Genomic DNA, 72,089 nt, shown 5'->3' with positions numbered 1-72,089 from the left:
GTCCTCTTTGCACAACTGGCACAGAAGTGTTCTGATACGCATTCTGAGTTATTTGAAAATATAGAAAAACAATTTCAAAATGCCTGCCCTCAGGACTCTGTACAGAGAAATATTAGCCATCCAATCTTAAAAGTGGCTTTTCTTTTATATTAGAATCCTTTAGCTGAAGTCCGAAGGTGCAACATGAAAAACATAAAGTAAGGAGGAAAAAAACTCTCACAGCTAAAATTAACCACCCAGCAGGCTGGGCTTAACTGTACAGGAAAAGGTCTGAGTACTGATTATGTAAATAAGCATGGAGTAAATAAAAAACCAGGTCTCCAATTCAAATAATCTAGGTTTAAAATTATTTAAAAGAGCAAAAAAAAAAAAATCTTTTCATCATCTAACAACGAAGTTCAGCAACAATATGCACTGGTTTTAAATTTAAGGAAAGTACATAAGAAGATAAAACTTTATGAGTGGTGCATGCTGTCTCTCAACACTGAAATGTTTGTATAAATAAGTATATAAATCAGTATTCATAGGACCCTGAGCAGTTCAGAAGTCTGAAACCTTTCTACCAAATGTAAAGTCATTATAAAAACCCTAAAACTGTCCAAGATGCAATAGTCCATCAGCACAGAAACAGGAAAAAATACTCCAATTCACATGTTCAGAACCTGTGCTTGTCCTCTATACATTGTGTTGTTTCTCATACATGTAATTTTTTAAAAAATAATCACACTTGAGCACAGAGTGTGCTTTGAGCATAGTTTGCAAAAAGATGACAGGAGTGGCCTTATCTTGTAAAGCAAAATAGGGAAAAAAGGAAGAGCTAGCACATATTTATTACCATATGGGCTTGGGAGATATTAGTTACAAGACAAGAATTCAACCCTGTAAACAGAGAAAAATAACTGTGACAAGAGGAGCTGAACTGCTTCAGTCAGGAACAAAAAAGAAATATTGATGCTGCAAATTAGAATCATAAATTCACAGTGAGATTTTACCAAAAGGTAAAATCTTTTATTTAGATAATCTTTAGATAAATATCATGCAAATACTAAAATCCAAAGTGATGGAACAGTTTCAGGTACAATAAGATGTCTTTTTTCATTGTCCCTGGATGCCTGACCTGTGTTCCACTCACTGGGACAAGTTCACAGGGTAGGTGGGAGGTGCTTTAGCTGGTAAATGGCTTTGGTGTTTTTTCACCTGTTATATTCAGATCTCCATTCCTGCTCTTGGTCACAACAGTAAAGCAGAGAAAAATGCAGCCTGTCCAAGGTATAATAAATGAGGAAGAATATCTTCAGTAAAGACGTTCAAATTTCCAATATCTAGACTTTAATGACTATAAATTGAGAACATTTATCTTAAGTATTTACCATTGTATGAGCTATATATTCAGAATTGGGATTGTTGATTTATTTGTTTAGAAGAAAATACTGTCTTACATGCACACAGAAAGGAGAAAAAAACTAGTCCTTATTAAAAAAAAAAAAAAAAGGCAAAATTTCCATTGACTTCCAAGTCAAGGTTAGGATTATAGTACATTTTGCAGCTCTGTTTTAGGAAGATTTAAAAAAAAGATTTATTCAACCCTACTCTTCTTCCCTGGCCACAGTCACCCAACCACTCTCTTCCTCCTCCAACACACCCTTTTTCTGAGCCAGAACTGCCCTTCCCAAAAGGACAGAGTCCTTCCAAGTTGCTACAGGTGACATACAGGAAACCAAGACACAGGATAATCATGGAATGTATATGTGGGTTCTTCCTTGCAGTAGTGAGAAAGTCAGACTAAGCCAAAGACAGATCCCATATAAAATACTCCTGCATATAGTCAGAAAAAACCATTTTATTATGACTAAAGAGCACACAACAGCTCACATAAAATGTGTATATACTAGTTAAGGTTAGCTCTCCTAAGCTTTCCCAAGATGTATCTAAAAACACAACTACAGCTTTTCAAGTTATAAAGTGTTTAGATGTAACTGAAAGAGGCAAATCACATTCTGCACTCTTAGAGTGTGGAGAAGATGCTTGATTATCTGCATAACTCTGGCACACTTTTCCTGAGCTATGAAAGGATAAAACTTTCCCTCTTCCTTTGAAGTCTTTTTTTTTAAATAGCATCTTAAAGGTTTTGCATGTCCCTTCCTCCCCCTGCTTTGTAAAAGAACATAAGTATCCTAGGATTGCTGAGTTTAGAACATGTGAATTATAGAGATCTTTAAGTCTTCACAGCAGCTGTTTTTCAAGCACTGTTCTTAAATCATAAATGATAGAATAAAAAAAAAAAGCAGAGCTCTGGGAAGAAAGTGTATTTGATCCTGCAAGACATTCCAGGAAACCATTTAAGAATCCTCTTAATTAATAGGGATTATTCATTTCTGCAAAAGGAATGCCTAAACACTCAGCTGGACTAGGCTGGAATCCTGGAACTCTGTAATCATGACATCTTCCATTCCTGAATACCCACATCTTGGAGGAAGTGCTGCTGCAATACTGCATCAGAACACAGCATAGACGGGGGGTTTTTTTTAATATTTTTTTTAATTAGAAAAACTGAAATAAAACAGGTGTCAATTTCTCCCACAGGAAAACACCAGTGTGAGTAGTGCCAAGAAATCCATCCAGCCACTGGGCCAACAATGTTTGTGTCCAGCTTTTAAGTCCATTCCATTGTAATGCCAGGGAGGACAAGGGACACTAAACTTCCTCATGCCTCCAGGTTTCTTCTTTAGTGGGCAACAAATTGTTTGCACAGTTTGTGCCCCTTTGTAGCTTTCTGGAGCTGAAAGCAATTAGCATTTCCATCCTGTTCCACCTGTGCAGGTCATTAGGATTTGTCCCCAGTTCATCCCCTGCCCAGCTGAGTATCCTATGGGGCTGCTGATGGATGTGGTGGGGCCTGAATGGGCTGCTGCTCTGCAAGCCAGCAACACATGGGCTTGTGGAGCCTTTCCTGGTGTGTTTCTCTTCTAGAAACATTGACACCCAAACCTGACCCTTTCCATTTCTCTGCACTATCTCAGACTTGGGGTTCTGATGCAATGAAGAACAAACACCATTTTCACAACTATGAGTTTTTTACCCAGCTGATTGCACAGCACTGCAAAGAAGAGGAAGGGTGAAGGACAGAGAGGAAAGGGAAGGATGAAGAATATCCAGACTGACCTCAATATGCAGCTGCAAAGCTGAGACAGACCTGAATGGCAATACCTGAAGCATGAAGGGTGGAAGATGCTGTAGCTGGCAGTAAGCACCTGCTACTTTGCCACTACAGTGCTGCAGCTATTTTGCCACCCTACCAAAGCTACAGTAACAGGGATCCCACTCTAACCTACATAAACCTCATCTACCTCAATCATATTTCTTTACCTGACAGTCCTGCCTTAAGAATAAGACACTGTTTTTCTTATCCAACTGAAGGAAGAAGCTTATCTCCCATAAGAACACATTGATAAGCTTGAATGCTCTGAATTTGAACAAGAGAAAAATACTCAAAGCATACAAACATGACCAAAAGCAAGAGCAAGAGGTAGTCTTGGAGCATCAAAGATTTATATCTCACTGTGTTGGACCTCAGCCTCTTTCCTTCCTGTTTTCCTAAGTGCCAAGATTTTAGCTTTAGCACTTCATTTCCAGCTTGTGAGGGAGGATATGTGGAATGGGCTTCTCTCCCCACACAACAAATACAGAAGAAAAGAAGGGGGTTTTACTGCTTGCTTTTCCTTTGTCCCATAAATGCAGCATGACATTTGTTGGCCTGTTATCATCAACAGCCTAAATCCCAGGGGTCTTGGGAGCATCTTGAGGAACATTAGCACTGAGAACAGGTCAGAGGGGCTTCCTGGAGCACAGGCTGGTAGAGAGCCGGCTGTTCTCTGTGAATCCACATTTAGCCTTTTTGCTCCACTTGTGATCTCAAATTCTGGGAGCCAATACATAATAAACCAAAGCAGCTGGAGAAAGCTCTTCCTGGATGATGCCCAAGTGGAGCAGTTGCATGAAGGATTTCAGCAGCTTCCAAGGAAGAAATTCAAAGACATCAAGGCATGTGACAATTCTGGCAAACTGCTACAGTCTCCTTGGTGGAAAATTGTGTTGAATATGAACGGTTGGAAAAAGTGTCTCTTTCTCTTACCTACACAAGACAATACAATTTATACCAGTGAGTTTAATCACACAATTCCCTCAAAGAAGCCAGAGCTCCCACTTAAAATATCTTAATTTATCTCATTTCTGGTTAAAAAAAACCCCTAATAATTTACGTTTGTAAAACAATATCAAGAATCTTTGCACAAATTTAGTGCAAATGAGTGTAAACAGGCACAGTTCCACTGTAGCCAAGGTTACTTGAATTGATGTGGAAATGCTCACTGGATAGAAAGCAAAAATATTTGCAGAAGCGCACCCTGGAAACTCTACAGACAAACAGGATCACATTCTTTTCAGCTGCACAGCTGGACAACAGATAAAATTCACTGACAGCAGTGCAAGGACTATGATTTGCAATGAGGTAGCAAAGAATTTGGCTTGTGTATTTTTATGGATATCATTAAGAAAACAAATTCTTTGGCTAGGCTATAAAAACAAGAGAATCTTTAAATAGGAGTCATACAAAGGAAGTTTGCAGCATCATTTGAATCAAGGAAGTCAGATCTGCAGATGCAAATTAAAAGTAGCTTCACTGGAAAGCATGTGGCTGTGCTAATTTATAGCAGTTGAAGGTCTGAAAAGCCATCCCAGCAATGTTCTTGGGGAGGAAACAGAGCTAGGATTTATAAAGGAACTTTCATCTTCACAGTGCTTTAACAACTAATTTCTTCTGTTGCTTTTTCCAGGGTAGAAATGAAACTCAAGATAATTTTAGTATGGAAGGCGATATAAAAGTGGATCTTTGTTGAAGGCTTTCAGGGGCAGTTATGGAAAGATGTCCACAAAAGTTCACCCACATGGGTGAATAAACTTTTTATATGTTTAGCAAATTAATTGACAAAAAGGCACCAATTAGGAGGACAAGTGGTGATGGAATTCCCTTCTCTGGAGTCTCCCCCATGGTATTAGCTGTACTTTGTCCATGAGAATGTATCTTGAAGAGCTATTCTGAATCTTGGTAGCCAGGAAGAACCAAGATACCATAGAGGCCTTGTACCTCCCAAGGCTTGGAATTATGAAATTTATTTTGTCTTCTTCCTTACCAAAAGGGCATGGAAAATTACTGGGAAAATTAGCCACTAATTCAATAGGCTACAGAGCTACAAATATATGTGTGAAGAATACAGAGAACATATTAAAGAAAGAAAGGCAAAAAGCAAAATGGCATCACTTCTCCCAATATCCCCAAGGTAACCAAAGCCCTGGCTGCATTTCCAGTGCTATCTCAGCTTCAAATGTGACAAGAAGTCATTGCTACCAACCCTGACAAAAATTAAAATATATAAATGTATATATGAATGCACATGAATTCCTCCCTATTCATCAGGAACAGTATTTCCTGGAATACATATCCATCATCTGTCCTCCACTGAAATTACCTGCTCTTTCCTGGAGCTCCAGCTTCTCTGCCAAAATCACAGAATTGCAGAATGGCTTGAGTTGGAAGGGACCTTAAAGATCATCCAGTTCCAACTCCCTGCCATGGGCAGGGACACCTTCCACTATCCCAGGTTTCTCCCAGCCCCATCCAGCCTGGCCTTGGGCACTTCCATGGATGGGACATCCACAACTTCTCAGGACAACGTGTGCCAGTGCCTCACCACTCTCACAGTAAAGAATTGCTTCTATATATTGAATTTAATTTTTCCCTTTTTCAGTTTGAAGCCATTACTCCTTGTCCTGTCACTACAGTTCCTGAGGAAGAATCCCTCTATGGCTTCCTTGTTGGCCCCCTTTGGATGCTGGAAGGAAGAAATGGCTTTCATTGGGAGAGCAGCCTTGACTCCCTCAGTGAAAATACTTTACCTGACAATAAGAAGAAATTTTATCTCTTAACACAGATTTTATGTCTAGGATATGGATCCAAAAATTGCAGGGAGAAAAAAAAAACCTCAGGATTATTTTCCTCTGCCAGTACTTCAATGACTACTAATGGTCCATAGCAGCATTCCTTCACAAAGGAGGCTCCTCCTCAGAGCCAGCTCCACTGGCTGGCCCTGTTTCCATCTCTCTCTCCCCCCTTCCTCCAGCAGCATTTTTAGCACATGCAAAGGCACAGTGTGCCTGTTCTCCTGGGAGACACTCCACCCTCTGCAGGTCACTCCCTCTGTTATAGTTCAAGGTCAAAAGCATTTTCATTTTTTCAGCCTGGTGAGCTTTTCCCTTTGCACCTATTCCTGAACTAAACCACAACTGCTGGAACTGAAATCAGTTTGCTTTAAACCAAATGCCACGCACCTGCAAGACATAATATTCTCACAGAAAACTGCGTGTGGAACAGAAACACCACCAGACTTAGAATTTATGAACAAGCTCTTAAAATGTAAATCAAAAAGCCACTTTTGTATTACCTGCAGAGCAAACAAAATATAACTCAAACTTCAAATTGGTCATAACTGAAAAAGACCAATGTAGATTATTATTGCACAATACTGGATTAATGGTTCAGTTATGCAACAATATTCTACATATGTCTCAACTCCCAATGATGAAACTATATAAACCCATTAAAAGGTTATTTCTATTAAATAAGCAATCCCATAATTAGGCTTACTTTTCCAATCTCTGTTCATTTAAGAGGATGTTTTAATAACTTGGGACTAAGACTGTACATACCTAGCCTGCCTGGTCATGTCATCATCCTCAGAAAATAACCATAACCAGAAGTACTAAGTTCTTTTCCTAGAGGTGTTCACACACTATTTTAGGTGTCTTAAGTAGTAGCTGAATAAATTCAAAGTGACAGTGAGTTATTTGTTATATCTAGGCACAATCAGCTCCCTCTACCAGCAAGCTTCAACTTGAGTTTTAAAGGAAACCCAAGGTCACAGGCAGAACCTGGCTACTTTCTTGTGGTTGGTTGGGTATTTTTTCTTTCCCATATCCAGAGAAAACTCTCTTAATAGGAAATTTTGCAACAGTGTTGCTTGCTTTGATGCCCAAAAGAATTTTAGGGGCTAAAGAACTCAAATACCTTTACTTTGTGCTTGAAAGTTGTGAAGGACTCTTTTAGAAAGTGGCACCAATGCAATGAGAACTATATGCCAGGTTTGGACATTTGTCATTTGCCATTTGCCATGACAGGAAGCCTTTTACTCCCTTTTAAGCAGATTCTGCTTTTAAATCATACCTGTCAGGTGGAATATTGCAATATTTTATCCCAGAGTTTACAATGTCCATTCAGAGCTCACAAGTGTGAGTAATCAGCAGTGAACTTGCTGCTTTTAACAGGGAGAAAGTAGAAGTGAAGAGTGTTTCTCCTCTCATAGAAACAATGTGCAGAAGTTCCTTGTAATAACTTGGAAAAACTCAGACAACATTTTTCTTCCTCTTTTACTGGGAAAAAATAATTTGCAACTCTATCAGAAGTTGAAAGTCCCAGAAAGTACCTTGGACACTACAATCTAGACCTTTGCAGCTACTTCAGTGCATTTAAATCTTCACTCTACAGTCATAACATTATCAGCCAGACTCCTACACAAGAGGTTCTTTTTCTCTCACTTAAAAGAGGTGACCACAAAGCAGAACTCTGGTTTTATTCACTTCCAAGAATTATTCTAGAATTTGACTTTCAGTTTGCTCTTCTGTGAAACTGGCCTAAAACAAGAGCCAGATCTTTAACTCAAAATGGGTTCATAGACTTCAGTGCCTACCTTTGATGACTTGATAAAAAGTCTCATTTTCATAGAAAAAGAAGGAATACAAGATCACTGGCAGTAACCAAATTATTTTAAGTATCTTGTGCTGGATTACATTTTATGGTTGTGTCCATCAGCTGACAACACAATTTTTTGTGGCTGTGAAGAACAGTTTATTTGGAAGAGAAATTCAATAGGATATGTCTTTTCTTGAAAAATTGTGTGCCATAAGCATTATTTTGTAGTAGTTTCTCCACCAAAGTAAGAATTTATGGCAATTTAATTCCCTGAGTAAAAGGGGAAAAAAATGTAAATGATGCTGCAAAGGTAACTAGGCTACCAAGAAGCAGATGGCTTTAATTACCTATTTACAGGATTGTTTATACTGGGAATCTGAAAGAGACACACAATTTAGAAACAATACTCATTGTGGGAATACTCTGTACATTTTAATTAAGCCGGATTTTAAATGGGAATAAAATGAGATTATTGAATGCTATCCAAACTCAAATTGAAACTTCAAAATCATGTGTGATTACACACAAATATTTTGTGATATCAGATGTGTACCAGGATGCACAAACCTGTATATGCCAAGACTCATCCTCATTTTTACTCCCCTTGTTTCTTGCTGCACCATTCCTGCCAAGAGGCCAGACTAGGTGAGGCAGCATCACTGCACAGAAGAGACAGGTCCACATTTGTTTCTGGAACTCAGTAGTCTGAAGTTAATTTAAACTCTTATGCTGGACTTCAGTGATCTAAGCCTGATCTTCCTTTCCCTGAACATCCTTTCACAGTGCCAGAATCCGAAACAGTGAAGCACCACCAGCCTTGACCAGGTGAGCACCTGGCCCAGCCCTAATTTGGGATGAAGTTGTATTGAGCTCATCTAGGAGCTCATATTGCTGCCAATGTTGGAGGATAAGATTCCACCCAAAAGTGTTATTGGCCTCTCTCACCCACTCCCAGATATTGTCCATCTCCCCTCAGTAGATTGTCTGCCCCCTTCAAGGAGTGTAAATCACTAATTTTGGGGAATCAAGGCACAGAAAACTCTCAAAGTCTTGTGCATGTAGTCCCAAACACAGCAGAGAATAAAGGGTTCAACCTGACACTTTGGAAAAGGCTCCCAAATTTAGAGCCCATAAGTAAGAACATAGGATTGTAGTTTAAGCAGAGACATATTAAGCTAGGGAGTAGAAAGTTTTAAGATTTTAAAGTTCAGGTATAGGAGTAGTTATAAAGGTAAGGGGAAGTTTTAAGGTGTAGCCAGTAGTCTTGTGTGTCACTGTGTGACTGGATAAATTTGTCCACATTGTGGCAGGACGTGTGATATGGTTTAATTAGCCATTGGTGTGAAAGTTAAAACAATATATGTGGGTGTAGATTATTGGCTAATAAACCTTTAAAAAAACCCCTTAACCTGTGGTCTTGTGACCACTGACCACTGATGACCACTTGCCAAGAACTCCTGGTGTATGTGGAGAAGACATTCTCACCCTTCATGAGACTGTAGAGGAGCAATTATTCACGTTTTAAGACGCCTCCCTTAAAATCTTAAAATCTCGATAACTAATCAGACACAAAACTAACTCAGCCAAAAGAAAAAAGTGTTTCTGCAGTGCAGCAGGTTCTCATGAGCCTCAGAGGCAGCAGGGGGAGAGGGCAGGACCGCATGGCCCTGTGCACACAGGCCTCCCTGCAGCAGAAGAAAGCAAAGCTGTTGCACATGAAACCACAATGTCACATCAAAATTTGCAAAACAGTTCCAACAGCAAGACCCCTTAGGGCTGCCCGGTGTCTTGATTAAAGTATGTTTTCCTTCAGATCTTCTCTCCCCCTCATTCCTCACCAATTGGTTTTATGGTGCAAACATGGGCACAGGAGAGCAGCAACCAAGTTGCCAACAGATAAACCAAAGAGCTTGAGGCTGCTCAAGTTTTGCAGCATGGTAAATCCCAGGAAAAAGATTTTCCTTCAGAGCACTTCATCCTACACCACCTCTTTCACCTCTTTAACAGATCAGTCTAAAATTACCCTTTAAATTAAACTGGTTAATCGATGCCAGGCGTTATCTACAACTCAGGGCCACAATGAGCACTTTTTCATAATCAGGATCAAACATAAGTAGCATAAACACACTAATAATTTAAGTGAGCAAATTACATCTGCAAAGAAAATATGCTTAAGGAAGGGCCATTCAGCTTCAGTGACTCAGTACAAACAAACCCCTGGGGCAAAGAATAATTACAGTACACTGTCTACAAATGAATAGAATAACCGAGTCAAGACAAAATTCAAATGTATGGCAGAGGCTCTGAGGTGCTCCTAGGTCAGAACAAGAGAAGATATATAGAAAATTTTGCATATGAGACAGAACAAGAGCAGCAGAAGCCCTACATCTTTGCATTTCCTGGAAAAACTGAAAATATTTGTGACTCCACAGAGAAAAAGGCTGAGCCAAGACACATTATTAGAAAGAGAAAAGGTCACCAGGAATTTCCCTGGCAGTTTGTGGTATAACAACATGCCCTCCACATATTCTGCCTGGTACGATAAAATCCCATCAGTCCTCAGAACAGGGGTGCACCACCAGAAAGGGATGGTAATAGTTCCCTGGGACTTCACAAATCTGAATTGAAAAATTTCTCTCTTCAAGCTGCTATATATTCTGGAAACCATTACATTAAAATTCAGTTACTTCTGGCTATTGTCTCAGCAGGATAAATCTAAACTCAGTATCCATGAGTTTTTCTGCCCATACAAACTCTTTGGACACATTTGCATCTCTTCTCTGGGATGGGGTAAGAACCGTAGTAACGGGACCACATTTCCACATTTATTTCCTAAATGTGTACACTGTGAGGGTCTACTCACACACCAGGCTGTTACAACTACATGGATCAGAGGTCATCTGCAAATTCTCCACAGATTAGGAGATTTTAATCTCATACATAAGCAACCAAACAAAATTAAAAGGGAAAAATAAGACTAACAGGCATTTAGAGCTTAGCCTGGTATTTTTTCCATTGCCAATAAAAGTGATTATAGCAACAAGGGGATTGATTTTTTTTCTTCTTCTTTGTCCTGCAAAGTTTGAATGATCCAACTTCCTCATATTGGTATGAAGGACTGCACAAGGTGCAAAGCCTCAAACCGAGTCCATTCTACATTGTTAAAAACACGTTATAATTCCATGGAAAACTATGGAACTGCAACAGCCTGTGCCAGCTGGAGGCCCATTCCATATGAAAAAATCCTGGCCAAAAGATGAAAGTGGCAGAATTTCCACTGCCTACAACAGGACTGGATGCTGTCATTGACAGTTTCTTCTATTTTTTCATCAGTGACCAGTTTCCAAGGTTTATCTTTTTCACACTTCTAGATTTCAGGTACAGGTTTACTCTCCCATTTTATTTATAAACATTGGCTTTCTATAAATTTTTTAATATTTTATTTCCCCTGCCAAAACCATTTTTTGGCATACTGACTGCAGCCTTCTGGACTATCCTAATCCCTGAGAAGACTGAGACACAGAACTAACTAAAATTGTCTAGTACAGCCAACACTGTGCTTAAAATAGTTTCCCATGCTTTTAATCTATTTTTAATGGCTAGGGCAGGATTTAATCCTTCAGTACAAGGTTGTGCCTTAGATTTTAGTTTAAAATGTGTTAGAAATTTTTAAATATCTGTTTTATTGCAGGTATTTTCTGATGTGCGTTTGATAACTTCAAACCAATATAAAATCAGCAGACACAAGTTAGTCTTCAGCAAGGAGAAATACCACATAACCTGTCTTTTCCAAGAGAATGTGTTGTAGTGAAAGTCTGATTATCCTCATGTCAATGCATGGTTAACCCTGGAGGACAGCATGGTCACCATGCCTCTCCACTGTGGTCTATTCTTTTATTTTCCCACAAACCAGTTGCTCACAAATGTACCATTTTTATCCACCTTATGCTACTAGAAAAACCAAAATAAATATAGTTATTTTTATATATATATATATATATATATATATATAATTGCTCAAAAGTTTGCTCTAGTTTCTGTTGACTTTCTGTCCAGTTATGGCTATGGGTGAGAGTAAAGACCTGCAGGAATATCTCAATGGCGATGCAATCAATTTTAGGATTATCTGGAGGATAGAGCTATCAAAGGGTATAGACAGTGATAGAAGTTATGCCACTCAAGTCCCTTACTTGTATTTAAAAGTGCAGGCTCATTCTGTCTTTCTCAGCATCCAGAAACTCTGTGTTTGTGTTTTTTGTCTTTTGGTTACCAAGCAGTAGCAATTTTGAATGATTTTATGGAGTTTGTAATTGAATTTTAGTGTTTAAAATTTTCCCCTTGGACATTCTTAAAAGCCTTTCAAGGCAAACACAAGATGAAACCCTGGCATTACCTGAGGATCACATGTTTTAAATGCAGTAACAGGACTGTATAGGCACAAACCTTATAATGTCTGATGCAACATACCCAAAAAATAGCACTTGAATCCTGTGACTGGTTTATTACTGGGGTAGTGGGAGTGTTTTGTATAGCAGGCCATGCAGAAGAGAATCTGGACATAAATTACAAGAAACTGGAATAAGAATTTGGAGACCTGCTCAAGGGCTTCTTACAACTCTGCAGCAGCAGGCAGAGGGAAATAGGAGGTGTCAAATCCACCAGAGCAACAGCCTGGTCCATCCCACTCCTCCAGTGGCTGATTGACCCCTTCCCACAGTCACCACAAATGCACAGAAATTCAACTTTGCAGGCTCCAGACAAAAAAAGGGCATTTTCCCTGTGCCACAGACCAGCTGATTCCCAAGCCAAACATCTGGCCATCATTGCCTACTTCTCTACAGCATTCACCACTGAAATGGTACAAAGGAGGCTCAATTCCCTTTATTGTGGATTTATGGCTGAGAAATTGCGTTCCATTTGGATATCACATCAGCCCTTTGACTAAAGGATCTTCGATTAAATTTCTGCTGTAGAGAGGGCAAGAGCAAAGTTTGAGTCTGTATCTCACAGCTGGAAAAACAGCCCTGATAACAAGAACTTTGGTCTTCTGCTCTTGGCTCACAAAGTCACAAAGCTCAGGTTTAAGGTACACTGATATTTTGAGCTGAAGCAAGAGACAAGGTTGATTATTCTGAGCCCTACACACATTAAAATCCTTTTTTTTTTTGAGAGAGAGTTGTCCTTAACCAATTTCATTTTCAGTTGTTCTTTAAAGCTGGGCAGGTAGTGCCAGTCTCTATCATGAGTGCAAGACTGGCTTAATTAATTTTTTATAAATTCATTTGAGATGTCAAAAGTACTACTTAAATATCAAAAGTTTAGTATGAGCTTTTTCTAGGCTATTAGAAGTGGAAAGATAATTTTCTCTAGATTTGAGGAATCCTCTAGAAGTGATCCATGACTGAAATTATGAGACATCAGTGATATCTACACAAGTAATATGCAGGCAAACAAGCCTACAATTTTCATTAAATATTTATTAAGGTTTTATTAATTTATAAGTACATACTCATTAGGAAAACTCCTACATTTCTAACATTTGACAAGCACTGCCTCTAGCATAACACTGTAACTGGGACCTGTGATCAAAGATATCTGCCTTAAACATATTGGATCCTAATAATAAAGTTAACGATTAGAAACAATACCAGTTATTGAAACAGACTTTCAAATTAATCACTTGAATATCAAAAAGTCACTTACATGTAACATATGCATAAGTCAAATATGCCATTTTTCTGCAGCTGCTTCACATCTACAAAAAAAGCAGGGCTGCTTTTACCAGAGAAGTTAAGAAGCTTTTTGCTTTATCACTGCGTGGACCCTTTTTGACATCTTTTTGGAATGGAAATTGTCTCTTGCATCAAATTCTTTCCTGTGAAAAAATGTTTTTTTCAAGGTCAAGGGATTGAGGGAGAGTTTTTTGTTCAATTTTAGGGACACTTGATTTTCTCCTCATGTGTTTTTCCATTTTGTTTTTGTAATTGAAAGAGAGGAAAGAGGACTTCAACAAATCTTTCTAAAAACACAATTGCATCAAAATGCCAAGTACTTTCTTTAACTATTAAAATGAGAATAATTTAATAATCTCTCAAAAACTGATAAGAATACTTGCTGCCTTATTTGCAAGTTCCAAAAGTGCCCCTTTGGCTGGTGGGCTACAGCTTAATCTGTGGGGCAGTTATAACTAAATATTCCTGCAGGAAGCACCCAAAAATAGCTACCAGTTTCCATTTGTAGTAATGTAAACTTACCTGATTATGGAAGAGGAAAGCTACTCATAGAACATAGATCAACTTCTAAATTACAGCTAATTTCTCTACTTACTAAAAGCAAATAAAAAGCTGATGTTAACATTTGTGTGCTTTGGAAATGTAAAATATTGCATACAACTAATGCGAAGTACAATCTTGACAATATTCATTAGTGAAAAATGAAAGAATAACTTTTCTTTTCCTATGTTTCTTTGTGATTCTTCTCTCATTGTTTCAGGTTAACATACTGCTTGTTTAAAAAGTTAGATTGTAGGTAAGGAAACAACACCCTTCATTTAAACCTTAAAAAAAATATATAAAACATGGCTTATGCAGGAGAACTTTCTTCAAGTAGACCAGTAATAGGGACACAATTGGCATATGTTTTATAAGCATTTATAGAAAGACTCATTTATTTAACTACCTCTAAAAAATCTGATGTCCCCAGACAAATGCATCTGTAGTCAGCCTCCCTAGAAAATTAGGCTCTAATAATTTTATTAGTAAACTGAATCTGGAACTGTGGCTTCCATGTTCTCTCTCTTCCCCAGTTCTTAAAGTTCAGAAAAATAAGCATGATTTGTAAAATTAAGAAGTTGCTCAAAGCAACTTTTTAAAAAACAACCACCCCCGCACACACACACACCAAAAAAAAGTATTTATTCCTCTTTGGTTTTAATAAATGCAGAACCAAGTTTCTAACAACACACATTTCTAAACCATGTAATAATCAATTCTGCCAGAAGTGACTGGCAACTCAGGTGCGCTGACTTCAAGGTGCCTACATGGAGACACCCCCAGGAACTTGGCTTTAATAATGAGGATGTATTTAATCATTTTCCCCCATTGAAAATCTTGGCCCAGACTTCTCTTAAGTGTCAGTGCAATAGACGTTGTGCCCTGATTTCTGCCTGAGAAAAGATCCCTTTATTCTCCTGTGCAAGCAGGAACTCCATTTCCCTGCTGCTGGAACACACCTTCATCTCCTTCCATCCATAATTAAATCTGACTTATCTTATGTGGGCCATTCATCTCTTATTTAACAAGAGCAGCCTACAAAAATAGCTGAGAAGTTTACAGGAAGGAAGCAGTTAAATGATAAAAATGTGAAATGTTATGCAGCAAGCTGTGTACAATTAACTAGAATTCAAATATACACCTTGTTCCAATCCAAGCCATTTATGAGATAAAAATAGTCTGCTAGAAGAATGTCATGATTAATGAGGTGAGACTCCAGCTAATTACTGTTTCCTCCAGAAGTAATTAGGTTGGCATTGCTAATCAAGATGAATGAACACTCTGACCCGCTTTTTTAAATGTAAAACTATGAGCTGCAGCAGCAATAACATCATTTAGTTCAGGCAATGTAGTCTTCATTAGGCTTGTAGTTTGATTAAATTCTTTTGTTATACCAGGCTTTCCACACATGAACAGATGAATGCTGTGATGTTCAAAGAGTTTGTCACCCTTAATTAAAGACTGAAAAGGCTTGTTCAATTCACGGGGCAGTACACAGGACAGCTCTAAATTGATAGCTTTTAAGTGGGGGATAACTGAGGGAGTCATAGGGTTTCCCATCTGCAAGAGGATCCCTCCTCCTTCCACAGTTTTCTGTCATAGTAGCTGGAAAATTAGTATCAGATATTTTTGTATTGATTCCATTAGGCAGCACTCATTTCATCAGAGCACCTTTTCATACACTACTATGCAGCTTTACTTTTACAGAGTAAATCCATTATAAGTTAAGAGAAAGAAAGCTGTAAGAAGTAAATTCAAAATATCAGATAATTTACTGCACTGTGACCCTTTTACACAACTACTGAGCCCCAGAACAGCTTCATGTCCCATCATCCCAGCAGTTCCCATCATGACTACACAATTTCACTCTGGGAAGGAGGTTGAGAAAGTAACATCTGAATGATATGGAGATACAACCTGTTATAATGGATTAACAGGTAGTAGTTTCCTTCTTTACCTCTTACTAGCAGATAAAGCACTCCCTCATAACCAAGATTTATTTCAGCTAAATAGTAGGTCCAAATCTTCACTTGAGAATTTTAATTTAAAGCATAAATGAGACTGGGTGAGAAAGTGACCCTCACCCTGCACTAAGTTATTGGATGTATTTGCTGTTTGCAAGAAGTACAGTAGGTGAGCAGAGGGGCCTCAGGACTGAGCAATGGGGCAGAGAGAAGGAGAGGAGATGGTGGCAAAGATGCCTGGCCTGTTCCATGGCAGTGGGGGCAGGTTTCTTCCCTTACCAGATGATAAATCACTGTGAATGTGGCAATACAAAGACCTGCCAGAACTTCCCGTCACACACGTTCCATCGGACAGGCAGTGGGATGAACCCTGGTGCCAAGGCTCCCCAGCCAAGCCTTTCTCCATGACATCCCAGCACACAGCAGGAGGCACCTGACCTGAGCAACCTCAGACCTGACAGCACTTTGCTAAGAAGCTCGTGTGCCTCAGGCGAAAGGCAAAACTTCACACCTGAGCACAGCCCACACAAAGGATGCCATCTTCCTCCCTCGTTGAAGCTTCCCTCACTGCCCACAGCAGACACGGCATCTGCCCCAGCAGGTAGAAGTTGCCTGTGGCTTCTCACACCTTTATCACAACACTTGGTAGGACCAGGGGAGCCAAACCATAATGGACAGGCAGACAGCAGCTCCCTGAGAGAACCCAGGCTTGTGGGTGTCCCCCACACCCTGCTGGCACAGGGCTACGTGGCTCCTTCTTCCTCTCCAGCTCTGTGATCCTGAACAATTTAGCAAAAATTCCTTACCTAGACTAGGAATAGCGCCTCTCTCCTTCCTCCCCCATCTGGTTGATGTTTCTGCTCTCTAGATTGCAAACTCCTATTTTTAACCTCTTCTGCCTAATGGAACTGCAATGCCAGCCTCTGACTGAGGCACGTCTGCTTCTCGCTGCTGCTCCTTCCCTCACCTGGACCAGGCTGGGCCAGTCTCACACATGGATGCTCCTGCCAGCAGGACAGCTTGGCCTTCCCAGGCACCAACAGCCACCCACCAACATTTCACTCTGGAGAGCAGATGTGGGAAGAGATAAAAGAAATATTCTTGACTGAGAGACACTGTTTTACAAACTATAAAAGACACAGAAGTTATCACAGAGGTAGGAGCCTCTTACACCCACACCCTGAAAGTGTTTGAGGGTTCTCCCTGGAGTTTGGATGCAGACTCTGTGGATACTTCTGGGGGATTGAGGGAAAGGATCTCAATGTGTGCCCCACCACCAACTGGATGGTAAGATACATTGAATCCTAAGTTATATTATTTCTTTGCTAGCTGTAATATTAATAGGTACCTTTAACCTGTAGGTGCTCATTCACTTTTATTGACATCCCCTTAATTCCTGTTTTGAGAACATTAGTTAACTGACTCAAATTAAAACAGGTGACCCCATAGAAGCAAGGGATTTCTAAATTCCCCTTCCCTGGTCATGGTTGTGCCACAAAGGTGTTTCCCTTTCTCTCAATATATTACTTCCATGCATCCCTGCTAGATGTATCCCAGGGTTCTCCAAAAGGTCCTATTGCACAGAGCATGGGCAGCAGCTCTACTGCTGCTTGAGCATAATCATTTCCCTCTCCCAGCCTGCTGCTACCACAGTCCAGGCATTGCATCAGTGTTTTTGCTTGGACTCCTTCAGATGCACCACTCTGGGCTGCTTCTTTCCCTGAGAAACAGTCTCATATATAAGAGACTGATGGATATTTTTTGGCTCTTCTCTATATGCCATCTAAATATTGCCACAGTGAGGTGTGATGTCCCCTCAAAGGTCTATTAGGAAACCGGGATAGACAGGGGATGTTGAGGATGAGCTGTCATTTTATATGAGATCCGATTGGTTGTTTCTTTTAAGTAATTTTTTATTAGTAGAACTACAAACATCTTTGCTGCCAAAGACTGATCTCTACCCTAGCAGTGTAAGCAAGATTATTCTTAGTTCCCTTTTTTTTTGCTGATAATAAGACCCAAGGGTAGCTTAAGAAATACTGAGAGAATTAAAATTTTGGATGGCTGACTGAAAAACTCAAGTGAAAAAACTCAAATGAAGTAAGAAGAATTAATAAGCCCATGAGGTCACTGCTCGTGTTCAGCTCATGTCAGGAGGCAGGGAACTTGCAGTCATGCACATGGCAGCTATCACCCACCATGGAGAAAGGAGGGTGGAGTCCACATCCCATCAGTGAGCTCATCTCCATTCTAATCCTACGCTTTCCATATTTTTGGAGCACAACTGCTGCTGTTTTAGCAGGAACTGAGCTCAGCCCTGCCAGCCAAGGGGTGTAGAGGGTCAGGAATTTCCAGGCTGCTCCTCAGTCCAATCCACCCCCCAGCTGATGTTGTTTATAGGTCCCTGTACCCTCTCTAGATCCACCTACTCTCTGCACTTTCTGAGCTGTTGATGTATCACAGAGCTGAAGTTGGCCAGCCTGGGAATCTGTCCCACAAACACTGGTGCATGCACTGGTAAAAACTGATTGCCATGGGTTAGGTGTCTGTGGGTGCCTAAACCATAGGGCAAAAAAGTCAGTCACATTTCTCAGACCCAAAGTTTGTTAACCTGCAATGGAGAAGCACTTAATGTAGTATTCAGGGAGGCTCCTACTTCTCTTCCCAAAGCATCCAATGTTTAATGTGCATTGTGTATTGCACGCAGTCTGGTTTGGACAGCAGAAATCAGAGGGAGCTGTTTTTCCTGCCCCCATTAGCAGCTGGAAGAGCTTGCCCCCATGCACAGATGAGGAAGACCAGATTTTTAATATAGGCAGCAGAGCTGGGTGTACAGAAGTGGGTTGAGTGTACAAAAGTGGGCACAAGGAACAACACCCTCTTCCCATGCATGTAGTTTTTTGGTTTTGGGGTGGGGGACAGTGGTGGCTTGGGTTTTTGATTTTATTCAGGTTTTTTTGCTCCTCCCAGCAGTTTTCCAGCCATGCTTCAGAGCTTGTCAGGTTTGTAAAAAGAGCAGCTGGGATCTGAACAAAATTGTTCTTTGTGCTTTTTTAGAGCTCCCTGCTTATTTTGCTGCTGCAGCGATGGGTGAGAGAACATGGGCACACAACTGGGTTTATCTGCTGCAGGTTTCCTTCAGCTAATTCAGGTTTTGCAAGTCTTCATGTGAGCTTTTCTCCCTGAAAGAGTAAAATAGAAAAAAAGTCACCAATGATTTGTCCTTTGGCTCTATTTTGGTGCCAATGCATCATTTAGCACTACAGCAACCATCAATACCCATTCAGCCACTATCACACAGCTTTTCCCCGACATTCACTGCATCGTTTAGAAAGTGATAAAAATCCCAGCTTAGAGCAGTATATTCTTTTGTGGTCCCCTAGTTCCAGCAACCTTCTAAGGTACTGGACAAAATTAGCAACAAATTACTTTATGAATACCAAGTCCTTTTGTTGCAGTGTTCTGAGAGTTTGTAATACTGAAAGATTTGAATTAAATGTAACAAAAATTAAGCTGCTCTGTGTGGCTGCTTGCTTAGACAGTGAGGTAATTATATATAATAAGGAGATCTGTTGGACAATCACTGCTAGTCATGGCAACCTCACACCATTATTGTGTTTAACGTGAAGACAGATTGTTATATTGTTTTGGAATGTGGGAAACCAGTAATGGCACACCATAAAGTTAATAAATAGAGTAGGATTTTTAACATTGCCAGCTGCAGTGAATTAATTGTTACCAACATTTTTTTTTTCAAGGAGTATGGTCTTGCACATGGGTTAAAAAAACTGTAAGATACTCAGTAACTTGTACACCATTTCTTCAGCAAAAATACCATTATGTCTAATTTTTTTTGTTGACCAAAATAAAAACAATTCTCTGGGTGTTGGTTTATTCTGGTTTTGGAAGGACACCACAGCACAAAATAGTCATTGTCCTATCTCTACATCCCAATGAGATGTGATGGCAGTAGTAACAACAAACATCCTGGGAGAGATATCTTTGTCACTGAGTTCTGCCCCAGCAGTTCCCCAGTGCCTTCCTTGGAGACATCATGAGCTAAGATAACTGGAGTATATTCTACTGTGAATTTACAGTGCCAGTGATTTTTTTATTTGGGCAGACTAACAGAAATTGAGAGTTCAGACACAATATTTCACACATGGCACAAGGACTTTTGTTTCCTCTGCCTGAGCAGCCCTGAGGGCACACACCCTGTTTACCCTGAGGGATGGAAAAGGGAATTTTATAAATAATGCTTTTTTTTCCTGTGTGGGTGCAGTGTCTTGTCCAGGGTGAGAAAAAGCAGCTCTATTTTGGGACTCTCCTTCACAAGCGCGTGGCATTTTAAACTCAGGGAAGCAGCTGGAAAAGAAAATGTCACATTCAGTTCTGTTCGAGACTGAGTTTTGAATCTTGGCTAAGCTTAACCAGCCAATCAAGGAATGTAAGTCAGCTTGCTGATTTGTGCCTTTGAAAAGGAAACGGCTCCAGCCTAACCACGTACAAAATAAACAGCCATGCTTTTCAAAGGGGGACAATACATAAAGCTGTGAAATTTTTCTCAGCAGAGCGGGAGGAGAGCTGGGAGGGAGGGAGGCAGCCTTGGGAAGAGCTCACTTGGTACTCAGGGGCTTTATGAACCATTTGAGACACATTTCAAAATTGAGAGTGGAAACAGAGCAGAAACCTCTCACAGGGCAGCAGTAGCCAAGTCGAGCTCCCAAACATCTCAAGTGCAGCTCCCACGCTGGGGCTGTGACACAAGCCAGCAGCACAACTATTTGGCATAGGCAGCATCTAGGAAATCCAAAAGTCCATCTGTGGGAGAAAGTTATTGGGTGAGGAGGTGATAAGGTAGCCAGGAAAAGACATGAACACCAAGAAAAGCAAAAAAAACTGCACTCGGGCATGGAGTCACTAGTTATCACACAGTAAAGAGTGTCACTGTGCAGAGTGCCGTTGGAACATTGAGCCCACGCTTCAGGAAGGTTGAAAAGACAAATAAGACACAGAGAACCATGGGGGAAGGAAGGGCAGAGAGAACAGGAAGGAGAACCACTGTGCTTGTGTCTACTTCAAAGTCCTGTCATTACCCTCGAAAATGACACAGCATATATAGAAATAATACAGCAACAGCTGGATCACAGTTCAGAGCAACATTTGTGTGGAGAAGCAGCCTGGCATGCTCCAGCCTGGAGAAGAGGGAACTTGATATTCCATGTGCTGGTGGCTGTAGTGAAGGCCAGGAGGGGGAGATCTGTGGCTCCCTCTCAGTATCTAAGACCTAAGGACATGAAATGAATTATCTTGCAACAGAATTGGAAGGAGCAGAGGAAGCACTTTTCTATGTGGCACATAATTAAGCTCAAATACAGATAATTCTGGAAGCCAAAAGTATAATATTGTTGGAAATGTAATTTGACAAATTCATGGAGGAAAATCTATTATGGGCTGCGGAACACAAAGCCACAAGTCTCCAGCTCAGAAAATCCCTGAGTAACAGGGAGGGAAAATTTTATGACATATTAGACCCCTTCTTGCACTCCTTTTTTAATTTTCATAGGAAGCAGAAAATATTGTCTGGTCTGACACACTACTGCTATCCCAGTGTTCCCAAATTAGCTGCCCAGCCTGCTGTCACTAGAGTGTCCTAAGACCCAGCTGTATGGCCAGCTGTACCCTGCAGGATCTGTTGGGAAAACTTCCTATCTCCTATCTTCAACTACTCTCCCCATGTGTAGGGTGTGCCCTGTGCCTTCTATATCTCACTTATACAAAGATATTTCTACTCCATGAGGAAGATTATATAGAGTATCTAGATTATATTATGGAGTGGAATAAAATATTCATTTGAAAAGCTTGATCAGGGTCACATCCTAAATTAAGTAGAAAGGAAGATTCCTGTCCAAATCTTGCAGACGGTTGGGGGTGGCAGCCAGTCTGCCTCAGGTTTTAGTCCTATTTTCTCCTAGAGCACATTGAACTCATCATCTCATTGAACAAGCTTTAGCAGTGAGCAACTGTGAATAAGCTAAATCCAGAGAAGTCTGCATGGAGAGTAGGCAAAATGCAGTGTTCTTTTCCAGAAACCAGAGATATCCATGAAAAAAAGTAAAAGTAATCTAGTCTTTCTCAAAAACAAACAAGGAAACATAAACCCCTCCTCTTTTCTTTGATCATACTGATCTTCATATAATCACCTTTGGATGCAAAGCTGGCATGGAAAACTCCAGTCCCAATGGTGAAAATTTGAGAAAGTCAGACGCATGAAACAAGGAAGCTATAGATGAAACCAGTTTTTCAACTACCTCAAGCAGATGCAATCAGGCTTCTCATTGAAGGGTGTGAAATCCATTTACTGAGAAGACAGCACAGTGAGCTCAAGCTGAAAAAACCCTGTTCTTGTGCACAGCACCCAGCGTATGCAAGTGCACCCTGTCTGACATAAACTCCTGTGTCCACCCTGCTCTCCATCACATTTCACAATTGCAGGGTCTTATATACAGGTGTAATCCACCTTTTGGATGGATTGAACTGAAAATATCCTCTGAGCAACTATTCACAAGGACAGGTAGTGATAAGACATGAGAAATAGTTTAAACAAAAAGAGGAGAGATTTAGATAAGATGTTGGGAAGAAATTCTTTACTCAGAGTGTAGGGAGGTACTGAAAGAGTTTACCCAGAGAATCTGTGGATGCCCCATCCCTGGAAGTATTCAATGACAGGCTGGTTGGGGCTCTGAGTAACCTGGGATAGTGGAAGGTGTCCCTATCCATGGCAGGGAGTTGGAATGAGATTACCCTAAAGGTCTCTTCCAACCCAGACCATTCTGTCATTCTGTGATTCTATGATTTGTAACTCCTCTCTTCTGTGTCCATCTGAAAATATCAGTTCTGCTCTTACACTGCCCAGAGACCTTAGGGAGCACCTGGCAGACTTTCTATTTAGAATTAATTCTATATTACTGTTTCACACATTTTTTTGCTCTCCTTGGGCAGATTCAAAAGGTTTAAAGGCAGCAGAAGCACTGTTTCTAAAAATACAACTGATGGATAACTGTGGTTTTCCACAGGCTGCCTGTTGGGTCTTCTCTGATGTAGTAATGAACAGAATGGTGCTGTAAAAACCTTGCTGTAGAACAGCATTCTCTTGATAAGCTTCTCCTGGATAAAAGAAGAAAATTGCATATACCTGGTCAAGTTACAGTGAGAATAAAGCACAAACTGAGCAATAAAAGAGGTTCATATGTTTAATGCTTCCAGGTGTCGATGTGGTCTTCCTGCTTGCATTTCTCATGTTTCTTCAGTATCTCTTGTTACATGACTGGCTTGTTTTGTTTAGGTTGAACCTTTTCCTAATTCTCTTTCACTCTTTGCTTTCTTTAAATTTGTTAGGTATTGCTCTGGGACACAAAGTAAGCAGGAAATCTTGTAAGGCATCTTTTTATCTATTTCTGTTAAACATAGTTTGAAAAGCAGAGCTTGTGTCCTCTCTAGATAGGGGAGCAGAGAAATGGCACTGTGAATTTTTAAATTGCACAGTTTGTCACTAAGCTCATGTGTTCCACTACAGCACTGACTATGCTGTCTTAAACACAAAAATTCACACCCCTGTCTCAAAATCTGTAGGCACCTGAATCAAAATCTAATCACTTTTCCTGTTCTGTCAGAGTTCTTTACTGTCTGAGTGCTGTAAGCAAAGCATCTTCCTTACCCACCACCGGCATTAAAGGTCCTTCAGTAAAAAGTTAGGTTGTCCATTAAAAATGTGATTTATTGAATTTTCATGGGGGATATTAATAAAGTTTAGTAAAATTCTCTTCCTGAAGCAAAAGAGCATCTAGGTCAGTCATTGCTACTGTTGCTCTGCAGTGTTAATGAGAGAAAATGCCATAATTTTTTGTCACTTGGAATATGACTCAGAATAAGAGACAGACGATCTACTGATTAGGAAAGGGGGCATTTGTTAATTTAATTAAGGAGTTACTTAATGAATTAAAATGGTACTTTAGATCTAAGTGTCTAAGCCTGCAAAAATTTTAGGAACACTGTAAGCTTTTGTATTGCAAAAGCAGCTTCGGTAAAGATTATTTATCCTGAAGAGGTGACATCTCAGCTTTGCAGATGGATAGAGGACTTTGAGTTCTAGAGAGATTAGTCACTGCCAGTAACATCACCACTATACAATAAAGTATATTTTTGGATATAATGTTACTGCTACACAGGGAGAGCAGTTCCATTGCTGAGGTAAGTTTGTTACTTTTAATGAAAAGTGTTGACAGGGCAACCAAAATTTTTTTCTTAAATATTCTTTTGTCCAAAATTTCAAACCATAAAGGTTTGGACATGTACAAACTGAAACACTGGAGCTGAAAATAGCATGTGCAATTTTTCAGCCAAATATTTCACCAGGCTGGATTCTTAGTGGCTGTTAGTAAAGAGTTTTCAAGATTAACTGTACTTTGGAAATAAAATTATTCTTTTTAAAGAAAAAACAAACCAAGTACTTGCTAAAAAAAATATTTTTTTGTTGAGAAAACTAAAACAGTAACAGATTTAAGTCTTGGTGCATGGTACAGAATTGAAAACAGACACTTTCCCTAGGAATGTCCATTTCATCAAATTTTCCACTTTGACCAAGCTGTTGTTTTCCTACACACAAGGTGGGGTAGAAGTTTCATGACCATTTTTCTATTACCTCTGCTATAATTTCTTACTTTTCATATTGTGCCCACCTTTGAGTTGGGTTGCAGAGCTGCTGGCTGCCCCCACCTCCCCACCCCCCATCAGGTTCAGGTACCTGCCTGTTGCTGGGAATCACAGAATAGTTTGTGTTGGAAAGGACCTTAAAGATTATCTTCTTCCAACCTTCTTCCATGGACAGGGACATCTTTCACTAGCCCAGGTTGCTCCAAGTCCCATCCAACCTGGTCTTGAACATTTCCAGGGATGAGGCAGCCACAGCTTCTCTGGGCAACTTGTGCCAGGGCCTCATTATGCTCACAGCCAAGAATTTCTTCCTAATATCCAGTCCAAACCTACTTTCCCAGTTTGAGGCCATTCCCTCCTACTCTGTCACTCCAGGCCCTTGCAAAGGCCACAATGAGGTCATTCCAAAGCCTTCCCTTCTCCAGGCTGAACAATCCCAATTCTCCCAACAGGGCTGCTCCATCCCTCTGATCACCTTGGTGTCCCTCCTCTGGACTCACTCCAACAGCTCTGTGTCCTCACTGTGCTGAGATCCCAGGGCAGGATGCAGCCCTGCAGAGGGATGTCAGCAGAGCAGGACAGAGGGACAGAATTTCCCCTCCCCTTCCCTGCTGCCCACCCTGGGGGCTCAGCCCAGCACAGAGGTTCAGGGTCCCAGTACACATGGCTGAGGTGTGGCCACCTCTCATCCTCCAGCACCCCCTCAGGTCCTTCTCCCTGGGCTGCTCCATCTGCTCATTCCGCAGCCTTGAATTAATAACAAAAAGGCTTCACTCAGAGCTTATTTATGACTTACTGGTTTTAAAGCAGGCTCTCTTCCACCACAGCCTGATATAAGCAAATGTTTCCTTCACACATTTATTAGTGAGCAGATGCCTTCAGCTCCTCTGCAAGAGTAAAATCTTCAGTCAACTCTTAACTCTGTTTGGTCATTTAAAATGCCACTTACTCCAGAGAGGCAGGTTCTAGATTGCCTCTCATCCCCACACTGTGCTCCTCCACAGCAACAGGGTCTTATCTGGAAGGAAAGCTGTTTCATGAGAAGTTTAATCTGATTTTTTCCAGCCATCCCATGCTGTTTTGTAGCAGTAGAAGAGGTGACTGGGGACTCTTGGGCACCAACTATGCCTGGCTCAGATTGGGATGCCTCCGTCATATGAGGACTCAACAATGGAATTATTCCTTTGGCAGGGGCAGGAACTCAGCCAGGCTGCAGCAGGGACAGGAGGAGAGGAGCAAAAGGGAAAAGACAGGGGAACACAGAAGCTGAAATGAAGAACCTGTATGATAACCAGAAATTGCAGTAAAAGAGGATTGTGCCTGGCAATCTATATTTTCATTGGCTGACAAGAATCCTGTGTCTTGTTTGGCTAAGGATACTGTGCCAGTTTATAAGCAGAGTCAGTCATGGGAGGGGAGAACAGTGCGAGTCCCAGGTTTTGCTTCTGTTCATTTCTTCTTCTGAGACCCCTAAGGATCAACACTGGTCTCCAGCTACTGCACTGGGCCTGAAGTGTCAGGTGTTGGAGCTCCAGCTGGTCTGAACCTGTCAGTCTCCAGGGAGTTTTGGTGGTTGAACAAAAGCTGAAGACCTGGCCCTTAATTATAAAAATTACTATGCCCTGTTAGCAATAAGGGGAGAGAAGGCATCCAAAGAAGAGGGAGGGCTGAGAGGGGATGTCAAGTGAGCCAGGCTGCCTAACATCATCTGGAGTTTTGTCACAGGCTCTCCATTGTGTCAGAATGTCTTTTAATTTGTAATCCTTTATGGAGTGGGCTTTGCAAATCATCATCCTTTCGTGCCTCTCTTTACGTGGAACTGCAAAATGATAAACACTATGGAACTTCCAGGTCAAGGGAAGCCTGAAGCTTTTAGCATTTGTCTTGATTTGAACCCATGTCAACTCAGAAATCACAGCCTATTGCTGACACACAACTTTATCATGGTCCCTGTCACACAAGAACCTCCCCAGAAGCCAAAGGCTGTACCTGTGCTCATATAAACATACCCGATGATCAGGTACATTGCAGATTGATTTCTTCTTTAAAGATAAGTCCCAAATTATTTATCTGCAAAGGAAAATACTGGAACTTTATCTTTGGCTTCATGTATGACTTTTTTTTCATCTATTTTTCTTGGTTCCTCCATCTTTCATTTCTTTACTGTTATTCCTTCAATTTACAAGCCTATTTTGAACTCTATTCCTCAGCCATTCAATTTATTATCTCTTTTTCCTCTTCCAATCCAGCATGGACTACTTGGAAAAATCATTCTTGGTCAAGTCATCCTCTTATTGCCCAGCTACCCATCAGATGATACCTCCAGTGTTTCAAAATTTTGTGGCCAGGAAGCAGCACAGCAGCCACCACCTGCACTGACAGCCCAACCCAGGCAGAGACTGCTGCCCAAAAGCCCAGCCTTGTCTCATTTTGGATCCCACCATGGCCTTCCAGTTTGTTGGGTCCCATGGCCGCACCATAAGCTGGGTCAAGAAATGCTCTGGCTAAAAATTAAGTGCTCTCAAAATTTGACTTTTGGAGGTCAACCTGCTCCTGCCCAGGACCTCATCAAGATTGAAAGTCTCCAAATAACCTTTGGCTGGTCGGCTCCTATTGATGAGAAATGGTGAGTGGCACAGCTCAAGACTTTGCTGCCCATTGTTCATGTGTTTGCCAGGAAATTTTGGGAGAGAACTCCAGAGTTTTACTCCTGTGTTTCATTGGAATGGCCCTAATTTTGCAGCACCTGGTGTGTAGTAAACTGTGAATGTCTGTAATGTGTGAGACTACAGCTTCAACCTCTTAAACCATGACCCTTCAAGATGAAGAACTGTGAGAACACAACTTGAATTGCTAAAACCCCAAAATTAAGAACAACCAAAACTTAAATATGTATATTATTCCAGTTATAAACTGACAAAATGAGCTCACTTTTGTAGGTGGAGCAATGTTATTATTGTAACTAAACCACTGTTACTGCTTATCATTTACAGTGGGTGTTAAATTGATCAAGATTGCAAACTTACCTTGTGGGAAAATTCAGGGCTGTAGAGGGGAGCTGAAAAAGTTTCCAGTTCAGAGCAAAATCTTGTGATTTCAAAAATCAGTAATGCATTAAAATTTGCTTTCAATTTAATTTAGAACAGTGAACATATTTCCAAAAATTCATTTAGATAATGTTTATCCATCTCATTTGAGCTCCTCTTATGTTAAATATGTGTTAGCTGGTGTATTTAATATGAAACATGTTAAAGATAATTTAATATAGAAATAAATTGAAATGAAAACATGATAAAGTCAAAACAATTTTATATTTTAAAAAGTTTTCATATTATTAAAATAAATCAAGAAAGTAAAAATGAAATGTTTTGACTTTTCCTTGTTAAAAATATTTGTCGATATTGACACATTCTTGCAAAACATTTGGATTTCAACAAACAGAATTCTTTTTTATAGAAGAATTGTTTCACTGAGCTCTAATTAAAAACTGGCTAACTCACAGATCTCAAAAAATAGTTGTCAGTGGTGAATTATTACTGTGAATCAACTATAAGATGAAAGAGATTAGTTTATGGGCCAGTGCTATTTAACATTCTGATCTGCAATCCTGAAATAAATATAAAAACACTTCTGAAAAATTTCTAGGCACTAAGGAGTTTAGCAGAGCGACCAGTGTGATGGGGACCACTTTGAGAGACCTGTGACTCAAATAGCAGCTGTTTCAAGTCAGAAAAATCCAGACATTGCCCCCAAAAAACCTCTGCATTGTGAGGACAGACCAAGGTGTTTTAATGGATAAATAATTGAGCAGTAAATGAAAGCAGGAGCGAAACAAGCAAGATACTGATAAGAGAACAATGGAGGAAGGTGGTGTCCTGCTCTGATACCAGCAACATAAAACTGGAATAATGGGAAAAGACGTTGAGGAAAGGACAAGCCAAGTTAGTGCCTTTTGTTATTTTGCCCATCACAGACTGAAAAGGGGTGAGGAAAAATTAATATATAAAAGGTTACTGGAGTTTTTTTTAAGGACAGAGTTTAAAAAGGAATTTAAAGCAGACAAGTTCAGAGGAGAAATGAAGCAACTTTTTTTGCTGGTGAGCCTGACTGACCCTAGAAACATAGCAATTATCACCATGGTGAACTCATCATTTCAGATGTCTTTTAATCAAAACTTTACTGAAGGTACAAGTTATTTTGGTTCAGCTCAGGAGAAGAAGGGGGAAAATTATCTAACCTGAGTTACAGAAAAGAACAGAATAAGTGTTTTTAAAATATCCACTGTCTTTATAATCTATGTGAATCTACACATCAATTATTTGCACATGGTTAATAATCTGAAGATAGCCAAGATGTTTTAACTGAATCAAATTATGCCAAAAATCAGGAATTTATTATCAACACTGTCAACAGTTGATGAAAGTGGATGTTTGGATTAAAAACCATGGACATGGTTTCACAAAATTATTTCTAACTCAAAGTTGTAGTAATAAATCTAATGAGACTGAGCTTTTAACCTTCGTTTTAGGAAGAGAAAAGGAGACCTGATCTAGAATCATTGCCCTGGTGACACAGAGACTCACACAGATGCAAGAGGGATACCTGCAAAAAGAGCATTTCTGTAGAAACATTTGATTCTCAGTGAGCACCATTTCATCAGGAAAGAAATTAAAGCTTGATCAATATAATATCAGTGGTTAATTCCTGCTCATGCTACAAAACCAATTGTGCCGAACTAGGTTTGCAATTTATATTTATATTATGTTCTTCTGTACATCTAAAATGGGAATCTATCTTCTTCTACCGTTATATCCATTGTAACATCCTTTGTTTTCTCCCTGTGTGTGTATACTTACACACAAAGTAAGAAGGATATCAGCTCATTTGTAACATAGATGATGCATGTCCTTCTACTGTTCTATTTAAAAAAATACAGCCAAGAGTTAGGAAGTGCAAGTCAGCGATTTTATCTCCCATGAATATTATATATTTAAATAAAACATTGAATTATTTGAAGAAATTAATTTATTGTATGCCACACATTTCTTTGCAGAACAATGTGACAGTGGGATAACATTTTGCAATTTCAGATCATTTCCTGGGGCAAGGAAATTATCTTTGCCAGCCAGCTGGTTTCTTTTACTCCATTTAATGTACACATGATGGACACTGGTTAGTGTGGGAGACAAGAAATCCTGTTCACTCTAGCTCAACAGAAAGCACTCTGGGAAAGGTTCAGCTGACAGCAAGGTAAAAACCAGGTCATGTATCCAGAGAACAGATGTGTAGCTGGCATGTTCTTGAGGCAGTGCTTGGTTGAGGAGACCACATGATCAGAGAACTGATTGGGTAAAGAGACCCATGAGCAGCCACATTGCAGTGGCAGGCAGTCAAAGCATGCTTGTTTTGGGTTAAGTGTAGGACATTATAGAGTTTGGTCTGTTACAATAAAAGATCATCTTTGAAGCAAGCAAGAAGGTCTGTGTGTCTTTGTCCCCAGTTGCTACAAATGGTACCCACACAGGGACATTTCACAGGTGGTGAAAGACTTGGATGGCATAACAGTAACTTCCACTGAAGCAGGAATTGGGGTCAACCAGGCAAAGTTTGGTAAAGGAACACAAACACATCCATCACCCATCAGGTGATAAGTGGAAAAATTATGGGAGGAAAAATATCCCTGGAACAAAGACCTGTTATGGCAGCTCCTGCATCGGCAAAGTACAGATATCTCTGATGCTAAGCTGGGTGCCTTGTTAGACAGGGTAATCACACATATAAAACATTTCCCTTCTACTGGGACTTCTCAACTGGAAGCCTGGCAGGCAGTAGGACAGAAAGTTTTTAATATTGCCAGGAAAGGCGATGCCTTGTGCGTGAGGCAGTGCTTGGTTTAGGAGATGCATGTGAGCAGAGAGCTGACTGGGTAAAGGGATGCATGAACAGCAACACTGCAGTGCTTGTTTTGGGTTAAGTGTAGGACATAAAAGGATTCAGTTCATTACAATAAATGATCTTCGAAGCAAGCAAGGAGATCCTTTGTTTCCCATTGCTATGGGTTCAGACTGTTGTTTTCACTAGAACATTGTCAACAACTAAGTCTAATAGCTGATACAGGGATAGAAAATTTCGTACCATCTTCTGGTATTTTCAGCCTATATTTATAGATAGGTTTACATTGTAAATTTTTTGTGTGTGTGTTATTGTTGTTATACAGAATTGTATCTTCCATTTTTTTCTCAAAGGCAAATTGATTATTTGCAACAGATATCTGATCCAATCTTGCCACTCTATTCAATATCTCCTCCCCCTCATCTTAGCTGCTCCCTTTTATTTCATGTCCCTGTTTTTAAACCCTCCACTCTCTCCCATGTCAGTGCACCTTTTCATTAATCCTTTTTCCATTACCTGTCCCATAACTCTTTCCTTGTCTTTTTCTTCTATGTTGTAGCTCCTTTTTCCTTCAGGGAGATACATTCTTCTTTCTGACTCCAGCAAATGAAGATCTCATATTTCAATATATGAATATCCCTTGATACTATTATAATTATTATTATCTGTGATATATTAAGAAATGACTTGGCACCCATTGCTCTAGTTTAGTTGGTGAGGTGATGTTTGGTCAAAGTTTGGACTCAATGATCTTGGAGGTCTTTTCCAACCTCAGTGATTCTGTGATTCCATGATTTTACTCTTCCCCCCATACAATACTATCTCAGACAACTCCTCTACTTTTAACCACAAACATTAGTATTCACATAGGTCAAGATCAGAGTAAAACATTTTCTTGGTCAAGTGCATAAGATGCAGAAAATAGTTTTTCCTTGTGCAGAATTATTAGATAGAGTTTCATTAGTTTTCTTTGGTTTAATATGTTTCTGAAATCTTGCTTCTAGTCAGCAACTGCAGTGAGACACTGCACCTTTTGGGTCAGACTTGGAATCACATAACCATTAAGGTGAGAAAAGACCTCCAAGATCACAGAGTCCAACTTTTGACTGAGCATCACCTTCTCAACCACATCATAAGTGCCACGTAGAGTCATTTCTTGGGCACTTCCAGGGATGATGACTCCATCACTTCCCTTGGCAGCCCATGCCAGTGCTTGACAACCCTTTTGGTGAAGAGATTGTTCCTGATGTCCAACCTGAACCAGTCCTGGTGCAGCTTGAGGCCATTTGCTCTTCTCCTGTCTCTGACTGCCTGGGAGGAGTTGTGAGTCATCCTGCATAGGGACACACACCAAGGAAAAGCTTTTGTTTCCTGTATAGCTCTACCAGTCTGGCACCTGCATGACAACTTAACTTGCAGAGGTGGGTGAATTAAGTTAGCTCTGCTTTATGCAGAAGCATGAAGAAGCTGCGAGAGAGCTTGGTGCAGATAAAACACTGTCACTTGCTCATTACTGGAATTGCTAAATCTGGACAAATGTGCTGGGACAGCCAGGAACCCACTGCTCCTTCTGTAGCTTTTGAATACAACCTGTTGCACAATCCAAAAGACCTCTAGACATCATCTTTCCAAATTTATTTTCAAGTTTTACCTTCAAAGCTTGACTGATTTTTGTAACAAGTCAGGGGAGCCCAGTGAATCCACGTGCAGAGGCTGGAACAACACCATGGGCTTAGAGCAACTTCAGAGTTCTCACATTGTCACCACAGCCCAGAGAAAAATGGAGCAGCAGCTGCTCACAAGCTGAAGCTTCAGCCCAACTTTCAGAGAGCATCCTAAGTATTTAAAAGGTCAAATACAAGTTTTTTGTGTCTCCCTCTCTCCATAGTCTTTTCTTGTTATTTCACTGATAAAATCTGGGGAGGACATGCTGCTGTTTTTATAGTGCAACAGGATTGGCAAAGCCCCACTTTAGAAGAGTGTAGGTTGTAGCACGCATGACTAATGATTAATGATGCTCATTAAAAAATGAAGTTCTGATGAAATTCATTAATGCTTGGCTTGAGTCTTGCTAACAGTTATGCAACATTAAGAGCAAGGCAATTACAAGATCTTGGCTGCAACTCATTGAGAGATAAAAGAATACCCTTTTTCCTGTTTAACTCAATGTATTACATGCTGCATTACAGAAAAGAGCTGTCTGGAAAAAGCTTCTCCAACAGTGAGACAGAGCCTGCAGCTCCATTGCCACCTGCGGGTAAGTGCTGGAGTCTGTCATCCTGCTTTATTTCCCAGAGCACAGGGAAAAAAATAAAAGGTATCCACAAGAAAGAAGGAGGAAAAGTAAAAGCCATCGTTCTAACTTGCCCAGGGGATGTGCTGAGGCCTGAGCAGCAGCCCTCAGCCAGAGTTGATTTACAAGATGAATCCTGGGTATTGTGTGACTAACACCATCAGTATTATTTAGCTTAAAATGTATTACAGGATGCTTATGCTAGCTCTGTATAACCTTGTGTAATTATCTGCAAGTCATGTGTCATTTTAAGAAACTTCCCCATCAGGCATGAACAGAGGGCTGTTTGTAGGGTATTTTAGGGGAAAACCCTCCCAGCTGAGGCCTGGGCTCTGGCCAAGCCCTGGCCTCTGCTGGTCAGGAAGTGTGCCATGAGATGCAGGAGTTTCTGTGCTAAAAATACAATCAAACCACTCTGACGTGCTGATTTGGGTCTATAAAAGCTGGACCCACTTTTGAGGTGAATTTAGACACCTCACCTATGGGTGGATGCATTGTTTTGGATTTTCCCAATTGCCAGGAAGGGTTCTCCAGTTCCTCCATGTGAAACAGGGATCCCCAGCTACTGTGGGTACCTTGGACTAAATCATCAGCACAGATCTCCCCACTGCAACTACAACAGTGAACAATGATGAGCCACAGCTTAGCCCTCCCTGGGAAACTTTGAGGATTTGAGCAGTGGATGCCAGAGAAATACCATCTCCTGGCTCTAAGCAGCAATTCAGTAGGGACAGTAACCCCCAAAAACCCAGTCAGTCTGAGTATTTTCTGTTAAATTGAAATCATAGAATGGGGTTTGAAGGAATCCTAAAAGATCATCCAGTTCCAACTCCCTGTTGGAGTTGAAGGGACACCTACTATCCCAGGTTGCTCAGAGTCCAATCCCATCTGGCCTTGAACACATTCCAGCTGATCCACAAGCACGTATCCAACCCTGTGCCACTGGCACTGGATGCAGAGCTTATTTTCAGCATCATGAATCAGCCTATAAAATGGTCCCCCAGAGTTAAAACAGCACTTATGAGGAATAAATTAAATTTCGGTGCAGCCCTAACTTTGCATGCTTTCCTCCTTTTCCTCAATGGCAGTGATCCCTCCTGACAGCCATGTTCCAGCTAATTCCTGTCTCCCACATTAAATTTCAGCAGACAATGACCAAGCCTATTTGATATGCAAAACTTATGTTTTGCATAAATATGCAAAAGTTAACTGTTAACTTTGTGCAAGCCAAATTCTGTCTCAAAATATTTCTTTTTAGCTGCATTGTTTATTCCATGGAGAGGTGTGCATTTGGACATAAGTCAAAGCCCTTTAAGAACTCTTGACTACTCTGTATCAAGAGTTTCCAAACCTGGGGAAAGCAAAATCATCACAATATACACAAACAGTGCCATTAGAAACCAACTTTATTGTTGCAGTTTGAAATTATTTACACAATATAAATCTCTTTGAAAGGTACATTACTTCATTTAATCAGTGGTAGAAGGCCTTAGAATAGTTTCAATCACATTTAGCTCAAAAGAAATACAATTCACTCCAATGAATAAATGATGCACCTAAATACCACAACATACAAGAGGCATGGGGACTCTTTTGGGGGATGACAGTGCTAGAAGATGACAAAGGCTCTTTCATAATTTGAGCTTAGTTTACTCACAGGATACAAGTGGACTTGTGTTTAAAAGAACACTGAAAAATCCGCAGTAACAAAGAAAATGACACCAAATTGAATATATTCCTAATATGCTGTGGCCCTGTGTCTGCAAGTGTTGAAAGGGTTTTAGTGAAGAGGCTTAGAACCAATGGCTCTGACTTGAAGTCACACCTTAGAAAGATTGGATACATTCTCTGTGCTGAGACTATTCAAAGCACTTGTGTACAAAGCAGCAGCATTGACTACCACACTGTGATACAAAATGGTAAATGGAAACTTGTTACAAAAAAAACCAAAACAAAAACAAACGAACTTTCACACACTTAAGACTGGACACTTATTTTCTGATAACACTTAAGAATTACTACTACCAAAAATTTAGAGACATATACTTCTTCTCTAGTTCACACTATATTTTATCCATACGATATTTTTCACATTTCTCTTCCAAGGTCTCTTTTATTTTGCATGGGTCTCAAAGTGGGAAAAAAACCCAAAACCACTTAATAGAGGGAAAACACAGTTGCAATGCCACAAAAATAGGCTGGTGCAGGACCTGAAGTTATTTCAGCATTTAGCATCAAAGTTTGCTTGCTTGATTTCAAATAACTTGTTTTCCTTTCCTTTTCATTTCCATGAAGTTTCTCTCTGTGTCATCTCTCTATAAACATCAAATCAAAGATATTTGGGAAGTCCATTAACTAAATTCCACACCACAGGGATACTAACTCTGATAGCAGCTTGGCAGCTTTAGAAGGCTGCAGAAACAGATTGTGAAATCTTGAACCTAAAGTTTGGGCATCTGGTGAAGTCTGGCCATCTAAGATCCCAGTAGTCTCCAGAGCCATCCCAGTCAGTTTCCTGACATTTCCCAACAGTAATAAAACCCTTTACGGAAGAATTCAGTGCAGAGCACCAGCCACACTATTAAATACACAGAAAAGCCTAGAACACAATGTCTTGCAAAATAATCAGCTACAAAGGTGCTTTCTTTTTTATAAATGAATTTTTGAACAGCCTCTTCCCTCTCTGCCCAGGCTGATTGGTTTCCTAATTACATAATCTCTACAGATCAGATCAACTGTTAAAGAAAAACTTAAAAAGAAAAAAAAAAATTAAACAATGCCTTTTCCAGTATCTGAGTACTTCCCTTGGATAGAGCACCTCCTTACAACCAGCCTGTGCAAACATAACACACATTTTCCTTCCCACTGAAGGTCTCTAATCCACAAAGTCGTGTTTAATCCAACACATTCCATCTGGAATTGTGTGATTTCTCACTGTTGAGAGCCCCTTCCCTAAAGATCCTGTGTTTGGCTAATGGAACATCTACCTTGCACGAGCTCAAAGGTCTTGTTTTTTCCTATCTTTCACAGCTATTGAAAACAATCAGTTTGCCACTCACAGTCATAAAGAGGGAAGAAAAATCATCTGCAAGACTGCTCCACATCAGCCTTGCATCTCCCTTAAGGTCTGAAAAAAATGCTTTCTGCTCCACTACCACAATTACAACCTGCCTGGTGCGGAAGATGACAGTAGACAGTTGCCAAGTGCAGCAGTTCAGCAATCTTACAACACAACATATAACAAAAATCATGAAAACAAGGAACACACACAACCACCTAAAACAGAGACACGTGAGACATGGTCAACCTGCTCTGCCAACTACAAGGACTGCCCTAAACAAGAGATTACAGTGTCACTGCGGTTTACAACAAAGTCTTATTTAAAGGTCACCCAATTTTAAGATTTCTTTTGGTATGACTAATAAAAGAGTATTTGTAAGTTTCTGTTACCTACCAAAGGGATTTTAAAAAAATCTGAACTTCATTCTGAAATAAACTTTACCATTTTTTAATTTGCTCTTGTCTTTAAACCATGAAAGTAAACAAGCATATTCAATACCCTGCTACAGCAATAACTTGAGCTTCCAAGTGAGTGATTTCCTTTTACTTCCATTTACCAAGCCCATCCCTCCTCTTGACTAGTACTTCTTGGATAAACTCACTTCCCAGGACCTTTGTAACCCCAAGTGTCACCACAGGTAAGGCTGAGAGGGTCGTACAAACTGCATCAAGATCAATTTGTCAGATAGAGAATAAGATTTGCAAACCAGAATTTTCCAGCTGAGGTATTAAACACACCAGTGAGAAGAATAAACTAACAGCTTGAAGGACACAATGGAGTTCGTAACAGAAAATGAAAGGCAACAGTGATGAAATACAATCAGGGAAAAAAACTAACCTTCATTATGTCTCTGTTTCCAAGGTTCAAGGCCTCTTCAGAAAGGGACTTATTACACAAAAAAAAAAAAAAATCTGATGAGAATTGTCATGTACTGACAAAGTAGAACGTAATTTTAGGCCAAAAGGAAATAGTGATAAGCCAAGTATGGAAAGGAAGATTTTAGATCCATGTTTATGCTAAAAGTAGGGTTGTGGGCACAAGGAGGAGGGGGAGGGAGTCACACACAGGGAAAATATCTCACCCATAAGTTTTAAATACTCTAAAGGAGTACCAATAGTTCTAGAGTTGAGGTAAATTAATTGACAGAACTATATGAGTGATTTGGGCATTCAGCATAAGCATTTATAAGTTAGCAACTAATCCAATTAGTATGCTATATCCACCAAAAGCATTTGAGGGACTCCTATCACAGCTACCTCAATCAGTGTCCCCATGGGAGGACACACTTCAGGAGTGCTTCAATCCAACACACTTAGTTTAGAAGTCAACAGCATTCAAGAATGTATAGGAAATTTTTGGAAGTTTAAATAAACAATTTTAACAACTTTCCCTATCCCACTGGTACTGCATATACCTCTGACACATGGTTTGCCCTATTATTAGAACAGATTTTCTCTTAATGTAAGTACTGCATAAATCTCTTTATTCCCAGAATCATTCCCAAGAGCAAGATTTCAAAAAAGCTAATGGGGAAAAAAAGACACTGGGTGTCCAAGGCTACAAATGGATATCTTAACAGGGAAGTATTATGCTCCGTTATAAATCAATTTAACAAAAGAAGTCCACACACAGAGTTAGATTTCTTCTTTACATCAAGATTTCTACAAAATAGGAGAGAATACAATGCAATACACAAGTCCATAAATGCAAGATAGAGTACAATTCACACTAATTTACAAATGGTTATTTACACTGTTGTATATACATGTACAGTCAGACCTGGTTAATGCAAATTTCACATGTCCTTTTAAAAAGTAAATCAACAAGTGTCAATGAAGGTATTTTTAAAAAATATGTGACAGGAGACTAGTGACCATCCAGAAATCTTTAGTGCTTGGGTGACCTAAGAAATTAGGCCTGGATTAGCCAGATCTGACTGCAGAAATGAGAAGGAAAAAAAAAATCACACTATTCTGCTTTACAAAAGCAACCAGGCCACTACGGTCTATTGACTTGATGCTATTTCTGCAAGAAAGCCCAGATTAATAATCCTCTTTATATTTACAATATAGCTTTAACTACAGCAAGAATTATTAATTTTGGCATTCGTGCCCTTAGCTTAACAAAGGCAACAGAGTATCTTCTTGGCAAGTCACAGTCAAAACTACTACAGGATGTTTCTAGAGCTCAGTCATTTTTTTCATCCTACTTCCAGTATCTTCATGTTGCTATTACAGAGACCGAGATAAATAAGGTGAAACAAGTACATGTTCTCAAGTACCTAACTTACATTCAGAATGTCCTGTATTCACAGTTTCAAGCTACCTTATCATCTGCAATGCAAATTACTACTTCCAACTTAATGCACCTGTAGATATTCCTCAGGAAACGAGGATATCCGAGTGCTACTGGCTCAAACGGATGTGGAACAAGGCTCAAGGTAACTGGCATTTCATTCTGGGAGATGTTTTTACAGTATTTCCTCAGAGCTGATCACAAATGGATTTAACCTGCACTTCTCTTGAGAGAAAGCTGCTGCAGAGCAGTGTTGAAGTATCTGAAGTGAATTCCAATGTGCAAACTTAAAGCCTTGACCAGTACTGCAAAGTCAACCACTGTAACCTGTGACAGTCCTTGTGCTCCTTCAAAGTGGCTCAGGGAAAGCTTGGACTATTTGCTACCTGCTTCAAAGTGCTTTTACAGGATTCACTCCACAAGGATGAGATTGAGCTGCACTCAGGAAAAGCTTTGGTTCTGCGGAAGCAAACTTCCACTCCTGCAGTTATTGCTACTTGAGCTATACAAAGAAAAATACTACTGACAAAAATTACAGTAACTCCAAACCTAAGTAGTACTGGTACCTGAAAAGGGAATGTGTTTTGCCAGCCATTGGGAAACTTATGATCTGTCAAGTGTTGGATTTCCCAAGACCAAATGAACTTCACAGCCTTCTTTCAAAAATTTTCATAAATACAAAGCAACACTGTCAGAAATAAAGCCACTGCTTGGAACAAAATAGTAACAGAGAGTTCAAAAATCTTTAGCAATCTTAGTTCCAAGGACATCTTGCTGAACTTAAAGGAAATACAAGACAGCAGGGTATTATTCATCAAATGTCAATAAAGTCCATAGGGAGACAGTACAGAAGATTAAGGTCTTCAGTGCCTTCATGAGCTCTAGCAACATCCTTGATAACTGCTACAAAGTAAGTTATAAATGTCTATTTTAGCTATTTGTTTCAAATGAAAGAGAGTTTGTCCAGTATAGTAGCCTCCAGCTAATGAAAATGGTTACCTCATTTCAAGTTACAAAAACCCCCCCCGTTCTCCCACTTGTATAAAGGTTTTTAAGGTTTTGACTGAATAAAAATAAAATGGAAACATTCACAGATCAATATAAACAAGAGGAAAAAAAAAACAAACAAATCCTAAACCGTGCTTTTGTAAAACAACAGAATACCATTGGAAATGGTCTTTATTGGTGAGGATTTTTCATTCACATGAATTTTCTTTGTCCTGAATCACTCCAAGCTTTTGTAAAGCACACGTGTGTACGTGATACACACACATACACTGCCATGTGCCATAAAGCAATTTTGAATAAATATCTTTGCTGGAGTCTGTACAACAGACTCCCCACGTAAGTTTGTGTTTGCATGTGCTCATGCACATGCACAGACTTTGTACATGTGGGCACTTATGTGACCAAAGTGCAAAGTTTTTCAGAGTATCATCAGAGTCAAGTCCATGCCTGCCTAGCCCCAAACTGCATTGCTGGGCTTCAGTTTTCTGCTGTGGGTTCCTTCCCATCTCCTGCCCCCCCAGTCCCACCCTTCCTTTCAGAGTTAAAGCCTCTTTTCCACACAAACTTATGCATTGTTCCATTAGGTCAACTTTTTCTTTTCAGCTAACATTTTGTAATCCAGACCATTCTTGGTATAACACCCTTAAGAAATAAAGTGTGTATGATGATCAAAGCCTCATTGCTCAAGTCACTCATTGCTTTTCCATGTTGCCCTTCAAACTGGAGGCTTTGAAAAGCAATTTGCTGGCAGGAAAAAAATAAAAAAAGAACCACCAGACATACCAGAATCTGCACAACTAAAGGACCAGGCATTTAAGACTTAAAGTCCAAGGTTAGAAGGCGACAAAGCAGAAAGTTGTCATCCATACAGGAACTGTAAACCTCTGTCTTGCTCCCCAGGATCTCCGCTCTCCTACCTCCAACAGTCCATTCCACCACTGGAGCACAACAGATACAGACACCAGAATTGTGGTCAAATCTAGAATCAAGTCTCAAAAAGGAGGAGAGGTTTGGAATAGTGGTCTTTTGATTTTAAGAGTACACTTAATAAACAAGCAGCTTTCCCATGGAAGTTAGGGATGGCAGGTTGTCCACCTAATACCAGTGATTGGTACAATATCCTCAGAGAATCTTGTGGTCACAGAACTTGAACATTTCTACAGCTCAGTAAGATGAAAAAAAAAAAATCAACATGTTATTTATCATTTCAACAAGCTGCTTGATTCTTGTGCAAAAATAAAGTACCATCCTATGGAAAGCTACCCTTAAAAAAAAAAAAAGGGAGGGGAGAAAAATAAAGATCATCCTAACCCTTCTCCCTAGCTATACCACACTAGAGATCTCACAAGTCTATTGTCACTCCTTTTGCTCGTAGGCCCTTAAAAGAAGAATTGTCTCTGACATGTCTTCTTTAGCATAAGTGAATGCAACTCCAACAAAATAAGTTGTTAAATGAATCCTTTGGAACAACTTCACTGTCTGCACCCAACTTTAACAGAAACTGATGAAAGCAGCAACGGAATCATGTTAAACGTATAATAAATAATTCACATACAACATATGTTAAATTACAAAGAAGGATTAAATTGCCATTTCTACAACTTTTTATAGATTTAGCAAGTTTCTAATCCGTTTTATATCAACAGCAGTACGTATGTTCTTCATAATAAATTTAACATTGAAGGACTGTCTAGAGGCATTATTTATAAAGCAAGAACCACCAAGTGAGCATTACAGCACTTCAACAAATGTTTAGCTTTTTTCCAGTATCTGTTCTCAGAAAAGATTCAGGGGTTGTCTATCCACTTGGTAAGAGTCCTCCTCTTCGTTACTCAGGAAGAGTTAACGTCATGACCTCCAGTTTCATTTTGAAATACTGATTAAACCGAACAATTGCATACCTGGGCAAAGGGAGAGAGACATTCCAGGTTAGGAACAGGTAACTCTTCACATGACAACAGCCACACTAAGTAGGACTAGTCAAAAATCCCACCGATCCCAGCACCCTGCTTCCAAAATTGACTCTTAGCAGCTACCAAAGGAAGAAATTAAGAACAGAGCCATGATATTACAGTACTTCTTCTCCAGCACCTCCCTAATCCCAGTCTACAAAAGAGATGCTGCTCCAGGATTATCATGATGCCTCAAGTTTTAGCTTTCATGTTTTCAGATTCTGTGCTGCCTGGGTGTGTAGTTCTGAGCCACATATTAAGCGTCACTCAGCTCTCTTCACAGAGTAGGGAGACAAAACAAATCCTTTTCCTGCTGAAGACCAAGGACAACTTTCAGGCCCAAAAATATAAACAAGTGTGCACTGAAGGGAGGAACAAGAAGGATGGGACCTCACAACCTGAAGCTGTAATTGGACAATTAAACCCTAACATGCAAATGGACCAAAACTTATAAAAATATAAGACTTTGTGACCAGCCAGCTATTTTGTGACCATTCTTAGTCCACCTTGGGTGTAGCCCTGGTCAGGCTCTTGTCCTGCCCAAGGTATATCCCAGAGGCCTTTCAATAAATACTTTATTCTCCAGCTCTGTCCAGTCTCTGTTCCAGGTCAGCCTTCTCAAGGCATCCATCAAAAGTAGTGGTTCAGTGTTTACTTCTTAATGGACTACAATGCCACAGAAATTTGATCTTGATAATTTAAAACGAATGTGTCAAAGCTGACAAGTTTTTCGGGTTTATCACTGGTGTTTTCACTCCATCTAGTGGTGACTGCCAGGTCCTGCGGCCTGAGATAACTGGGAATCCATATCGGTCTGACTCACAAAAATGACATAATTAAGCACAGTAAACTGGCTTAAACTGTGCAAAAAAATCTACTTTTTGCCAGGTGAAATGAATTTTAAAAATTAATTTTATCATCTTGCTCAGTCCCCAATGGAGAAATTAATTCCTCTGCTCCTTGCCATGAAAGACCATTTTAAAAAGGCCAAAGACACAGGTATCTATCCAAAACAGAACTTAACATTCATTGGTGGTACAAAGACTCTTTAAAATAAGAACAGCAACTTCCAGGATCAACACTCCATGCAATAAGTAATCAAGTTCTTTTGTCCTATACCTTTGATTCTCACTGCTGGAAATGTAGGTTTTGCACCTGACAGCACACCTCACTGACCACCTAGGTTTTTATACCTTTGTCTCCCCAGCAAAAAACACCTAATACCCAAAAATATTATGTTCCTTGCCTTGTAAACTATGTATTTTAGCCCAGGGGCACATAATTTAAAGAACTTTCAGCCACAAAAACCACTGACAGGCACCTTTTACTGCCCTGTTTTCCCTTAAAAATGAAGAAATATTTGCATTATCCCAGAAGTGAGGTGTGTTGCTCAGATCTCAGTTTCTGATAGCCAGGCTGCTGGACTAAAAGGCCCCAAAGGTCCCTTCCACCCTTTAGTATCCCATGATTGTATAAAGCAAACACACTTACCCTAGAAAATCAAAATCAATGGTGGAATATTTGGCTTGAATTAGAGCCCACAGTCCCCAAAAGAAGTGTGAAGCCTGAAAGATAAAAATTTAGCAGCAAAAAATTAACCTTATCTTAAATCTAACATGTAAACATGTTCTCACAGAGACAAAATTTCATTGATAAGAGAACATTCAAAATCCAATCTTTTTGTAATCTTTTTTTATCAAGGAGATTTATAAGCAGTATCATATAATAAATTACTCACAAATAGATGAGGAAATCCATTGGAGTCATGTGTCATTTTCAAGATAAACAATGTTGCATTTATAAACTATGTCACCTATTAAGTAGATCGTTGTATGACTATATACACTATGCTAAAAATAATGCACAGAAATGTAACTATCACCTCTACTGCTGCTAATTAAATTTGTATTATTCCACATGTATTGAACTCTAGTGCAAACACAAAATTCCTTTTGAATTTTTGATTACACCCTTAGACCTCTATAATTACACCCCCTTTCACTGCTGACTTGGAACAAAGAGATATGTAATGCTTTAAGAAAATCTCTAATTCATCAGAATTTACACAAATTTCTCATCTATTCCAGACTTGCTTCTGTTAGGAGTCCAGAGAAGTAGTCTGGAGTACTCTGTTCACTTTCAGATTGAAAGTATGGACTGTATTAATGATATGACTTAATATACTTCAAAATGAACATGTCATGGCCATAAGCCTGACAGTGTCCTTGAGAAAGACATTTCTGGACAGGCAGGTTAAAAGTGACAGACTCTGAACTTCAGTACATCATTTTGCATCAACATCCACTAACTTTATGTCCAGTTTTCCCTTAACAAAGCTTCCCCCATGAACTGATCCAAGAGTTACACAGCGTTTGTGCATCATGGGTAGTCTGTAGGCAAGTCCTGACCTGTTTTCTAAACACAACTCAATCCTCTTAAACATTACTATGACCATTGTTTAAAACTGACAAAACAGTGTTATGTATTTTCAAACAGACCACCAGCCTGCTTACTTGCAGCTCTAACTTTCCTAAATGATTGGGAAGGCTGAATTTAACAGCAACAACTAACATTTTAAAAGAATAGCTGCATACAAGCCGTTGTTTTTAAAGCTTAATAATTTTTTTTTAAAGTTTAATAATCATCTTCCTGTTAATTGTACTTCCTTACTGCAACCAGTAGCTTTTGCCAGAAAACTGAGGGTATTACTTGAATTAGTAGGAAAGAGGACTAAAGTAAGGCCAAAGTGGTTACTTTAACCTTATTCCTCCTACAAATAGCTGGGAATGTTATTCTTTAGAAGAAAAAAAAAAATACAAGCACTTTTGCTGTAACATTTCCTGTCACGTAATCTGGGCAAAACAAGATCAGCAAGAGACTCTAGAGTGACCTATTAATCTGCAATAGAAAAAATAAATAACATCAAAATATTCTAGTTTAATAGAATATTATAATCTTATTTTTAAAAAGGCTTTTAAAGCTTCTAAGTCTTCATGAAGCACTACCTTGTTCTTCTGTCTTCTGATCATTACAGGCAAAAGTTCAACGAAGACCCACCATAAGCTGTGGCAAATTTAAACTTCCCAGACCAATAAACAGCCAACAGAAATCCTCACTCAATGCTCATCTCCTCGTTTTCTGAATATGCAGTACCTTCTTCACTAGGCATATTCTACAGAGAATATTTAATATGCAACAGAGAAACAAGTTTCCACAGAAGAGCCAAGTTTTATTTTCTTATGGAAGTTTTCCTTACATGCCACAACATTCAAATTCAACAGCAACTTTTGTTCTAAGAGTATCAGGTTTCTCTGCATCCTTTAAAATATTCTAATCAAGTGTTTGTTACTTACCAGTGCAAACTGATTGACTTGGACATAGAGAACTTCAACCTCTTTTTCACTGACTTCTGTGCCAAATCCTTTATATTCTTTGTAGGCCTCCAGGTAAGCTCTCAGCCATTGCTCCTGTAATTGTCTGTTGGGATAGAGGCTGTAGTCTACCTCATTTACTCCTAGGAAAAAGAAAAGAACACTATTACAACTTTATGTTGCATAAAGAGACCATTAAAAAAAACCCTTCAGGACTACCATTAGTGTACTCCTTCCCAACCCAAAACACAGGCACAGACTGATGTGGACAAACAACCACATTTTTACTTTGACCTGACCTCATAAATTACATGTTGCAAAGAATTTCCCACATACAAATCAGAGTGTCCCACATTACAAATTTATGTTTTCAGCCAGACAGAGTCTGCTTGTATGCTGGGACTCTCAACACCTTAGGCTTTGAGAAAAAGCTTAAGGAAAAGTATTTGCCTTATGAAACAGAAGCCCTTAACAAATAGATCAAATATTATGTATTTTGTAGGAAAAGTGACTTTTATGCCACGATATCCCAAGCCAAATCCAGATGCATATGCAATTATCACTAAGGTCATGTTTGAAGAAAATTTATTATGAGTCTGCCTCTCTTCTATACAGGGCATTGGTAGAATTAGGAGTCCATAACCCATTTTTATCCTGTTTTTCTTCCTATACTGGAGGTGCTTAGTCACAGGTTACAGGGGGTCTGCCAAGATCCCCAAACCTGGATCACAGTTCACTTCCATTATCACTCCCACAGACTTTGGGAATTCTCATTAATTCTTATACTATGAACACTGCAATACCCTAGCACCTAAACTCTTTTGTGTGTTAGAGCCACGTAAGTTTAGCTTCAAAAAATAATTCAGATTTTTACTGGAGAGATAGAGAATAAAAGTGAAGCACAACTGTTCTTCATAGGTGAAAAAAATGTATTTGTGCATTTATTCTTTTTACTGATTTAGTCATACTTCAGAAGATAAAAAAAATCAAGCTTTCAAATACAATTTTGCAAAATACAATTTTGCAAAAGAATTTAGCTTGCTTTCCATATTTTTAAATTACCAAATATACAACTCAAATTACCAAGCACACAGTCTGATTTTTTTTTCAAAGTTATCTAAACTTAACATTGTTTGTGAAACAACTGATAGATTAAGGCTCTTCATTTCACCACATCTTTCCATCTGCTCTAACAATTTTGTAGCTTTTCCCTGCTGGCCCATGCTCTGAAATAAGACAGCACACACTTGAGGTCATTTTTTCCTTACAGAATAAGTGGAATGGGCATTGGCTGTAAAAAAATTGAACTAGCTAATAAATTAATCTATAAACACCTTATTCCTAAAATCCCACCTTTTTCCTATTACATGGTCTCAGCCTTTACTTCTCATTTTAGGAAAGGCCAAGTACTTAGTGCACACTTTCAAAACCACCACAAAACACGTAACCCTGCCTTTTGGCACTGTGGAATCACACAGAATATTATCACTACATCCATCTCCAGTGTGACACCCACAGTATCTCACTACAGTGAAAGGGCTGTGTCACTTCACAGCAGGACAAGGTGAAAGCTCTGTGTTCTGAAATTATCTCCTTCTATCAGAACCTGGGATGTGATATTTCCATTTCTGGGTTAGAAGACCTGCAAAAGAAAGGCACAACTGGCCTGCAAAATGAGACAACAACACATCCTGATGCCATGGGCTGACAGGTGTAAGCATGGAACTAGACATACAAACAAAATACAAAAAGGAATGTGCAAGAATGAGTTTATTGGAGTTTTTAGTAAAACCAGTCAACTTTTACTTCACAAATCCAATTCTTACCTGCAAATTCATTGAAGTGATTTCCAATGTCATAAGCCAGGTAGTTGTACCCAGAGTACTCGTAGTCTATGAACTGCACATCACCTGTGTGAGAGACAACAGCAGCAACGTCAGAGCCCAGATCAAACCAAGTAACAGCCCTAATCCTTTGGTGTCCTTTGAAGATTTTTGGGGAAAACAAACCACAAACCCATCTTATAACCCAGTTGTGTGCACTCAGACATTTCAGAGTAAAGCTGTGACTTCCACGATATGAGATATTTAAGGGTAAATATTCATTCAGGAAAGCTCTTAAATTGAGAGCTTATAATTCTCTCGGCTTCAAATATGAGTAGAATTTCAATTTTAATTTCTACCACATGAGGGCCTCCCTTACTCTCAAAATGAGAGGTATAGTAGCATATTCTTTATTTAAACTTTATGTAGAAATAGCAGATCAATTTCTCCCTGATTTAAGAAAATAACATTTCTGTTTATTCTCATACAAATGCGCAGCCACAGTGTACAAAAACATTGCAACATGCTGAGACTTCCTGTTTCCTCAACCACTCTCACAAAGCAAGATTATTCTTAATTGTTGCTCTTTTTTTTTTAACTGGCTTCACCTAGTCTCAAAAAAACATCAGACAATCGTAAGATCCCCAAAGCTATCAAACTATGTAGCACTGGTTTGCTGATACAGCAGCAAAACACAGCCCCAAATGTTTCCAACTGATGTTTACCTGCACTGAAGCTGCTCAAGAATGTCTACAGCACATAAAATAGTCAAAATGTAAACAAGATTGATTAAGTAAAACTAGAGCCCTTGTATTGTAAGGGAAACCAGCAAAATTACTAAATCAGAAAATGAAACAATAGGTTAACATAAGATGTGTTTGCACTAGAACATTAAAAAGTAAAACCTTACATTTCTTACTGCTATACTGAGTAGTTTTCACCATTGCACCCTTCTCTCTCTCCACTATTTTTTTATTACTCTCTGCATTAACTTTATTATGATTAAAAATCTCTTAACATGACTTACAACCCTAGGCTAAAGAGAAAAATCAAGAACAGTGTTGTAATTAAGTACATTATGCATGTATTTCCTAGACTAAGGATTTTAAGTGCCTACTACCCTACCTCTTTAAGATTTAGGAGTATTATACCTCTCAAATAAAATAGTTTCACCAATGTCCTGACCAAGTTAGCACAGAAGTTTGTTAGAAGTATTCTTTTCCAGGCAGTTCATCTTTGCCATTCTCAAACTACTAATTATGTTTTCCAGATGGACAAATCTTTTTGTCCACTTAAAATGGAAATTAAAGTCTACAACACAAATAACATCACATAGTCACAAATCCTCCAAGTCTGAGTTCACTCTTACTCCCACTGAAAGAGAGGCTTGCTTACCAAGTTTGTGATGTTAATTCTTTTAGGTTCTAACAAATCAACAGCCCTGCAAAAATTGGCAAGCTCTCCCAGGAAATTCTGTTGACAGTGGAAAAATTGAAGTTCTCTAGAACTTTGAAGCAGTAAATCTTACAGCAGCTGCAGGCAAGATCTTATTGTCACAGATGAACTTCTGCCACTGCCTGACCAGCAGATTCATCACAGGCTTGCTCTTCCCATTGGTTCTCCAGTGCTGTTTTTCAAAACAGACACCTCCAAAGTTACAAGCCAATTAAAATCCCAACCCTGGCTAACATCTGCTGACACAACTCATCTCCTGACCCCCTTTTGCCTCCCAGACATTTAATATTGCTTGTATTAGGAGACCTTTTTTCCTTCCTCACATAAAATCCAAAACACAGCAGGTAAAAGTCTGCTAGCAAAATATGGAGATAAATACTTTAAATTTTTCATGTGCACATTTCACCTGAACACCCCTATGTGCCATTATGATTTTTTTAATTATAGCTGACATTTAAAAGAAGTTACTTCCAGATATAAAGAATATTACACACAAACATAAGCTGAAGCTCACAAGATATGGGTGGGGCTGTTCCCACAGAGCAGGAACAAGGGCATACCCAGCCCCTGGGTAGCAGAGGGACAAAACTTGGCAAACTCCCATTTGATAGGGCAAAACTTCAAAGTGAAAAAGCTTTGCATTTATACTGATCCATTTCAGACCACTGTGAAGCTCAACTTCGAGTTAATTTTTGCACAAAGGCTCAAAATAAAGATGTGCAGCTCTTCCTGTGGAATTGAAAGCAAGCAACAACTTTGAAGTTTGCTGCTTCAAAAATGTGCAACATATACATCCTTATATGTACACACACATACACCCTACCCTGCTTTAGAAAAAGCAGAAGACAGTTTGCAGTCATTGTTTAAATAACCATTGTATTAGAAGTTACTTTTAAGATTTACTGCAGTTCATATGAGAAAGTCACTTCTACTTAAGCTGCTTAAATTACTGGTTTAGCAGGCAGCTGTAGTTGAAAGGTTTCTAAAATGCATCCAACAATTTGTACATCCCATCAATATCCCTGAGAGCAGGCAGACCAATAAGAGGTGCTGGTCTAAGTGTATTTGTGCTTCGTTGAAATTAAAAAATTTATAAACAAGCTCTGCCATCTCTCTGGAGAAGCTACTGCTATTGACAGGAATAGGCAGGTCAAGAGTGTGGAATATTTCAAGTTAAAACACATTTCCTTTTGCCAGGCATTTCCTAGGGCAGACAATATGCAACATACCCCACAAAAAAACCACAGAAGATACAGAATGGAATTCATTGTGTTCCACCTCCCAGAAATTCACTTTCAAATAGATCAAGTAGATCTCCTCAGGGTTCTGACAGGTAGGAGGGTGAAGATACTTCTCTTTCTAACAGCTTTTCCTTTTTAATGGTTTAATAGGGAAAGCACTTCCCCTGTCCAAGTCTTGGCTGTAGCTCCCACAGCTGAATGATGTACCCTGAGTTCTGCCCCGTCCTGCTCATCAGGTGAGCCACTGAGCCCCTAGAAAACAGCTTCAAAGACAAGGATCTGTGCTAGAAACACACTTTAAAATCCACTAACAGGTCACCCACTCAAAGGATAATTTTAGCCATAAATACTGAAAAGAGCTCTGCAAAACATAACAGGGTTTTTTAGATCAAAACCAGAAGCCTTAAAAATACCTCAGTCTTCAGAAGCACTGAGCACCCACAGACTCCTACCAAAGATCACAGAAAACATTGAGTAGGCAGAGGGAATAAACAGAACAAAACTATCCATCTACCTACACACAGCTCCCAGCCAACTGATTTTCATATATGCAAAAAGAGCACACAGAAAACACAAAAAAGAATTCTGATACTTGATCTTGTTGAATAGCAGGTATTTGAATATTCTTAAAATGTCAGCTAGTTCTGGAAATTCCCAGGTCATGCTGAAAAAAAAGAAAAAAAAAACAAACACAAAAACCAAACGAATTTACACAAGGTCTATAAATAAGCAGCACCAAGCTTTAAGCATATTTTGAGTATCTTGATGTCAAAACTCCAACAAAAAAAAAAAAAACCAATGTGAAGTGATGAACTGTATCCTCCAAAGGGTAGATGACAGTGATAATTATAAGTTATGTAAAGTCACACTTGCAGATTTTCATATCCTGAGTGACTGAGAATGGACATTAACAAAACAGCAAGAGGCAAAGTTCTCTCAGCCACAGCAGGAACAAATTCAAATCAGATGAGTGGAACTCCATTAAATGAAGTTAACACTCAACATGCTCTTCCAGGCTCATAAATAAGGACAGGAGACTGATTTTTCTTAAAAGCAGCATGTGGCATGACTCTGATTTTTCTTTCAAGTCTGAAAACTTAATGTGAATTTAATGCAGAGGCCAAGCCTAAGGCAAAACTCAGGAACAAGCCATAATTATTCACACTGCATTGGACACAAGTCCTAATTTGTCCTGATAGTCTGTAGCTTACATACACACCCACACATCCCCCCTGACAAGTAAATGTGTAAATTAAGCATTCAAAACCAAAATGATAAATACAGTATCACTAAAGCAAATAAATTACGTTTTCTTTGTGCAAGCTTCTGAAAAGCCAGACAATACTACCAGTTTTGCACAAGTTTTACTGAGGAATAAAGAAAAAATAAGGTAGTTAATCTAAAAAATCTATTCTCTTGTTTTCAGTTTAGGGTCACCAAGGTCTTTTGGACACACAGAAGCTTTTCTGGATGAAAGAGTGAATTTAATCAGAGTATTGCACTCACCAAAGCTGTTAACTACCTTCAGACAATTTGATGCCATTCCTAGTGAAGCTCATCTTTAAAAAGATTTTATTTTGTGCTCTTGAAAAGTTATTTTTATACCAAGAAAAGCTTTTGCTCTGCTAAACACGATATCCTTTTGTGGGAAGCACAATTTCCCACAAGTTACACATGTTGCTTCACAGTTAAAGCTGAGCTTCCTGTTTATTTTCTATAAGAAATGTGCTATAAAAATCAGCTTTCAAATGACAATCATCCTTTCTACAGATGGCATTGAGGTTTGGTTACTATGAAATTGGCCCCTGCTGTACTCAGATGGCACAAATTTTACAACACAGTCCACATACACTATTCAAACATAAGTTTAATAATATATTTACTTTGTATTTCCAAGTGTTTCCCCCCAGCTGCTTACAGCTTGCTTGAAGCATAAGTACTTTACACACCTCCCTCCTCCCCACCCAGCCTCCAAACTCTAAACACTCACACACTTGTTACTGCAGGACTGCTCACAAGTGATGCACTACTGGCATTGTTTTTTCCTCCATTCTAAAAGAAAAGCACACAGCATTTGTTTTTCAATTAGGAGCTTCAAGCCTGTTGACCATAACAGTGAAGCTTCTAAAGGAATTCCTCAGATTTATTTTCTTTTTGTTGCAGGGTTCTACTACGAAAAGCCACTACAAAAATTACTTTTACCTCTGTGTGTCTTCTCTGGAATGCTAAAGCTCAAGGTAATTTCAGCACTAAAAAGACCCACATGGTAAAAAGAGATTTAAATTTGGTACTGCAGTATCACAACTCCAACTGTGTAAAACCACAAGTCTAGTCTTATGTACACCTTTCATGCTTTCCTCCCTTTCTCTGTTTAAGCAGAATCATCGAACCTCAGTAAAACCACTCAAGCTTGGTACTGAATTCATAGAATTTAAAATTTATGTCCATAGCATTGTTAGGCTGCATACACACATATAGGCTTATATAACTAAAAGTACTAGCAACTCCCTTCAAAGGTGGTATTACTCACAGGGAAACTTGTATACAGATCACCAAAGGAGTTTATTTCCTCAATTCACATGGTGATGCAGAATTCACATACGATGCAGAAATGTGTGAGCACATACAGCCAATTTTCATACTAGAACCAGCACCAGCTTGGCTTTGTCATTCTTTTTCTTTTAGTAGTTAAGGCACATAACTTAGATACCAAAAATCTTACTCAACTGGCACAAAAATATGCAGCTCCGAGGAGGAATGCGTCATCCTTATTTCAAAGGAAAACCTTGTAATCTGATTAGTCACATTTAGCTGAGCTCAGGTATTTGAAATGAGAGGAAAAGTGTTTATTTTTACTGCACAATGCCCACTTTAGTGTCAAAAGTTTGCCTTGTTTGTTTTAATACCTGATTGATTCACTTAGTAACCAAACCACTAAAATCAATAAGCTGTGGGTTTATATGGAAGTTTTAACAACAAACTACGAGTTAAATGTATGGTAATAGAAACAAAAAAGTAATTCAGTTTTGCCAAGACGTGTGCTGCCTACAACTGTTCAAACAAAGGATGTATTTACAAAAGAAATCTTTTAAGATGCCTGTGTGCCTCATGCAGAAAACAAATTGAGCTACTGAATGTAGTAGTTAATATCATTAAGATACTTTACATCATAAACCACAACAAAACATTACAGGAGACAATTTTCATGTTATTTTTTGTACTTGCATCATTTTCTTTTCTTCCTAAAAGCTTTATACAACCAGAATAGAACTAACATTCAGTTACATAACTTTGAGGCCCAGGCACACAGGCAAGCTGGGGATTAACAAATTCATGAGTTCATTAAGGAAAAGCAAGGAACACTGATTTTCTTCCTCTACACAGTAGCATACAGATGAGAATTAGCTACTTAAGCAACTCAGTATTTGCACAGGTATCACTACCCTGACACTGGGTCTGAAAAGCTCCCTTCAACAAGTGAGTAAAACAACACCACTGATGCAGCACATGCAATTAGGGCACAGATAAAGACATTCACTACTCACTGTTTAATTCAACACCTACCTCTTTTCTTGTTGTAAATAATATTCTTACACAACAGGTCGTTGTGACAGAGCACCACTGGAGATCCTAAATTTGACAGTCTTTCCTTCATCCAGGCCATCTCCTCCTGAAGAACTTGAGGACTTGGAATGTCACTTAAGAACCTTTTCAGGTGTAAAGAGGCAGAGTTAACATTTAGTACTTTGTGTTCCAGATCAAACATTTGTAATTAAGTATTTTTCTCTACATTCTTCCAGCAAATAGTTCAACAGATGCTCTCCCACGTCAGGGCATTCTTTCCCAAGGCACAACAGTAGTCAATTTGTGACAATCATTTTTTTCTCTGCCCTCCCCAGAAAACAGTTTTCTGAACATTATCTGCACTGTAAACACAACAGTTTATGAAAATCAGGAGCAGAACATGAATACACTCCCACACATTTTAAAGGTGCAAAGATTAAAAGAATTATGGCATGAATTTCATTCACTCTCTGTTCACAGTGCAGTACTTCCTCCAAGAAGAATACACAACAGTATTAGGTACAGTATGTATCTATACTGAGGAAATTAAAACTAATTTTTGGTCTAGTTACAGTATACTACAGTATATTATATATTACACTTAAATAGCCATTTTGTCCTCTACATTTTCAGTTACTTATTGACGTTTACTCAGTTTGCTCAAGAATTTCACGTTGTAAAAGAAAAAACTTTGCAAGAGCATTCTTTAATTACAATGCAGCAAGAAGGGCATCTATGATTTCAAAGTCATGGGAAGAATATTGTTAGGCTGGAGTCTGCCTTCTGAGCCCCACAAAGTCTAATGATATTGTACAAACACAATTTCCAGCAGAAGGAATGTGAAGTCTGGAAAGAACATGATGAAAATACCCACCTTTTATTTACTTCCTCATCTGCAAATTCTGTGGGTATGAGAGAGAAGTATTTCCCCATTTTCAGCCACAAATTTGATTTAGGGATCCATCCATTGTGTGCATGAATAGTATGGATTTTAGCAAGCTGTCTAGCAATGAGTCTAAAATAAAATAAAATTAAATTAATGTTATATTTAACTGAAAAATTCTAAAAAAATACAGCTCAGGAATTCAAAGAGGGTTTAAACAAGAGCAGCACAGCCATAGGGTAGCACATTTAAGACTCAAAAGTTCATTAGGATCATTAGCTGTGGGAAAGGAAGAGGGAAGGATTGAAGTTCAGTTAGAGCACACAAACTTCACCTGCATTTTCAGTCTACTCTTGCTTATTTTTTGAAGTATTGATTTAAATTGGCTGCTTTTTTCAAGCAAATACATTTCAGCACACTAAAACTAAAACCTTAAGACATCAGCACTTTCTGTTCACTGCCAACAGTTTAAAAAATAATTTCTCAGTGGATTTTCTGGATCTATTCACAAAAGGAATGTCTTGGAAACAGTTGGAAGTACTTAAACCAAGTCCAGCCCTCTAAAACCACAACAGAGGTCAACAATGACTTCTGTAATGGTGATGTGCAAGTGTTGAACAAAATAAACAGACCTTTAATGAGCACAGTCTTCTGTGGAGGCATCAAGGATCATCTCTTCAGCTCTGAAATACTATAACTAAGGCTGATGTGGGAACATCAGCTAAGTGCAGGCTTATAGAATTACATATTTCCTGCTCAAACTCAACTCAAAGTCCTTGTCTTGGGTTGCAATGCAGGATTGCAATGCAGGTTGTAACCAGTGGTGTGTATTCTATTCTCATCTGCTGAAACCAGGTGGGGAGGTGTTTAATGGGCCAGCCCTTAAAACCTGGTGGGGCCAATGCCCTTTATCTCCTGCAGGACCCATCCTCCCTCCAGGGAGGTATCTTCTGTTAATTGGCCATTGAGTCTCACTTAAAATTATATCACCCCATTGTCAGATGCTCCACCCAGGGGGAGGAGCCACACATTTCTACCTGAATAAAACCTGACATTCAGAACACCAAGGCAGCTTGTTTTCCACTGGACTTCCAGAGGAAGACCAGACCCATCTCACCACCCCTACACCCTTCTACAGGATCATCTCTACTACAACAGAACCACATCTGTCACTCCTGGAGGACTTAACTGGACTGCTTGTAACACCATGCCTAACAGGGTGTCAGGTCATAGTCTGACTCTGTCAGTGTTTTTTTTTTGTTTGGTTGTTTCTTTTGTACTACTACATTTGTATTTTTACTATTCCTATAAAGAACTGTTATTCCTATTCCCGTATCTTTGCCCGAAACCTCCCTTAATTGCAAAATTATAATAATTGGAGGGAGGGTGTTTACATTCTCCATTCCTAGAGAAGCTTCAGCTTTCCCTGGCAGACACCTGTCTTTACAAAACAAGACAGTCCTTCAGGCCAGGCAGAACTTCACAAATGCACAATGACATGATAAGATTAAAAAAAATAATAATAATTTTTAAGTCTTACCTGAAAATATCTGGATTGCAGACATGCTCTGGATCCAGGGCCTCCCCCTGCATGAACTCGTAGCACAGGCCATTGTTGAAGGTGCAGTAGAGCTGGGGAGCACAGCCATGGGCCTGCAGCACACGGAAACTCTTCACCTCCTCATCCCGATCCACCAGCAGCTCGGTCTTGTTCCCATAGATCCGAACTAGAACGACATCATCTGTTATGTCACCCACGTAGCAGCCAATTAATTTATTGGTGATTCCATCGGTGAACAGCTGAAAAGCAAAATTAGCGCAATAAGCGACTCAACTCTGCAGCTTCAACAAGTGGGAAGAGAATGATGAGTTGGCCTTTAGTTCCCAAAACACAAATTTTTACTAGATGGAGCATTAAGAAAAGAAATCACTAGGAGAGAGGAATAGCATGAAGAAAATACTTGAAGGTAAATGTGAGGTCTTTTTTTGTATTTACAGTCATGTCTCCTCTTCCACTCTATGCCCTCAAAACCCCAATTCTTAATTAAAAAAGAATAAACCCTCCCCAAAAAGCACCTCACAGTAAAACAAGTAAGTAGCAAAAGGGAGCTTTAAGTTGGATAACATAAACATTTTTTAATCCTTAACAGCAATGAGGTCAGAAAATCAACTGAAAAAGAGAAGAAACCTATTTATCAGGATCAGAATACTAAGTGTTCAACAGCAACAGTTTGATTTCCTTATTTACTCAAGTCCAGTCATGCATCCTCTGAGATAAAACTTCTGTCTCAAGCCCTAAGTCAGGCTCAGAACAAAAATACTGACAAATGCAGTGATCTGTTGTGTGTCAGACATTATTCTGAGCCATAATATTTAATGAAAAAGTGCTTTTGCTAAAAACACATACCAACAACAGTATACCTATCTACAGGCATCATAATTCTTTAGAACCTTGGACAGTTTGGTTCGAGTTCTGTTATGAGCTGGGGGGAGTGGGATGTGTTATGAGGTTTTTTTGCTTGTTTTATAAAACAGTAAAACACAATTCAGGAAGTTTGACTTCTATTTCCTGTCTCCCTTGAAGATATAGCCTTTATTTTGCAAAGCAGTATCACTCAAACACAAGTAACAGATTATTTCCAAGTCTCAGGGGTTTAGAAAAATTGATAATTAGGAGCAATTTTTTTTAATTACTCAAGAAAAAAAAATCTGAAGTTGGGTCACGTCTCACTGTTTAGGAAAAGACAAGACTTTTACAGTAGATGTGTTTTAGCTCATATGCCTTGATTTCCCCAACACCCCTAATTTGATGAGGTCAACAGATTCATCAATAAATGCAGAAAAGAAGCGGGGAAGTTTCAGTTGCCATCACAAATCAGAAGAAATAGCTCAAGCTCCTAAGGAAAGGTGCAGAAGATACAAAAGTACTCTATTTTCTTGAACAGTTACAAACACTCAATCTTGAAGAAGTAGGCATAGCAAATTATATAACTTTCATCTAGACATGGTAACCATAAATTCAAATAAAGCTGCTTACAAAGGCAGCTTTGACTGAATCAAAATTAAGACTTTCCCTTTTATGGGCACATCTTATTAGCTATTAAGATAAATAATGAAGAATCTTGAACAGTCTTCATAATACCTGCTAAAATGTTAAGCACTGCAACAAAGAAAACTGTTCCATTTAGCACCAGATACTGGGCTTGAGCAGTGTTTCATGCATTTGAACAGGCAGTACTTAAGTGCATTTCAAAATGCTTGTAAATCACAAATTACACCCTCATACTATAAATGTACCCATTCATAACCTTCCCAGTCATACGTGTATGGTCACAGAAAATGATGAGGATGGAACCTCCTGTGATCCTCCAGTTAAACCTCCCTGTTCAAGCAGGGCCAACTAGAGCCAGCTGCTCAGGACTGTGCCCAGGGAGATCTCCAGGAATTCTGGAGACTTTTTAACCTGTCTGGCAGCATGTTCTGGTGTTTGACCACCCCCAGGTAAAAGTGTTTTCTTCCATTGAGATGAAACTTCACACCTTTTATTTTGTGCCCATTGCCTTGCCTGTCACTGGGCACTGAGAGGAGTCTGAACATCTCCTCAATTCCTCCTCACCAGGTATTTATACACCCAAGATCCCTGCAAGTCTCTTTTTTTTTTTTTTTCAGGCCAAATATGAAAGATTCTCCAGGTCCCTCTGTAAATTTCATGAACCTTTGCTGGACTTTATCCAATGAACATGTGTCTTCCTTCTACTGGGGAGCCATGAACAGGCCAAAAGCATTTAAAGATGGCAAATCAACACACAAGTACTGATTCTTTTACCTTTTAACATAAATCCAGAATTAATTCATTAAAAAAGCATGAAGACCACTTTGCAGAAGTGATTCGTGTTGAGCTGTTCAAGTTAAAAAGTGTGTCTGCTGTACTCAGCTAAAAACTTCCAAAATATGGTTTAAGGGGGAAAAAAGTACTATGAAAAAGACACAGCTCTAAGTCAACAGAAACAGTGATACTAAAAAAAAATTAATAGTGCTGATGCAAAGAAACAGTAAGAATCTGAGTTGTTATGCTGTTGAACAAACTGCTGGGCACATTACACCTTCTGTCATGGCTCTATTATCCCCTTAAAACAAGTTTCATTAGCACTAATAAAAAGAAATCTGCAACAAGGAAATTGGACTCCCTCAACTGTTAATTTAGGAACTCTACTTATTAGCATCTATTTGTAACATGCTGCTACAAATAATTATATACACCCAGGAGCATTTTAGCTCCCGCTTCTTAAAAAGGCGGAAGGGTTCACTTACTTTTCTAATAACATTATTCAAAGTAGACAATTTCCATATTCCATCACAAGAAAACATCTAGTGTTTACTACCACCAGTAAAAGAAAATAATAGTCACTTTAGTCTTTTATTCAGAATGCCTTTACTCTGCCATTTAAAGAATCAGCTTAGGTCTTGCCCAAAACATAACCTGAGACAAAGCAGAGCAAACCAGAAGTTTTATAGCAAAAGCATCAGTTGAGCACCAAAACAGAGAACAGACTCTGATGATGTGGATAAGATAATCAGTAAAATGAAAGAACCTACAATGAAAGTAGAAAATTCTGGGAATAAATTTTTAAAAAAATTACAGAGACAGAGGTTAAGAATACAATGCAACACAGAAAAAACCTCCAGCAGCAAGATTCTGACTCTCCTGTAACCCACAGGAAGTTAAATACAGTGCTATGCACTTATCACAGTTTAATACATACTTTCAGATGAGGTGATACAAAGGTAAAAACTAAATTCAGAAACACTTCTGGAAATTATACTTATACTACCCACAATCAGATCTAGCTTGAATCCAAGGCTTTCCAGAAAAAAAAAAACAAAAAAACTTTAACAAAATGCAGACTTAAGGTTAGAAAGCTACAAATAAGCTTAAATTACTCAAATCTCAGAGAGCAGCAGTTGGTACAAACAAGACAAGGCCAAGGAGCCCAGGAAGAGCAAATTCAACCAAAACATGAAGCATTTTTGAGATAGTTTCCCCTAAATGCACTGTTATTAGGTTATTAGTCTCCTGGAAAGGGCATATGATGCATATGCTCCCATCTAATAAGCAGGTGTTCCATGAAAAGCTTCTACCTAATCCCATTGTTCCAAGTGTTCAAAAGAATGAGAGGAATGAGAACAAAATTGCAATCACATGTAACGAGAATGAACAGACAGAAATAAAAGTGTCATGGGGCAAAGTAGAAAGTACTTATGACTCAGAAGAGCTGATTTTTCCCTTCTAGACTGAGTTATTACATCCATAGGCGGAGAAGGCAGGAATCAGCACTGTAGGGCCATAAAAACAGAACAGTGACGTGAAGTTGCAGCATAAGTAAGTAAGAATTCCCCGAATCTGCTGCTGAACCCCAGACTGACTTAGAAATCTCCAGAAAGGAACAGACTTCAATAACATTAATGCTCCACAAAGTTTCGACTTTAAATTGTAAATCTAAGTTGATCTTTTTTTCTGGAAAAGTATCATCCACACAAACACATCCACAGGTCATAAAGACCAAGAACTTAATTTCTTGAAACAAGGCTAGTTATTTCTCTGTCTGTAGCTATTGTAGCTCTGTTTCTGTTTCTATTCCTAAAAGAAGGACAAAGTACAACGACAGGAAAATGCCTTGGGTAAATTCTCACATGATCAGCAGGATTTACAAGAAACCTCATTCAGAGGTCTCCAGGCTCTGGAGCCATATCCTCTAGTTCATTATCCTCAGCAGGTGAAAGTCACTGTCTGCATGACTGAGGTGGTCAGATGATCAGGAGCAAGATCATTTGGTGTTAAAAATACCAAGACAAAAAGGAAGAAAGCAAGTTTGCAGCTCTGTTCTCTGTGAAGTTCGGCCAGAGGCTGAACCAGCAGGTTCTGCTGAACTCTTGGGGTGCTCTGCATGACAGCAGCATGGAGAAAGCAATGCTTAGAGCATAGATAGTGCTGGTGTAACTTCCACATGGTGTTTTTGGTCTACCAAACCATAAACACTTCAGCTTTAAGGTGTGTGTGGGCTTTGTTTTGGTTATTTTTAGGTTGAGGGCTGGTTTTGATTAAAATGCACAACAATATGTGAAAAATTTTCAATTTTTGGTGTATTTTTTTGGGAGGGAGGGTGGGGAGCAGAGGGTTTAATGCCAGGGGGAAAAAAAAAAAAGTTACTTATTTTTCACCTTGCTTCTGAAAAATATTTTTTCTACCTGAAAACAACAGGTCAACATCAGGTAACTAGTTAACACTTTAAAAGTGATTTACTGGCTTTACAAATTTTGTGATACTGATTAAAACAGCTATAGATTTTTAAATTATAATAATAATAAAGCTAATAGGAAAGGAGCCTAAAACTTTGCCCTAAATCAAAGAATTAATTTGCTGGAAGATTTTAACATTAAATGCCTGGAGGCTGGGGAGGGAGGAGCAGAGGGACAGGAACTAAACTGTCTTGGATTATTCCCTTCCAATGTTACAAGCCTGTAGCGTAAGTTATGTGCCTTTACGTGGACTCATTCAAGCTGTGCCTAAACAAATATTGATTCTCTGTAATTAGAACCCCAGTCATCAATAAACACACCACTATCACGCACAACTGAATTACATCAGGCACATATGGCATATCACGTAGATTAAATGGCACTACAGTTTCTGCCCCCACACAGACCACAAAAACCTTTAGAAACAGGGGACTGAGAGTATCAAGCTTCATTAGAAGCTTAAAAAGATTGGAGAAACCAACCCAGCCTCCAAGGATATCCAACACTGCTGGCATTTCCCATTTCACTGTGACACTGTGCTCAAGGCACACCTCAAATTACAGTTTTTCCACAAAACATCAGCAGGGCAGCCCCTTCTGCAACTCTTAATTTTTCTAATTCTTCTCCTCACTCATCACTTCTCCATTTGGAGGTATCAGCACTTCTCGGAGGATTCAGTCCTTCCTCTTTATGTGGCAACTGCTTTCCCAACTGCTGAAGTGGGTGATGTGCCAAAACCAGCTGAGCAATAAACATCCCACTTGAAAAATGTAACATACAAAACTAAAGTTCATTTACTTTGTTTCCCAGAGACTAACATTTTCAATTATTTCAATGCTTTTAAAACCCACGCTCAGTCTGTTTAAATAAACTAAAAAATATTCCAACAAGTTCAGAACTCTGAACCAAATTAAAGTTTGTTATAATAAAAAAATACCAAGATTAACAGAAGCAAATAAATTAAATTAGCAGCCAGAAAATACAGCCTGAAGAAAAGCTACTGAGTGCAAGCCAGGACGAAAAATCAAAGAAACAAGCACAAAAGCTAAGCTGGTAAACATAAAAGTAGGTGGGTGGTTGTTTCACTGGTGAAAGTACAATTTTTCTAAGCCTGAGTCCATCCCATTCACATTTCATAGCTGCAAGAACAAATCTTTGCAAATTTAAAGTGTTGCAGTAGTGAAATCATGCAAACTGTTGATAAGTGCAAAGACATGTAAATCTCAGGGGCAGAAAAACTAAAAAATGAACAAGCAAAAAAAAAAAAAAAAAACAGTACCAGAAAACAAACAAGGTCCAATTATTTCAGAGAATTAAAAAAGCAAATTAATCCAACTTATTTAGAGATTAATGTTGCTCATAAGATTTGCAGGGCGGGTTATGGGGAACCTTTACAAAAAATTTAATTCCCTTTGCAAAAAAGATTCTTTCCATCTCTCCTCAGGTTTCATCCAGGACAGGAGCACTGTTTGCCAGCCTAGCATTTTCATGATTTTAGATCTTTAAATAATTCTTCAGCTGATTTTTTCCCATATATATCATTCTAGTCTACTCCAAAAATGGTATAAATTAACACTATTAGTATTAAGCCTTTTCACCAATAAAAACAGGCAGCCTCTATTCTCAATACTAAATATTACTTCAGAATGGTTAGAAATATTGATGGGTTTTCCTGCACTGTAATATTACACTGCAGAGAAGAAATTGTGTATTATCCTACTGAATCCTTATTTGCCATCAGACTTACAAGAGGTAGACAGTCTTGGGATAAAAGAATCCTGAATCAGCACTACTGTGAAGTGGTAACTGATTTTCCCATACTGTAAGCAAAACATTGATCTTTCTTGAATCTCCACAAAAGAGGAAAAAATAAGGAATTCATAAGGTGGGCAACAAAATCCAACTGTGAGTGTATTTTTACATTAGGAAGGGCAATGTAAATGTTTTAACTTTTTACTCTTTAAAAGAGTAAAAAGTTAAAACAATTAAGTTTTTGTATTTAATTAAGAATTGTGCAGAATATAAAAACTGGAATGCCCACTGTCAAAAGTCAGGCTGCTTACAAAACTCAGAAGCCCTGTTTTTTTAATGAAATTTTAAAAACCTGTTTCTCATGTTCACAATAGTCAATTTCTGAATTTAGCAAGCAGTGAGTTTTTCAGCAGAAGTTTAGGAGAGAGACCCCCAAAGATTCCTTCCAACCAGAACCACTCAACGTTGTTATCACTAAAAAACAGCCATTCCAGCATCAAAAGTGCCTACTGCAAAAAGTAGAGAAAGCAAACCTCAAAAATTCAGGATTTAGAAAATTGAGCACCCAACTCAACACAGTTGCTGGGACATTTCATGAAGATGAATGTTTGGACAGAAAAATTCTGTTTCTCCCTGCCAATGTAGAATGACTTGATATAAAGGAGATACATTGCAGTATAGCTGCTTCCATTTCAAAAGGTAATGCTTCTGATGTTATAGCCTTTCTGATAAATAATGCAATAAAATAATAATTTAAGCACTGAAGATTTTAATTATTTTCATCTTCCATCTTACATTGCTGTTTTATGCTGTGGTGTAAAAAAGAAATGTAAATGTTAAAATACATTCCTGATTTTAGGTACTTATAAATCTTAGGGGAAGTGAGGATTAAGCATTAACATGTACTAACTACAGTTTCAAAATTGTTTAGCTGACTAAACAAATTAACACACAACAGTAAATTTTTACAAGAGAAGTTAATTATCTTTTTCAAATCAAACTCTGGACTCTTCAACTTCTTACAATTGTTCTGGTCCAAGAATTACTAAGAGCAAAGGTACCAAATAGCAGAGTTCACCAGAAGAAGCAGCAGTTCATTAAACCTATCACTCACTGCTCTTCATCCACTCTGCTGTTTCAGATTAGCCAGGCAATATTTTCCATGCAATAAAAGAGTCTCATCCTTATCTCCCTCCTGAACACATGCCCAAAGGGAGGACACCCCAGGGCATCCTCCTGCTCACTCACATAAAGAGCCACCTTTCATTTTAACACCTTTCTGTATTGGATGCACATACAACATGAATCTGGAACTGCTTGTATTGCCATCACTGCTGCTGGCACCTGTTTAAACCACAGCCATTCCTGCTTCCTGCACACTCACAGCAGCTTGAACACAAGCTAAAGGGTTAAAAGTAAAAGGGCTTTTCGAATAGAATGTTCTCCCAGTGTTCAAAAGGAAAGCACCAAGCTGGAAAGTTGCGTTCTTAAAGTAACTTGGTTACAACTAAACTCAAACCATTTTTTTAGACAGAAATCTCCTACTTCACTTCTGTGTGACCAGTCAAGAGAGTCCTTGTTCCACACCAATGGTGTGGAATAATACCAGTAATAAATTATTATTTGTATGTTGTTTCTTGTAAAGGGAGTGGCAGAGGGAAGCAACGGGCTTTTTTTCTTAAACCTACTACAACTTTACCCAAAGGATAGTCAGCCCTCCTTAACAGGGTAATGTTTTGGTTTGACTTTTCAACAACCCTGAATGAAAGAAAGAAACTCATCAAAGAAACAAACAAACAAACAAAAATAAATAAAATAAAATCCTGTATAACTTTCATGTAGCCCTTCAAGGAGCTGGCAGTTGGATTATGCTTGTGGACTCCTTCCAACTCCAGATATTCTATGAATTTTAACAACCTCGTTTAGCTTTACATGTTGTAAAGCTATTTTCATTGCTCCTCAAGATGCTGGGACTGTGCATAACTTGTGGCCTCCAACAGATTATTCAGAAAAATCTCATTAGTTTTATTTTCATGCTAACTGGACTGGCATACATCAAGTGTCATTTTTCTTTCAACACACCAGAAAATTTTGGTCAAATTATGTGCCATTACTTCACTGTGCTCAGCCTTCCTACACAAATTAGTCCAGCAGCTCTCTGAAGAGCAACTTCATTGAAACAAGACACCTCCACCAAACAACAACTGCTGAACAACACAGCTGAGCGCATAATAAAACCCTCCGCAGGCTGAACTGCTATTTTCGCCAGGCGAATCGGCTGAAGAGTTTTGGAAGTCCAGGGGGGGCCATGTAAAGCATATTCTAGAAGCAAAAAAGCAGCCAATCCTCCGGCAAGATGACTCGTCATGAGTACGAATGAGTGCTCACCTAGAGAACACCAGGGAGCAGCGGGCGAGGGAGGGCGTTAGCGGGGCTGGTGCCTTACTGACACCGCCAGCTTCAACCACAGCCCGCCTGACCATAAAACACTGATATTGATGGTGTTTTTTATGGCAGGAAGCAGCCGACAAGGGCTCCACCGCCTGCGGGAGCGTCCCGGACGGGGAGGCACGACCTCGGCGGCGGTGTGTCCTCCTCCTCTGAGAGCCTGTGCCCTCCTCTCATGGCCTTTTCCGAGGGCCTGTGCCCTCCTCTGATGGTCTGTGCCCTCCTCCCCATGGCCTGTTCTGAGAGCCTGTGCCCTCCTCTGATGACCTGCTCCCTGCTCCGAGGGCCTGTGCCCCCCTCCGAGAGCCTGTGCCCTTCTCCCATGGTCTGCTCCGAGAGCCTGTTCTGAGGGTCTGCGCCCTCCTCCGAGAGCCTGTGCCCTCCTGCCACGGCCTTTTCCGAGGACCTGTGCCCTCCTCTGATGGCCTGCTCCCTGCTGCGAGAGCCTGTGCCCTCCTCCGAGAGCTTGTTCCGAGGGCCTGTGCCCTCCGCCCATGGCCTGTTCCCTGCTCCGAGGGCCTGTGCCCTCCTCTCATAGCCTGTTCTGAGGGCCTGTGCCCTCCTGCCATGGCCTGCGCCCCGCTCCGAGGGCCTGTGCCCGCCCCCGTTTACAAACACGCCGCACCCCGCAGAGACGCGCCGAGGGCGCCGCTCAGGAGGAACGCGTCCTCTTCCTTCCTGCCCTCAGCCCCGGCTCTACAGCTCTCCCCGCCGCTAACGCGGGCGGCCCCAGCTCCAGCGGGGAGGGCAGGGCAGGAGGAAGAGGAGAGCGGGCGGTGGGGAAGGAGGAGGGCCGGGAAGGAGGGAAGGAAGGAGGGAGGGAAGGCAGGAGGCAGAGATGCCGCCCCGCCCCGCCGCCGGGCCGCCCAGCAAATGGGGCTCGGCGCAGGGGGCTGCGGCGGAGAGCGGGGGAAGGAGGGAGGGGGAGGAAACAAGGCGGCAGCTCCCCCGCACAATGGCCGCCCGCCCGCTCTCCCTCCCCCCTTCCCTTTCCCCGCTTCTCCCCTCCCTTCCCGCGGCCGGGCCGCCGCATCCCCGGCGCGGAGCGGGGCGCGGGCCCCGCCGTACCTGCAGCGTCACCTCCTCGGGTCTCCAGTGCGGGCGCAGCCGGCGCAGGAGCTGCAGGGCGCCCTGGCGATAGCCGGGCCCCTCCCGCTCGCTGACGGTGATGTCCAGCTTGGGCACCTCGGGCGAGCCGGGCGGGACGTGGATGTAGTTGGACATGATGACAGCGGGCGGGACGCGGTACGGAGGAGACGAGAGCAGGCGGCTCCCGGTGGCGCTTCCTCCGCGGCGGAGCCGGCAAGTGACGGGGAAATTTCCACTTGGGCTGTACCGATAAAGCGGCTCCTCCTCCCGGGGCTGCGACGCGGAGCAGCCTGGGAGAGCGGGAGGAGCCTGCCCGGCCCTGCCCTCCGGCCCCCGCCCGCTCCCCTCACCTGCCCGGCCCCTCTGTCCCCCCCGGGTGCCCCTCTGATCCCCCGGCATCGCCCTGCCCGCCGCCGGGCCCCGCCAGGGACGGGGTTGATCCCAATCCCAAATGTGTCCGCGGCTGCCGCGGGAGAGCACCGGGGAGGGATGCGGGCACACCCGCCAAGGGATGCGGGCGAGCGGCTGATCCTAATCGGAGTTATCTCGTGCGGTTGATTTTTTTTTTTTTTTTTTAATTTTTTTTTTGTCTTTAATTTGATTCCTGGAAGTGCTGGGCGCGTCTCCCCTTTTGTTTGCTGCAGGGCGCGCACCTGCTCGGCACCTTGAGCCGCTCCTTCTGCACAGCAGCACCTACAGTCTTTCTTTTTATTTATTTTTCCCCCTCTCACTTATTTAATGCTGGACATCTCGTTGCCTTGAAGTTATTTTCGGGGGAAATAAATTTAAAAATAAATAAATAAATAAATAAAAAAGAGCCCAGGCTACACCAAAGCTTGTGTCAACCAGGAGAAAAAAAAAAAAAAATCATAATTTTTAGAAATATATTTCTATATTTTGATGCTACCCCTAATAGTCCTACGAGTACCTGCCCCCTTTCACATTCTGTGGTCTTCCCACGCAGGAAATGCTGAACAAGAAGTTCTTCTGTAAGAACTGAATTGAGTTAGAGGAAGACACAAGAACAATGTGAACAAAGTAATGGTTGGGCTCTCCCCTGAAGAGCTGTTGCTCTAAAATAGACTCAGATATAGGGATCTGTAATCTTAGTATCCTTAGTATCCTGTCTAAACTTTGATTCAGACCAAGTGTTTAAAATCTCCAGAGCCAGGAATCTGTCTGTGAGAGGTCAGTAAAGAAATTTTCCTTCTGCTGTATTTTAAATTGAAATTTAATGCCCAAGGGTTTATGTTATTAGTGTAAGTATGTTATTCTACACTAACAGGATTTTTCTACCAAGCATTAAAAGGGAAAGAATATCGGGGTCTGAATCAAATTTTAAATGCCATAAAACTTCACCCATTCCTTCCATTAGCCCATTTCACTTTTTCTTCTTTGAAAGTAAGGATATTTTGAAATTTAAATGCTTTGAAAAATAGATTTTCTTTTAACACATTCACCTTCATACTCTGTTTAGCCCTATAAGTCAATATTACCATAGAGGAATGATATCACTCTGCCAGATCAAGCAGGTGATTCATAGTGGCCTCTGCTTCTGCTTAGGCACTTTGGTAGATGATAAACTAAGACTTACTTATAGATTAGGGCCAAAGAGATATTTTGTTGAAATAAAATACCAAAGGTTGAATGCTCTACCTTCCAAATGTTAATTTTAACAAGAACTGGTCTAAGCAGAGATTCAATCTTGCTAATGCTGAGAATAATAAATATATCTACCAGAAGGTTTCAGCTCTTAACTCTTAGGAGCCTTGTGAGTTTGTCCAGATCTGATTAGATTTTCATAAGTTGTTTGCGAGTGTATTTTTAACATAAAATGGGGAAGTTGGAGAAGTTATGGTGCTTAGATTGTTTGGGAATGATGAGAGCTGAACTTCTGTATACTAAATATTGACAAAGTACATGGAAGAACCTTGAACACTTAGGCAGTAGCACTCTCATCTTTCTCATCATGGTATAAAGACACATTCTTTTGGCTTGTCCTCATGGTGCATTGGGAATTCTTAATTCCTGGGTTAAAAAAAAATAATTCTTAATTCCTGTTATTTTAATCAATAAAAATTATGGTTGGCTACTCACCTGGTTTCCTTCTCTTTTTACCTTTTGTTTTCCACAGGTGTCTGCTGTGTCCAAATCAAACCCCAAAAAATGTGTTTTCTCTTAATGCTTGATACATTTGCAGGTGCATCACACCAAACTAAACTCATTCCAAGGCTGGTGAGAGATGTTCACAACAAGGAACTGAAGAAAATAGGATGTTTTGCTTCTGTCCCAGGCCAAATGTTCTACCAAGCAGCCTGTATGACCTGCTTATCCTCCTTGTTCTCCCATTTTCTTTCTCCTTTTCTGCTAATCAAGAATCAAGTTATGCTATTTAATTTATTCCTACACTTTTCACCTTGCCTTTATGTCAGTGCTGGATGCTTTATAAATGCTTAAAAAAAAAAAAAAAAAAAAAAAAAAAAAAAAAAGGCATAAAGAGCAACATCAAGATCAGAACCAGTTTTAACTTCCCAGGTGCAGTTCACCTGGCTGCTTTCCAAAGCCAGTAATTCAGTAATTGCTTCAGAAGGACTCACTGCATAAATGGGACTAGAAATAGGATCCCTTCTAGCCATAATTAGTTTTAATAACATTTTGCATAGAAGTGTTTCAAAATGCTTTATATTGTCCTAATCTCACAAATAAAAAAACAAACCTGCGTCATCAGAAGTTTTAAATCTGCCATTAGGCCAGACAGTGGGCTTGGACATAATTTTCTGACTTCCAGATCTGTCCTTTGATCTCAACATTTCTTCAGTGCATTCAAGCATATAATTTCTGTTCATTGTCCCACGTGTATTATTTGTGTCAAGATGAATCACGTCTCTGTGCACATGGTATAAAACTGTAAGTCAGCTCTTATAGATTTATTTATTTATTATATTAGTTTCTGAAGTGCCTGGTGGCCTAGCATCCATCCAGCAGCATCCAACAGCCTCCTAGCAACAACTCTTGACACACGAAGTTGATCATTCTGTCATGTTTATTGTGTTCTGTAAACAGATTTTGTTTTAATCTCAGGGAAAATGAGCTTGAAATAGTTTATTTTATAAAAATCTTGACAGCTTAGAAATTTCTTGAAGATGGATACTGCTTGGTATGTTGTTGAAATGGTAAAAAACGTCCTCTCTTGTGCAAATTGCTTGACACAATGATAGGTTATAGCTTTTTCAACTATATTTTAAATGCTATATGAGGCAGAGTAAAAAGCCTCAAGACTCATTGCAGTTTTAGAGCTTGATTTTCTGGTAGGCTCCCAATTACTGACACTCATTTAACACATTCCACATGATAGCCTAGTTCCTGACTCTCTAAGTCCTTTTTCCAACACAAGAGTGGTGTGGTGCATAATGTAACATGGCAGCAGATGTGATTACAGATAAGAGGTTTCCAGCTCCTTCAGCTGTTTAGGGTTTCACATGGAAATCTCAGAAGTTTCTAGAGGAAATCTAGACGTCTGTGCAAATATGCTTGGTTACCTCCAAGGCCTCTCCAGATGAATGCCCAGAGCCTTTCCTTTGTGCTGTCCCTGGCTCCAAGTCCATGGGCTGTATGTGAATAGTTACCCAAACCAAACAAACCGCCTAACCAGGCCTGTTAATTAAACTCAACACCAGGAAGGGACAAAACCTGATCAAACCTGCCTAAGTAAATAGGACCAAAGACATGCTTACACTTAAGCAGGTGCTAAATCAAAACAAGCAGCTTGGAAAGGAGTTCTGCAGTTTCTCCCTTTTCTTCATGCCTTAGGTTTGTTTAGGGCTATTTATAAAACAATATAGCCACTAAGTTAAAAGAGAGAAGAAAAAATTCTTCATATTAGTTACACTACTCAAAAAAAATGTTTGTACAAAAATAGGGATTAAACAAAGCAACACAAAATCATAATTAAGGCCAGTGCTGTATTCATTTTAATAGACAAAGCTGTATTTGAAGAGTAGTTACAAGTTGACTGATCCTTGACTAAACTTGAACTCTACATGTGTCCAATGATTTACCATATCCTGGTGTTTTTCTCAAGGGCAACAAGTACACGTATTGTGTAAGTACCCAAAAAGAGTCTACTTCAGCAGATTTTAAATCCCTTGCATTCAAGAATAAATTTACCTGCAACAATACAGGAGGAGGAATTGAATGGCTTTTGTACTTTCTAGAAATTTATGTTTTTCTAACATTTTATTGACTAATCAAACATCTTCCTACAAGGGAAAGTTATAAACATCAGGAATTTAAAACACAGTTGTGAGGAGGACAATATCAAATATGCATTTAAATGTCATGCAAGCTGTAAAAGAAGCCTAGAATACTTTTTCCTCTTTCTAAGGTACTAGCAGAATATCATTGTGTTTTCTCTAGTGAAATATCTAATCAATTTTACAGTACAAAGGGGAGCAGAGAAGAGATGGCTGAACTAAATGAAAACAATTAAAAATTGTGTAGGGAATTATCTTGAGGGACTGAGAGCATGGTTATCACATATAAATGACTGCCACTTTACATTCAACCTGAATCAATGAGAAAGAGAGAAACCTCATGGATTGAGAACTGGATGAATGGCAGATCTCAGAGGGCTGTGATCAGAGTCTGGCTGGAAGCCTGGAGCTGTGGTGTCCCCAAGAGTCAGTCCTGTTTAACTCATCAGTCACCTAGGTGACCATTTGTTCCATGTGGCTTTGGTGGCGTGGTGAGTAGAGGGAACCTTTCCTTTAAACATCCACCCCAGAACAGGTAGCTGGGGTGCCAGGAGATGTGTTTCCATGCCAGTCACCTCTGAGGCATCTTGAACTCCTTCACAGGCGGCCAAGATCTCTTTCTCTGTGGGAGTGTAGTTGGCTTCGGAGCCTCTGTAACTTTGTCTCCAGAATCCCAATGGTCGGCCTTGAGTCTTCCCAGGCACCTTCTGCCACAGGACAGATCATGGCTCCCAGCTGAAGAGTAAAGCACATTCCTCACCTTTGGTCCCATCTTGACTGGGCCAAGGGCTACTGCATGAGCAATCTCCTGCTTGATCTGAACAAAGGCTTGTTGCTGTTCAGGGCCCCAGTGGAAATCGTTCTTCTTGTGGGTAACCAGGTAGAGAGGGCTCACAATCTGACTGTACTCAGGAATGTGCATCCTCCAGAAGCCTATGGCACCTAGGAAAGCTTGTGTTTCCTTCTTGCTGGTTGGTGGAGACATCGTGGTGATCTTGTTGATGACCTCTCTGGGAATCTGATGCCATCCATCCTGCCATTTTACCCCCAGGAACTGGATCTCCCGGACAGGTCCCTTTACCTTGCTCTTCTTGATGGCAAAACCAGCTTCCAGGAGATTCTGGATGATCCTCTCTCCTTTCTCAAACCCTTCCATTGCTGTGTTCCCCCACACAATGATATCATCAATATATTGCAGATGTTTTGGAGCTTTACCTTTTCCCAGTGAATCCAGTTTGTTGATAATACAAAGCTGGGAGGAGTGGCTGATCCACCTGACAGCTGAGCTGCCTTTCAGTGAAACCTGGACAGGCTGGACAGCTGGGCACAGAGAAACCCAGCAAAGTTCCACAGGGGCAAATACCATCCATGAGCCTGGGGAAGAAGAGCCTCAGCACTAGCACAGGCTGAGGTTGACCTGCTGGGAAGCAGCTCTGCAGAGAAGGACCAGGGAATCCTGGTGGAAAAAGGCTGTCCATGAGCTAGCACTGTGTCCATGTGCCCAATAAGGACAGTGGCATCCTCGGGCCATTGAGAAGAGCATTGCCAGGAAGTCAAGGGGGTTTTTATTCTCCTTCACTCAGCCTTGGTGAAGCCACCTCTGGAGAGCAGTGACCAATTCTGGGTTCCCCAGGACATGAAAAGGTAGAAAATGCTTGAGACAGTCCAGTGGAGGGCTGTGGGGACTATTAGGGAGTCATAAAGAAAGGCTGGAAGAGCTGGGCCTGCTTAGCCTGGAGAAGAGATGACTCAGAGGGGACCTCATCAATGCTTCTTAAGGGCATTTGTCAAAAAGTGCTGGTGCTCTGTGACAGGAAAAGAGACAATGGGCACAAACAAACATCCATCTGAATAAAAGGGAAGACTTTACTTTGAAGGTGATGGCACTGGACAGGCTGCCCAGAGACACCATGGGATGTCCTTATCTCGAGATATTCAAAACTCAGCTTGGACTTGATCCTCTACAACCTGCTCCAGGTGAGAAGAGAGGTTGGACCAGAGGATCTCCAGAGGTGCCTTCCAACCCCAACCATTTTGTGATTCTGTGAAAGGCAAAGAAGGGTGTCAGAGGGGAGATGAGAGACAGAAGGGAAAGAGCAGGAAATTGTTGCAATTCTGTGTTAATGAGAGAAGAAATTACTAAACTTATGGCTTATGTGTCTTCCTCACAGAAACACCATTCCCTGCAACTTTCTTGGTAGCTTGAAGAAGTCAAGGATGAAAAAAACCCCAGAAATTATGCAAAAGTTGCACTGCATTCTTGTGCTTATGGCCAGTTCCTTTGCATTAAATTGACAGATGACCAGGAGGACTCTGGGGCAACACCACAACATCCTTTTCAGAAGCATTCCAGCTTCTGTGCTGAGGCCCATGTGTCCAGTAGACTCCAAGCTGGATGCTCTTTTGGTGCCCCTGTATGCACCTTTTCTCTAGGTCTTGCTTCCAACCTTGTTCATAGCCCATTTCCTATAGAATTAAGATTAATGTGACCAGATTTTGTGTCTGCCCTCATTCATCATTTAAGAAGGAGCAACTTTAGAATTTCACTAGGTCATCAAATACCAAAGATAGTTTTAAATCCTATAATTGGGAATTACTGAACAGGTGGAGCCTACAATCTCTCGGTCATCATCTCAGGCTGCTTTTGATAGCCCTGCAGATTA

The 72,089-nt window shown here is 39.9% G+C and overlaps 1 protein-coding gene across 1 annotated transcript; it reads right to left on the bottom strand.

The window, feature by feature from the left end:
* Positions 1–34,322: 34,322 nt before the first annotated feature.
* ETNK1 (ethanolamine kinase 1) lies at positions 34,323–65,422 on the bottom strand. Its single transcript, XM_083860173.1, has 8 exons — positions 65,153–65,422; positions 55,128–55,387; positions 53,579–53,719; positions 52,705–52,847; positions 46,448–46,531; positions 44,604–44,764; positions 42,742–42,815; positions 34,323–41,199 (listed from the first exon to the last, which is right to left on the bottom strand). The coding sequence occupies exons 1-8, from the start codon at positions 65,306–65,308 to the stop codon at positions 41,127–41,129; spliced, it is 1,092 nt and encodes a 363-aa protein (XP_083716299.1). The 5' UTR covers positions 65,309–65,422; the 3' UTR covers positions 34,323–41,126.
* Between the last annotated feature and the right edge of the window lie 6,667 nt (positions 65,423–72,089).

Source organism: Zosterops lateralis (assembly GCF_965231275.1).
Source record: "Zosterops lateralis genome assembly, chromosome: 4".
Lineage (NCBI taxonomy): Eukaryota > Metazoa > Chordata > Aves > Passeriformes > Zosteropidae > Zosterops > Zosterops lateralis.
This window is presented reverse-complemented; position numbering and strand designations above follow the sequence as displayed.

Bases quoted from the DNA above. Each gene is read 5' to 3' on its own strand.
- ETNK1 (XM_083860173.1), bottom strand. From the start codon at position 65,308: ATGTCCAACTACATCCACGTCCCGCCCGGCTCGCCCGAGGTGCCCAAG. The intron at 46,532-52,704 runs GTAGGTGTTGAA...TCTCTCACACAG, and splicing joins TATTTACAACAAGAAAAGAG to GTGATGTGCAGTTCATAGAC. The intron at 44,765-46,447 runs GTAAGAATTGGA...TCTTTTTCCTAG, and splicing joins TCACTTCAATGAATTTGCAG to GAGTAAATGAGGTAGACTAC.